Genomic DNA, 72,089 nt, shown 5'->3' with positions numbered 1-72,089 from the left:
TTTGGCGGCCTCCCATACCTATCGCTAAAGTTAAAGGCAGTGTGACTACCTATCTACAGTTGTATTCCAAATAGTGTTAGAGGTAAAAATTAGGGTATTTTTAGTGACTTTTTTGTATTTTTAATACACCCATTTGAATTGTGGAGTTATCGAATATTGACAAACAATAATCAAAAATTGCATCGCACAACCACATAATTAAAAATTTTAATTATGTTTTTTTATTATTATTTGTTTCTTAACTAAACACCACAACAGGCCGTGAAGCCTAATAATAGTGGTAAAACTCCCAGGATTGAAGAATTTGCGTATTAGATTATGTAAATATATTTTTACCTCACTGGGAATTGGACTCAGAACTCCGGGATGGAAGGCCAGCGCCTTACGCTCTGCACCACGAGAGCCGCCGAATTGAAATAGCGACATTTTTTTACTATTAAGCGCAATTTCGTGATGTGTGTTTATCTCACTTGGCTGGTCAATTCGCCAGGCCGGGCCTCCCTTATGCCAATGCCCCCCAGGCTAGAGCCCTGTAAGCCCCCCCATTGTGGGGGGCATTGTATGCAGTGTTGAACACTGGACTATAATAATTTGGTTTCGTTTCGTTTGTGTGAATATAGTCGACACAGGTCCCGATCGTTATTAAAGTTTGTACCTAAAGTACGTTACGCTATAATGCGTGTATTTTATTATACATTATTTTATATATTATATTATTTTCTTTTGAAGAATTGACAGTTAACAGGTGATTGATAAATTACTTACTGTTTAAAATATTTCCTGTAGGACTGTCCACTTATGGGCCCCGAACGAGCGGAGTTGTTTCCCCGGGTCCGACCCCATTCGGGCCCAATAGGACACGCGGACATGGTGGCAACCGAGGCCAATTTTGCGGCCTTTACTAAATTCGCCAGAGCGTACGGGGGGCGGGACTCTCTCGACTCCCCTTGCGACTCTTCAAATTAAAGTCACTCTGATAGTTGCCATATAAATTAACATCATGCATTCGCACTTCGGTGCAAGGTTGCATCACCAGTCCCGTGCGGCTCTGCTCGGGACAAAATGAGGGCTTAAATTCTTTGATCTGGCACACGTAAGGGTTATGTTAGCCGGCCGCGTATGACGTGGCTGCATATACATAACGGGTGCGGAGGTGGGAGTTTTACACACCATGTTTAAAATATTATTTTAATATTTTATTTTTACTGATCATCGAAGGGGAGATGGTGGTTCGTCACGTGAGGTCGAATAGAATGTGTGTATCACCTACCTGCTAATCACTTTCTAATCTGTCAAAAGGTGTGTGAACCAACAAAAATAACGTGTCATTGTTTGAAATTTGACACACGCACGGAGACAGGAAAACACCATTTATTAAAATTATCTTAAATTAGAGGTTTTAATGTTTTAAAAGTAGTCACGCATTTTGTTATTATTTTGGCAAAGAGACGTGACAATAATGTGTGTGTAATAGCATGATTTATAAAAAAAAAAACAATTTTCGTCAATCCTCGTACACTCCACTCAGTAAAGGGTTATTATTATGTATATTATTATCCCAACATCTCAGTATCCTGTTTGCTTCTTTTATGAGTTAAATTATGTGTTATATATCCGTTTTAATTGTTTATTGACTAGTTTCGCCTCTGTATAATATACTTCAGGTCTGCCTGTTGGTATTGCATCGTGGACATGGAGGCAGACCTCCACTCAGCTGAATTCTGTGATAACCGCAGGTTGTTCAAAGCATTGCGTGCATGTCAAACTATGCTCCTATATTGTGCCCTTGAGATGCGGCTCTACTTTGGAGTTTGACAATTCAACATTATTCAATTATTTTAACTCATGTGTAATTAATTATACGAGGCATGGTCGATTCATGTTCGTAACCGACTGCTTTGAAAAAGAAACATAATATGTAAGTATGTAAGGTTACGTGTAAATTGTACTTACGTAAAACATTTCACCGTGGCACAGTTCGCCGTGAGTTTTCTATCGGAAAGAGATAACCGTATACTATACGGTCTTCAATTTTATTAGATATTATCAATGACATTTATGTCTTTGGATATTATAATATGAACATTAATTAAATTTTCATAGCTGATTTTGGCAAAATTCGTGAATTCAAGAATGAAAACCTAACCTAACCTAACCTAATAAATAATCCAGTATATCGGTTATTTTCAAAATTTATTTGCTGCTGGCTTCCTGTAAGTGTAAACCGACAAGAACCGTGTTTTATTTAGACATGAATTTCATGTCAGTACTATACGACCAAAAGAGGTTAGACGGTCTTTAATATACGGCCATATATTCCCGATACAACATTTCACGGTGAAGTGTGATACAGCGAACTGGATACGTACAAGTTTCCGGACACGAATATGTAAGGGTAAGGGATATTTTCACTCCTCTGGAGGTTGCGGCGATTCGAATAAATATAAAGATTATCATTGGAAAGGGTAAAATACTAAACAGTGTTGAGGAAAAATAGATATCCAGGAAATATTGGTGGATAATTCGATATTCGGAAACACAACTGTTTTTAAGTAGTTAGGAACCAAAATCTTCCAAAAGAACGAGATGAACCGCAAATTCGCCAATAGTCTGAAGAGTGGAAGTGCATCGTTCTTTGCACTGAAGATTTTATTTAATTCCAAGCCACCATCAAAAAATACATTCTGCATATACCTACCTAAAACGTGAACGTGAAACCAATCGCTCTGTATGGATGTGAACCTGGAACCGGAAAAACAGGAGAAAATTGTCCATGAACCTATTCGAAAAGAAAATCCTTCGAAGAATATTTGGACCGGCCGAAGAAAACCTAAGGTGAGAAATGCCGAGCTTTGAGAACAATCAAACGGCCTGGTCATGTTGTTAGATGCGATGGATCTAGAGCTATACGTAAAGTTTATGAAGGAACCCCAGAAGGCACTTGGTCCCTGGGACGCCCCCGGAAGATGGTTTTACAGTTGTTCATGGACCTGAATGGTCTGTAGCGCCACCTCTAGTAAGTAAATGTAATTGCACATTATATTACAATATATAATATAATAATATGTAATCAATACATTCACAACATGACATTTAAGTATATTTTAAAACCGTTGCAGAGTAAATTGGTACAGTGAGAAAGAAAAAGTATATATAAAGCAAGGCAAATACGTGTTCGAATTATTAAAAGTTATCATGGTTAGCAAACATACGTACGGAGTGGAGGCGTACACAGTCATAGAAACATCTCTCAGAAAACTTGAAGCTTTAGAAATATGGATGTACAGACCTGTAAAGGACATACATTGGCCACATCATGCGGCACCCCAAAAGATTATGGATGTATCCGAGGGAAGGTTTACGATAATCGAAGAAGAACGTCCCAGGTCAAAAGGTTTCTGCGGAAATCCATCCCTGTTTAGAGAAGTGACATACTCGTACGTAAAATATAGCCAAATTAATCGGCAACGTCCTACAACAGATATGTCACAATAAAAAATAAAAAAGGGGTACCTAGGTATAAATAACAATTAATAAAATAATATTGTAATGCAATATTATATTGGTTCCTAATTAATTTCGAAAGTACACGAAAGACACTCCAAACGCATAAAAGTGAAATGCTTTGTGAAGAATGTTAAACCCTTCGGCTGATTCGTGGAAGAAGGGTCTTCGTAATCTGATATGACCTGACAAGCGGAGAATTGATAATAATTAACCAAAGTTATCACCATAATAAGTTTATTTCAAAAGAGTGCGTTAACCCCTTTCTTCCAACTCAGTTAGAAGATGAAAGATATTATAATTTCTTTATTTGTCTTTCAAACCGAGAATAAATTTATTTAGGTGTCCGTTTTAAGTAGTGGCTATACAATATTGTAAGAAACTATCCCTGTTTTAAAAATAAAGTGAATACATATTGAACATACATAATTTTGAAAACACTAATGAGAAAATAATATGTATGTTCAATGGTAGGTATCTAGGTACATTCTTAAATCTTGTGAATTATTATTAGTTGGATAAAAGAAATAGTTAATTAAAATTATTAGCAAGTTCAATTAAGTTACAACAGAAAATATTAGAGTGATCCGTAACGTCAGTTAGTAATTAAAGTAATAATTACTTTAATTTAGAATACAAAAATCGATCGCCTACCGTAACTCAATTTGGAGAGCGCCTATGAGCAGGTATTAAAAAGGCCAATAGTTAAAGTTTGTCGCAATTAAGCATGGCAGTCGTAGCATAGTGGTAAAGCACAGGGCGCGATACCCAAGAGACGCAGGTTCGATTCCTGCCACATTTAAAAAAAAGATTTTTTTTCTAATGAATACATATTATTATTGTATAATTGAGATTGAATTTACTCGATGAATTCCATTTTACAATAGTAATCATTTGACAATTTTGGATCTAGAAAATTTTCATTGAATATCAAAAAATCTCAGTTCTATTGAAAACTTAAAACGTGAATTTAGGGGAAATTTAATAAGAATGTTAGCATTTTTATTTATCACTACACTAACATCCAGGAGACTTTCAATATTTTTGCAGTATGGATAGCAAGCACAGAACAGATAATAAATAGAATACCGATAGGCCATATTCAATACGCCGCATGGTGAAGCAGGATTTTGAATGTGTGAGTGTCCTACGAAAATGAAGCACGCATTATGCACGTGCAATGGTGTGTGTAATACACCAACATTAAATGAGCGTAAATGCATAAACCGAGAGCAGTTTTCAGAATTCGACGTAAAACGTGTAATTAACACGTGTGTAAGTTTAACTCGGATCCTTCCTTACTCGAGTCGGTTACCTGCTATCGCCTTACCCGTTATGTATTTCAGTTCCCATTATTTCTGAGTTCCCTGATAGCAAGTAACAACCAGGCCTGAACAAAAACGATGCATGAGTGCGAGTGAGAAAGTATTCGGCACCCTTATAATCTCTGCCACACGCGCTAGAGTAAGATAAAAGGTCTACATATTTTTGAGTCAGTTTCCAAAAGTATCGCTGGCAAATCGTGGTGAATCGCTTCACGTAGCATCGATAATCTGCGAGTTCGTGTTGCTAAATTTGCTATTTTTTGTGTTAAACATAAAGTCAGCGGTATATATTTTTAGTTAATTAAGTAGGAAAGATGGTTCTGCGTGTTATATTAAAATATGGTAGCCGTACTGATAAGCAAGAAGATGGTATTACGTTTCATAGGTAAGTTGATACATGTTCGTGACAATTTATTTATATATTATTATTTATTTTAATATCAGTGACCTAGTATTTCTTTAAAATAACTTAAATTATGGATATCTTTACCTAATGGTTGCATTTTGACCGTTTAAAAATACTATATAACGTAAAAAAATTGAAAATTACATTTTAATTCTGAGCGTCTAGAGCGAGCACTTTGGGCGAGCACTAGCGAAATGGTCTATGGTCTCGAACATTTGTAGGCGAATGCGTTCGCTCGCCCACAAACCAAACGCACGGCACGTAGCTTCATTTAGCAATGCAACGGGTGGCGTCTAGATGTATCTATAGTCTATGGTAACAACCCATTTTAGTTAATACCTCCTTCATGTACCTACCAAAATATCAGGGAAGTCTCGTCGAGCGGCTCGACGAGAGTTTAGATATGCGGTATGAAGATTACAGATTGACACACATTGTGGTGGTTTATTGTACATATTACCAAATTATCATGCAGTCACATTAAATAATACTTATTTGAGGAATGACACACATTTAAGCAATAAAAAAAAATTGGCTGCTCACACTAATAAAATTGAGTCATAAGATACATGGTATCGCTACGTTGGTAGTGGATATTTTATACAATACATTGAAATCGAAACCGTAAATCACGATCACCTCAGGTATAAAATAAGATGATTTCTAAGACATGACTGCTGAATATAATATATGAAAATATGAAGCGCCTAGTTTCAAAAGCCCCTAAAACGATTTTAGGTAGTTCTGAGAAAGATGAGAAAAAATCATATCTATTACATCTGTGAACTTTATGTATTTATTTTTTAATTCGTGACATTCTAAAGAGTATTTGGCTTTCCATTTTAGGGGTATTTGAAAAGCACATCCAACCATTTTAGCAGATTTTGAAATTTATCCTAATTTTTGATCATACGTATTGACGGTTTTTGGCGTTTTTTAAAGTAAAATCTTTGATCTTTTAAATCTAGATAAGGTTAAATAAGCTGCGATTACTCTCACAATGCACGTGTTGGGGGTCGTTCATATAATAATAACGTACCTTATAGGGCGGGTGGGAGGGATGTGATATATTTTTAATGAGAATATAATATTCCATGAGCACATTATACGATGGATTTAGACAAGCCGGGGGGGGGGGGGGGGTAAAAGATTTTGTGGTGATAACTGCATTAGTATACAATAAATAATACAAGATATTGATACTTACATAATATCGCGGATTACTGGCAAGTCAACGCAAAAATGATACTAAAATAAATACCAAATTTGATAAGATTTCACAAATGATAAAAGAATTTAGAATTAAAATTAGGTACGTAGGTACTTAAACATCGCAACAAGAATGGAAATAAGAATATTTGAACTTTAAAAAGTTACTAAATAACTTCCAATTAATATTCTTTGATGTAAAGTTTAATTAATTCATTCTCTATGCATTTTATGTTCTTTCCACAGCTTGTCTCACCATTTTAGGTATCTTAATACATTTTAAACTAATAACCGGATTTGACCGGGTTTGATTTTAAAAGTACGTATTGACGGATTAGACTAGAAAACAGCTAACTAATATAACAAATACATAGTATTCATATATTAAATATCCCGACTGTTGGTATTATTGTAAAAATTTATTAAATGTATTTAAAACTTAAACTGAAAAAAACTAGTGCCATTTTAATTATTGTATTGTGAATATTAGAAGAGCACTGGTCTATAATAAACGGTTTTATATTAATTTATTCATTAGAGAACATCAAAATATTACCGAAAACTCTTTATTTAAAGGTAAAATATTAATTTAATATTGGAATACCAGATACAGGGCCCATCTTTGGAGGCTATGGGTGTGGGTTTTTGAATTCAGCAAAACTACACGTCTGTTTGATCTAGTGGTAAACGTTTGGTAAATGCCGAATAAAGATATTATAACCCCACCCCCACTTAGGAGCGATAATAATATTTTTTGGTTACCCATCTTTGGTATGGGTACGTGAAACTATGCTCTAATGATAATATTTTTTGTATCACATATTCCATGTAAATAATACAATGCAGTTGCACCATGAATTGACAGTTAACACAATAAAAGAAATGGTACAGTTCGGTGATGAGGAATACAGCGGAAAACAAATTTTGAAAATAGCTAAATAATATTAATTGTAAATGGTGCAGCGCTCTATTTGTGAAATCTACGCTGTAATTATTTCGAATACCGGATGATTCAGGTGGTATCAGCAGGTATAGGAACCCGTTGTGAATTTATGACAATGGCTTTACAACCCCACTAAATATTTTCACAATCTGAGGACCTACTTACTATACATAATATAATATTACTTACCTGTTTAAAAATATGTAATAAGTACTGTTTACTAATAAAAGTGAATTACGGAAAAGCTTTTTATAAAATCAGTGGACATCTTAATATTCTATACATATTTATAATAATAGGTAGATGATGTATCAAGGCCTGAACAAAAACGATGCATGAGTGCGAGTGAGAAAGTATTCGGCACCCTTATAATCTCTGCGACACGCGCTAGAGTAAGATAAAAGGTCTACATATGTTTTAGTTAGTTTCCAAAAGTATCGCCGACAAATCGTGGTGAATCGCTTCACGTAGCGTTGTAGCTCGTGTTGCTAAATTGCTATTTTTTTGTGTTAAACATAAAGTCAGTGGTAAATATTTGTAGTTAATTAAGTAGGAAAGATGGTTCTGTGTGTTACTGTTGTATTATGGTAGCCGTACTGATAAGCAAGAAGATGGTATTACGTTTCATAGGTAAGTTGATACATGTTCGTGATAATATATTTGTATATTATTATATATTTTAATATCAGTGACCTAGTGTTTCTTTAAAATAACTTCAATTATGGATATCTTTACCTAATGGTTGCATTTTGACCGCTTAAAAATACTATATAACGTAAAAAAATAGAAAATTATATTTTAATTCTGAGCGTCTAGTGCGAGCACTTTGGGCGAGCACTACCGAAATGGTCTATGGTCTCGAACATTTGTAGACGACAGAACATGACAAAACAGAACAGTGACAAAACAGGCTAGGGGAAAAATAAAACATTCATTTTTGTGGAATCTGTTTATTAATTAAATACGTATAAAACTTAAGTTTATAAACGAAATATGTAATAAATAAATATTTAATATTTAAAAAAAGTCAATTTTTAAGTGATATCATTAACTGTTTATTTGGTAAATATATGTAGCTAAGTATATGTTTTTTTTTTACAAAATCGTTATTTTGAAAATAATGCATTTTTTTTATATAAGTAATATAGATTAAGTACTTATATAAAATTTTGCATGATACAGGAGCTGATGACCGAGAGTCACCGTTCTATTTTGTCATGGAACCCTTCACATAAGACGTAGCTAAAGCGACACCGAGTGAGAGAAAACAATGCAACATGCTTCTAGTAAGAGCTGTCGACAATTAATAAGAGTAACAATAATTAAAAAATGTAAGTATCCTAGTTCGTGCGCACTAGAAAAAATAGCACTGCGCAATTTAGGGGTAAAGTTGTTCTTCTTTAGTTCATGTTCAAAGTGATGTAGTTACAGCACAGATTAATAAATAGAAATGTAAAAGCCATCGTCGTGGGCCAATATTTTGAAGCAGGGTATTTTATGGCGGTCAAGCAGTAAAACCCAAATATAACGAAGTATGGGGACGGCACTCAATATTGGATGCACGTTACATTTAAGTAACTAACTTCAATGCATAGTATTATCATACAGACGCAACTATTGGCAATAACATAATATTATTCTAACACGTGTTTATTATCCCATATGTTTCCACCAGGGAACTCAGAAATAATGGGAACTGAAATACATAACGGGTAAGGCGATAGCAGGTAACCGACTCGAGTAAGAAAGAATCCGGGTTAAACTTACACACGTGTCAATAATACGTTTTACTTCTAATACTGAAAACTGCTCTCGGTTTATGCATTTACGCTCATTTAATGTTGGTGTATTACACACACCATTGCACGTGCATAATGCGTGCTTCATTTTTGTAGGACACTCACACATTCAAAATCCTGCTTCACCATGCGGCGTATTGAATATGGCCTATCGGTATTCTATTTATTATCTATTCTGTTCTGTTACCTTCACATGTTGTTTTCTAAAGTGTGTGTGTGCAAACCAAACATTAAAATCAAATTAATTAGACGTTTCATCAAATTATTAAATAGGTAACCACTATCTACCTCATGCCCCCCACATCCTGAAGCGGGCCCCAAGGGCAGGATCTTTGCCGGGGCCCCTACATATCGCTAACCCTAAATGCATTCACTGCAAATGGTGTTCGAGGTCAAATAAAATTCGGTGTATTTTTTAGCGATTTTTTAACACATCGAATTATGGAGTTGTCGAGTATCAATACCTACACATCAACGAAAATTGCATCGCACAACCGTATATTCAAAAAACGGTAATCACATCGATGTAAAATAGCGGTTAAATTAAGATGTGTGTTTATCTCATTTACCTGGTCGACCCGCCAAGCCGGCCCCCTAGGCTAAAGCCCTGTCAGCCCGCCCCCTCCCCCACTGTAAGTTGATGACGCCATTTGCGTTGTTTTAACTTTAAAAAACTATTCACGTACCTAATATTTGTATAATTAATTCTTTAGGAATAAGTTAGGAATATATAATTCCTAATATGTATATTGAAGTCTCAGATTGGATATTTGGCTCTATTGTCTTTTACAAGATTTCTATTAACACACTATTCCACCATCTCTTTTCGTATAGTTTTGTTAATTACAGCCACACTTACATTTTAAATTAATTAACCACACAGCTTCCTTTCAAGATGGTTTAAGCATCTGGATTCAGCAGCAGCCATTAACCCGTGCCTAACATAACATAAATTAATGTTTCAGTAAATATTTTATTATCTCGCTAGATAACAATATTATAAATGAACCTTCAGAAACATCCTTGGATCAATATCTCTATGCTCCACTAATTCGTTTCGGCATGCAAACGAATTGTGTTTGTGTTGTTCTTTATCAATAGTTATTAATGTGATAGGTGGGTTGGGTATTATCAATTATAAATGATACATTCATACTACTATGTAATAAATATATACAATATACCTAAGTATATCAATTAAATTTATTTATAAATGAATGTGGGCACCTAAAGATCAGCAACATTGTCTTTATCGATACCAAAGTATCGAAATATCGGTCAACAAGTATCGTTAATTTTTTGACTGCCCTACCAATTACCTGCAAGTTGTTTGTTTTTGCTACGGTTCGAATGAGGTGGACTACGTTTGACGCAGTATATGCTAGATATATATAATAATTACAATCGACGACTTATGTAACATTAATATAAAATATTATTTTAGTTACTTAATGGATACTTACTATTTTAACTTAATTTTTATTTATTTTTAATGACATATTATATTAGTACATTTACCACGATATTATTGTTATACTCCCCCACTTTTTTATACCACCGACAAGTCTTGTTTTGTACATTTTTTGATAGGTACCTATATGATGAGTATGGGATGCAGTTTGACATGGGATAGAGAAGGGGTAATTCCTAAAAGCACGATTCGGCAGCATTATATAAGTAATCGTCGTCCAACAGTCACAAATAGCCACTGCTGCCATCGTCCAGACCAAAAATATTCCTTATATAAGATGAAGACTATCCATCGAGTTGTTTACCTATTTTGGGTCTACATTTCATGATTTTTTTTCATCAGCGATCGTCTTTCTATTGGTGTATATACCATGTTTTAAAAGGTGACTAAATATTAAACACGATAAGTGTTAATTAATCATTAAGTATGATGTCATTATGGCTATTTTTATCACTAACACTAACCTATGGATACGTCAGAGAATAAAAAATCAAATATTAATATTGTTAAGTTTTCCAAAAAGAATCAGAAATCAAACCATTCAAAACTCTTTCCTCTTTCATTTGAGGGTTAAAAGAAAACTTTCATTATGTTATGACCACAGTGCACTCCAAAATGATACTATGCTTAAGGGCCCACATGCTGTAAGTATGCCTAACTGTCCAATTGAAGAATTTTTGGTATCTTTGGAAGCTATGTCTGAACAATCTCTAGAATTGATAGGAAATGTGTAAATCTGACTTATGATGATTTCCATCCTAGAATATTTTCTTGTCCAAATTAAATATATACAAATACCTGTCATAAAACAGTAATATTGCATACATCTTCCTCTTAAATTGATAATATAGCCATACTTTGTTACATTAGTTAGATATTCATGGATATGATACTTTTCCAAATTAAGTATTATTTTGTCATATTCGGTAGTCCACATGAGTTTAAAATCGATAAATTTGATGCAATTGCAACAACGAACTTTATGATATTTTAATTTTATATTTTTATATATTCATTATTTCTTATGCAATAAATTTATTCAGCACGTGGACCCTTAACTACAGAATGAAATTACCAGCTGTAGAAATGCAAGCTGTACTTAACCATATTAACTATGTATTTCGTATTCTATTGTACCTATACAATTTATGTTTATGTATTCTGGTGGTCTGCTGGTCCACTCTTTCTCTTCTTTACAAAAGCTACCGTTGCACTTCTGACTGCATTCGTGATGCGATTTATTGATTGCATTCAAATGCACTCCAGAAAAAAACAACTGACCAATAATACCCATTTAAATAAACTACTACTTAACTGGCACTAGGTACTGGTTATTTTTGATGCAGCGTCAATATTCAATGTGGTCTGGGTATCTGCCCTTCGCCCTATTTAATTTAATTACCATTATATAAGTCTGTTTTAGAATATATTTTTTTTATATAATATTCTACATCTACAAACTCACTGCGGCTGACTTGGCATTGGGGCTATTTCGCAGAACAAAGTTGTACAATTATAATTCGACCCATTCTATCTCAGGCGGCTCTCGTGGTGCAGGGTGCACTACGTAATGCGCTGGCCATCCATCCGGAATCTCCGGGTACGATTTCCGGCGGCCAAGGACACAATATATATATTTGATTTTCTCAAAGCATGTGTGTTTATGATTCTTCAAATTACTAAAACCACCTTGTACGAGGGGCAAGGTTTAATAAAAAAGACCCATTCTATCTCATCCAATTTGGGATTTGATGAAACGCAGATAATACAATTTAGGTCTCCCAACACTCCTTCACCCAGAGCTCCGCATCAAAAACTTTCAAGCCAGCGCTCCATTGGCGAGCCAAAAGTCCGAGGACAATAAATCGTCCGATTTGTGTTATTTATATGTAGACTTGCATAAAATAATATAGCAGTGAAAACAACACAAGTTTTACGTTTTATTTTATGAATTTCATAAATTGGTAATAATTGGTAAATCTCTTATTTTCTAATGTGTAAATTAACAAATTAATCAATGAAAATGTTTAAAATAATTACAGATTTTTTTTCGGTCCGAATGATCGCGTATTAATGTCAAATCGAATTTGCGTAGTGATCGACGGACGAAGTCTGGCAACTCGGAAGTAAATATCAAACATATTTGAAATCCAACGAGCCTGGTCTGCGGATTAAAAAGTCCGCAGATCTGGGGTGCTCCACGCGAAAAATAAATCCAAAGACTGTAAATCGTTTGACTTGCGTGCCAATGGAGCGCCGGCATTAGAGAAGGCCGATCCAAATACATTCGTTGGGCATGACTGGTCCATCCTGTTATAGATGTTATTTTATTTGATACTGCTAAAAATGTACATGTTACACCGAATGTGCGAAATTGACTATTACATGAATGGCCAAAATTTTGGCTAATTCATGTAACAGTCAAGCCTGTTGCCTTATTCATGAATTAGGTAAATTTTCTACTGGGTACATGAATTCGCCAGGGTATGGAATTCTTGAACTGTCAACATGACGGAAGAAAAAGTAAATTTAATACGGATGGTTTTATTAGTTATAATTGGACATAATATAATATTATTATTATTAGGTTAGGTTAGGTTTTGGTTTTTAACATTCAATCGACCAAGCACGAATCAAATCACGAAAATACTTTTCAATAAAATTCTTCCGTTATCATATTATAGTTCTAGATTTCTTTGCGCATAGTAAATAGATATGAAAGTCATTGCAGTTACATATTGATTGGTAAATTTTTATATTATAATCAATGACATTTGTTTAGTTTGATTAGTTGCAAAAAATACCACCGGAGCGCGATCATCTATTTTGACCATAGATAATATAATATGTACATTTTGACCAATGCACGAGCATTTTGATACATTTAGTTTAGTTGCAAAAAATACCACCGTAGCGCTACTATCTAATTTGTCCAAGACATGAACTAGACAGAAAAATTACTGCCGAATTCACGCCCTCTCCAGATATTTTGCCTAATTCATGAATAAGGTAACGGGCTTGCATTTTTCATGATTTAGGCAAAATTTTGCCCATTTCATGTAATATTCAATTTCGCACAATCGCCGTAACATACACACTGTTTTTGAATCGATACAATAGAAATAGATCCTTGAGGTATAATAATATTGAATTTTACAACAAAGTATTTGGAAGTCTACCGCTTTATATGTTTGGACGGATATTGTTCTGATGATAGGGTTATATGCCAAATGATTCGAAATTATTGTAAAATACGTAAACGCCAGTTTAATTTATTATGATTAGGATCTATTATTTTGTAAAATTAACCCGGTACCCCTTGATAAGAAGGTAATAATTGATTTCAATTTATATTGTGAGAATTTCATTGATTTTACGGATAAAATATTATGTTGATTTTGAAATATTTGGGAATTCATGAAACATTTTCAACGTATAGCAGTAGCAAAAATGGAGAATAATATGACATGCCATATTCTAGAGTAGTCACAATCTTCAGCTAATTCCTTATTATATATAGTAAAGTTGTAAATGCTATATTTTTAAAACTAGGTAGGTAGCCAAAGAGTGCGACACTTCGTACCTTTGTGGCACAGCCTCACGGGTTACATCGTCCTCCCTCACCCTGTAGCGGTGCTACAAAAGCGATCTACGCGCTGCAGGTCTGGGATGGCGGGAGGCGCAAGAGTTTTAGAAGGATTGATGGAAGTGGCGCGAACTTGTGCTTGTCCTATGCCCCAATGCTGGGTCGTGACAGCAGACAGGGTGAACGAAGAAAGAAGATACATATTTATAGCCCGACTATCATGACTGTGGATGTCTTAGCGGCGATCTACGGAACTACGGATCCCCATGCACTTTTAGTATATTATTGATACGCCAGTATTCATGCAAAAAAAGTGCAAAGCACTTTTTACAAGACACTTGTAAAGCCAGTGCTCACCTACGCATCGGAAACCTGGACATTAACTCTGCGAAATGAACGAGCCCTGAACATCTTTGAAAGAAAAATTCTCCGCCGAATATATGGACCGATCAGGGATGGCACCAATTGGAGGAGAAGATATAATGCTGAGCTCTACGGGCTGTTTGAAGATTGCAGCGCAGTTCAATCAATTAAGATTGGGAGACTGCGATGGCTAGGTCATGTGCACCGTATGAATGACAATGAACCGGCAAAGAGAGTGATGTCCAGCAATCCAATAGGACGTAGAAGAAGAGGGAGGCCAAAGATTCGCTGGTTAGATGGAGCTGCCAGTGACTGCCGTATTCTGGGGGTACCAAATTGGAAAGCGGCCACACTGCATAGGGACAGGTGGAGGGAGCTGTTGGAGGGGGCCAGGACCCACACCGGGTTGTCGCACCCCTGATGATGTTGATGATGATGAGTATTCATGCAATTTGGCAATAGGTATTACAAATAGAGCAGTAGTAAAATATGTACGGTATCATTGTTGAACTGTTTTTTTTTTTGATAATATTTTTACCACTCACCTCTCGCAGAAGTAATAGATTTACCTATAATGACATATTTTAAGCCAAAGAACATCCGTATTTTAAGACATTTTTCCAAGAAACGTCAGAAAAAAATTAGGTTTCCTAAGATAAGAAAAAAAGATGCAGCCAAGTTTGTCAGTCGTCGGCGGCACCTTCAAAGTGGCCTTGCTATTTCGGGAATTGTTCAGGTAACGCCGAGGAATTGAAGGTCACGTCAGCTAGATATTTAAAAACAGTTAAGAAGTTACCTTATCGGTCGGTGGTTGTTTGCTTATAAAGAGGTAGGTACACAATTATTTATTTTTAAAATTTAAAGTAATAAAATGTAAATGTCGCTTTCTTTTAGTTAGACAAGTAAAGGTATGTGACTCATTCAGTTCTTACGGCACTATTGTTTGAATAGTGCCACTATTCAAACCACCAATATTTGTTTAGTCATCATAAAATATACCTATCTTACAAATGTTTTATATTACTTACTCTACCTACTGTAGTTTTTTAAAATGTAATGTAGGTACTTAATGAGTATTATCGAAAGACAATTTAGATACTTAAGTGGTAAGTAGGTATGTACTTATTTCAAATCTAAACAAAAAAATCTCTATGAAGGTCGGAGGTCGACTGGCAGGCTAAAACATCGGTGGTTGGACAGTGTCAATAAGGATGCTGACACTGGGCAGGGATAAGTGGAGATGGAGTTGTTAAGCCACTGACGATGGTGATGACCTAAGTGTACCTACGTTTTCTGACGGGTTCCCAACGTATTCTCCATGTTTTACCCTACCATGCTGTGCCTCGAACAGGGAACTCAGAAATAATTGGAACTGAAATACCTAACGAGTAATGAAGAATACTTGATAAATTTAAACGCGTGTCAAGAATATGACAACTGCTATCGGTTTATGCATTGACGCTCATTTACTATTGGTGTATTACACACACTATTGCACGTCTATTAATGCTTGGTTCATTTTCGTAAGACACTCATATATTCAAAACCTTGCGTCAAAATTTACTGTATTGGTATATAGCCTATCGGAATTCTATTTATTATCACCTGTTCTGTGGCCTCGAATAATAAAAATATACTATAGCACAAGGTCGGGCTATTTCTCTCGGTCTAGCGCTGATTCTTGTCCGTCTTTCCACATTAATCTGCCTATCTGTAGATCATTCTTGTAGCATCGTTGACGATAAAAGAGAGTTATACTTACTTGAAGACGATAAAATCAGAGCTACGTGAAGCGCTTCTAGCGAACTCATACCAACTGTATAACAGATGTTTTTTTCTAAAAAAAATAGTAGGTAGGTACGCGATTATCGTTATCTCTTGCTTAAACCTTTAATCTAATCTAATCGATATTTTATCTCAATTTGAGGGTATACGTATGGCATAAATGGGTGTATAGCATTTCATACGGTTTCCGAATTAACTAAAAAAATTGAAAACATACATGAACGCAAAATAATTGAAAAAATTACCATACAAATATACTAGAATTGGTTTCATAATTAAATAATTGGGAGAAAGAAATACCTACTACAAAAATGTAATAATATGGTAGGTACAGGAAACACAGAATTAATGGAAACTGAAATACCTAAATGAGTGTGGAGTCCTAACAGGCAACCGATCACGAGTATGGAAGAATATGGAATAAACTTAAACACGAGTCAACAATACGTCATTCTACTCTTGTCCTTCGTACTGATAACTGCTTTCGGTTTATGCACTGACGCTCATTCAATATTGGTGGATTTGAAGGTTGCAACGCACAACATTAATTGCACGTTTATAATGTGTCTTTTATTTTTGTAGGACAAAATATTCTATAACCTATCTGAATTCTATTAATTATTTAATCTGTTCTGTGGGTAGTAGGTACCTCAAAAAGACTAGATTTATCATGTAATTTGGGTATACACTTAAGTAGATAACTGGATAATGGTATTGGTTTGACAAAGTGAATGATATACTGTAAATAATGACTTCTAAATCCTTTGTTATCAATTTCATTGATTCTCATTCATTAAATTAAATCATGCTTAGCCACCGAAAATACAGAGGCGTATTTTGTAATTTACAATACGTAATTCTGGTATTATTATTAGACCAACATTATTTCCTGTGACCTCAAGTTCCATAAAAAAACGTAAACTCTTTATTAAAATTAGTTTTAATTTGTTTTTGCCTTTTTAGTTTTTGACATGTCCATACTCCATACAACAGTGTCATGCGTGGGTGTAATAACCGGAATGCAATTCTAATTTTATTCTGCTCTGGAAATCATTTTCATGAATTGCAATACATAATTGATTGAAATAATTATTTTGCAGTTTTTACATACCCATGTTTCTAATCTAAAGTTTTATAACCATTACCATCTGCGTGGCTAGAATAGCAGTCGCGTTAATGTTGAAATTTAGCACCTGCGTTCCCACTGAAACAGTGTAATAGGCTTAATTTTTATTATTTTATGTCATGTTGTGCGCGCACAGATGAAAATATTTGCCCTTAAAACCTTTGACTTCTAAATGACAAACCGTATAATCCGTATATAGTTACAAGACTCACAAGCACAGTTAGTAGGTACCTACATATTATTACCTAATACATTTCAGGTAACGCACACGCATATATATGACAAGTTAGCGGTTAGAAGAATATAATAAATAATAACGATGCAATAATCATTATTATTGCAATATAGGTATAGCCAGGGCTTTTTTGTAATGTAACGCAGTGGAACGGCGTTCCGGCACCTTTTTTCAGGGTACTTTTAATGTTTCAAAAGCAATTAGACGAAACAATGTTCGCGCTTACATAGTACAAGTTAACTTTTCTGAATCATCTCATATGAAAAAACATATCCTGAAAAACTATCTCGTTTGATATATGGCATTGAATTATATTACAATTTCTTAAAGTGAATGTGAACGCGAATTTTTTCGTAAATGAATCTAATTATTTCGTTGAAAACCAAAACAGTTTCGGTACTTTTGTTCATCAAACTCGTCGGACCACCTTTGACACTTTTCGATCCTATCAAAATACGTTGATCGGTGGTTACTCAGTGGAAGACATTCGGCCATAGACTCTAACACTTGGAAATCACCATTGCCACCACAAAGGGGCTAACAGGGCTCTAGCCGGGGGGATTGACTAGATAAGTGAGAGAAACGCACATCACAAATTTTCTCCAATCGTAAAAAAATCGCCTGCGGCGCTAATTTCCTTCAGACGTATTAACATTTTAAAATATGTGGTTGTGTAGTAGGATTTCTTGGTTAGTCATTGTTAATACACTGAATACCCTTAATTTACCTCGAACAGCATTTGAAAAACGCTACTAGGTATATAGCGTCACACCTGTCACACCTGCCTTTAACCTTAGTGATAGGTAGGGGGACGGTTTCAGGATGTGGGGGCCATGGAAATCACCATAAGTATACTTTTATTCAAATATATAATGCGTCACCGTTCAGGCAAAAGTCACCAACCCTAAAAACATAGTTTTGAGATATCGCAATTTGAAAGTTTGAAAATGGAGGAAAAATCAGATTTTAATGTTTTTAAGGTTTTATTTACATTAAATTATTTTCTCATGTCTTCTTAATAATTTCTTTAAGGTAATTTTACTTTTTGATGCTAATTAAAACATCTGGAAGGTTTTGAAGGAGGCAAGGTAGCTCAATTATGGTTTGGTGACTTTTGCTTGTTAATAATCTGAACAATGTTAGCCAAAAGAAGGATCAGTAAAACTCACCATCCATAGTATAGTGACTTTTGCTTGTATATTTATAACGAAGGATTTTTTTTATATAGTCAATAATGTATATTCACCTATAATGACTTTTGCTTGTTAAGATTTTATCGAAAGTCATTTAGTGAAAAACAAATAATTCGGATTTAAGCAAAATTTTACTAACTAATGTACCGTGGTGAGTTTTGCATCTTAAAGAACATAATTTTACGCTTCGGGTGACATACTCAACTCAAAACTGCCATTTTCAGGGTTTGACTTTTGCCTGAACGGTGACGATTGTTTCTACAATTTTATTTTTTACAACTTTTTCGTGCGCTCCGTGGCATGGGAAAAGTTACTTTACACAATATTTGAACATAATTTTCTTAAGTAGTTAAGAAGTTTGGCAATAAGTGCGTTCGGGCACCTTTATTTTTCAAAAATAAAGCCCTGGGTATAGCTGATTTTAAAACTACACTCTGTCTCCATACCATATCCATATTACAGTCAGTTGTTAAAATAAAACACAATATGTGGTACTTACCTATTTTACATAGTTTAATAATCTCAAGGATCATTTTTATTACCTTTAATTGGACGTTGTTATTAGTTGACAATGTCCTATCGAAGCGAATGAAACTGACACAGGTGATTATTAAACGTCAAATATAATATGAATATTACATAAGTACATATTATTTTTATTTACTTAATTAATTCTACATATTTCCACCAAGAATTGACAGTCAACACCATTATACACGTATTAGGTAACACGTAAAACATATACAATGGCACACACTGGAGAAAAAAATATTTAAATGCGATGTTTGTCCTAATAAACATCATAATATGACTTCTGAATGACTCCAAAATTATAAAATAATTCATACAGTCGATAGCGAGAGGTGTCTATTATGTAGGTACTTTGATCCAGATGGTGGTAACACTGTTAACGTCCACTTTGGGAATCACTGGGTTAGATTTTGTCCATGAGCAGCAGTATTAGACATTGGCGGATGTTTTCCACGTTTTCATATTATTATTTTAGTTAAATTTAATTTAAAAACGATTTCTTCTGCTCGTTAAATTTAATAATCTAAAATTAATGAGCGATGAAATACTTTACAAGGTGTTTCCCATACAAAATAATGATTATAATATTATGTAATTTATTCACGCGTGCTGTTTTTTATTGCGTTTTTCATGTAATATTTAGTTGCAGAAAATATTGTATTGTTATTTGAAACAATGTCTAAAGGCGTTTTGGATTCATTTCGTTTAATTTTGTACTCATGTATTTAAAAAAAACTATGCTCTCTTATTAAAATAATGATAAATATATAATATAAGGACTGATGAATCGCAAGTAGGCCAGTTTTGTATGTTGAAGGTTGAAGCAATAAAACAATCAAATCAATAAAATTGTGAGTTACTTAGCTACTGTTGCTTGAGTTTTTCCTTGAAATTTGGACCAGTTAAAATATAACTCTCGATTACGTATTCTGCGAGAACAATAGTATCAATAATTAATATGTTAACTTATCAATGTTGTATTACCTCTACTAAATTATTGCCGTACTTGTGTTAAGCAATCAGTAAACAATATTTAAAAACAACTTGTTTTTATTGATTGTGCGGGTGGTAGCTTTTTTTACATCGCGCACTGCAAGACGCACGCACAAAAGAAATCGAAGAGACATCAGGTTGAAATCAACATAGTTGCTCTCCAGATATCGCATACTTCTGTATATCCTTTGCAAAAAATGTATCAGGCTTGTGGCGTTTTTAATAATATTTTTTCATGCCTTTAACAGCTTTAAATGTGCTGAAAATACGTTAGATATTTGGATTATTTATTTTCATGCGCATACAATTTCTGACTATCAGATACCTACTTAATGCAGGTAGGTCGGTACCTATTTTAGTAGCGTGAGAAATAAAACAACATAATTTGACACGTTGAAACAATAGGAACATTCATGGCCTTATAGTGAAATGATATCATATAATTTAATGTGTGCTTAGGTACGTGACATCAGATTGACGATTATCGAAATGACATGAAACGTAGTTGGCAACACTGGTGCACACTCTCGCAACCTCATCATGTTGACGTCAACAGAGATCACTCTTCTCTCCAGTGTGCATATTGCGTACTGTATTATATTATTATTATGTTAAAGATATTTCTCAACTTGGATGAAGAATACGTTATTACGATCATCCACCATTATCGTGTTATGCATTTGACAGTTGAAATGTAGACGGATTTAGTGGCAAATTCAACCACAAGTAAAAACATGCCATGCACCAATTAAGTTTATGAATGATATAATCTCTTTCCTACCCAATAGTGTAAAGTGAACAATAATAGATAAATTAATAATATACCGTCACCCAAGTTCCAACTTGATTAAGATTAAATTCAAATACAATTCCGGATAATATAGGCATAAACGCCATAAATCGATGGATACAATATGATAATGCCTGCTGAAAAATACTGAACTACCACGCAATAACTCAAGCACTTCATAGCAAGATATGCAATCTTTCTCTTACAATAAACTTATAAGATTCTTACAGGTCACGGAGTCATGCGAGCATACCTGCACCGGTTTAAAATAACATATGATGGAAAGTGTCCATGCGACGACGGAAGCGACCAGGACGTCCTACATTTACTCCTAGATTGTCAAATCTTTAGCAAGGAGCGGCACAACCTGAACTTTTTATTACAGATGGCAGATGCGGACATTCGAGACCTTCCGGGGACCATGGCAAACGAGGCCGGAAGAGATGCACTTTTTAATTTCTGTATTGATGTAATAAAAAGAATAAAAATAATAAATGGTGACAGTGACTGCAATCATATAAGATAGGATAAGTATATGCTCAAAATACAAGTCCTATGCGACATTTCTTTTACCACGGGAAAAAAAAAAAAAAAAAAAAAAACTCGACTACAAATCGCAGTCCTCAGTTCCCAATGAATACGACAAAATATTCATCAGAATCACCTCCGCCTTGCGCTACTAAGAATTTTCCAGGGTTTTTGCAAGGCGGTTTCATAGGCCCTGGCCGAATTTAAATTAGCAATACCCGATGCGGGTAGAAGAACAGTTTTCAATAAGGCATATTCTCTCAGCCGGCACAATTTTCATTTGACTAGCATCAAGTAGAGTAGTTTGCGTGCCAAAGTCCTTAAGAAACCTCGATAGTAAATGTGAGGTATCCATGAAGGCATCTAGAAAAAAAAAAAAAAAAAAAAAACGGGGTGAAGATATCTTTTGTCAATATCAACTAAATTGCATAGGTAAAGTTGATGATTGGCTATTGCGTTGCGGCGAGTTTGGACATAATGTGCGAGCCCGCTTACATTTTAGACATATTGAACTAAATAATATGGAAGTTTGTTTAAGTAAATGTTTATATTATGTAAACAGGTAGACATAATAAACAAGCGAAAAACAAAGCTTTCCAAATTTATGCGTATTTTATTGTATTTTTTATTAACAGAGTTCAGTATCTGATTTGTGACTGAATATATTAAAACAAAATAAAATGTATAGATTTGTGATTTAGCTTGTCGCGCGTGGGCGCTGTAACTACTAAAATTTTATTTAAAACAGTTAATGGCTTTCCTTTTAGAGAACACGGAACATTTGAAGTCATGGTCAGTAGTTTTATTATAATATAATTCTTATATCGTTATATCAGTAAAGGTATCTGTTTTATTATAAGTAGACTTGCGTCACAGCATTATGATTGAGTATCTATGGCAATACTATATTCCTTGTCAACAAACACATATTCATTAATTATATTGAAATTGCCAATATATTTTATAAGATTATATCTATACTTTCAGCAGGTCTTAAATTGTTTGGTCAATTTTTTTATTGACTTATATAAGGCCATCCTACGGTTGCATACCTTTCTTTCTGCATACAAACCACTCGAAGTCATAGCAAAAAATGCAACAATATGAAATGTTGTGTACACATCAATAATGATATCTGACGATATTATTTCCTGGCAAATAAAAAATAGGTGATCAAATTTAACAATATAATACAAAATCTACATAGGTATATTTGTTTAATAAGTCAGTTGTAAAAACTCAATAAACTTACTTAAAATAATATGAAAATCAGAAAAATAGCTACATACTTACTTATAATAATAATGAATCAATATTTTATAGGATGGTTTTTATTTATTTATAACTTAGACATACTTTTGGGCCCACGTTGGTCGCCAGTTATAGTATTTATAAAATAGAAACACGTGCGATTTTAATATTTATTCCGAGTTTACATAGATTAAGGTGACGCATCAGTGAAACGGCAAATAATTTCCAACTGTAGGCGCGACGAAATTTTGGACTCGCTCGTATTCAGTGAGAGAACGTCGAGCTAGAAACACGTCACTTTGCTTCGTGATGGCGACGGGCCAATTAATTCTTAAATCGTGTAAAGATGACTAAAAACGTTTCCCATTTACTTTAAAAAGAAAACATGTCAATGAATATATTATTATTGTTACTAATAGAACAATAAACAGAACATAAAATGGAAGTATGTTGGATTTATATGAGAAATAATATTTCGTTTGACAGGCGTCATTTGCACCCGCGACCCGCAATCCGCGCATCGCCTAGCAACGATCTTTTTAGACCGTGCCTCAACTGATGTACGGCCTTGAGGATACTTCAAACGGTACACGAAAATAGATTAACAAGACAATATGACTCGCTCGACCAAATAACCAGATGAACTTGCCAAAGAATTAGTTCATTTCAGGTAGGTATCACATTTGACAACTAGATACCACACTTATCACTAGAAATGAATCTCGATAGAGTAAGATGCTTAGAGGACCTGTATGATCAAAAGAGTCAGAGCTAATCAGATTAAACTGACTGGCTGTATGACTGTGAGAGATCTGTGAAAGATCTAAAGTGCCCACCACCACCCGTCATATATGCACAACCATGGATATGCACGGCCGCTTTCTATGACGCTTTAAACGTGTCTGAAAGAAGTGATTTTAAGTGCTCATTCCGTCCCGATACGGAGCCGCACGGGACTGATGCTGCAACCATGCACCGTAGTGCTTAAAGAAGAAAGTTAAGAAAGAAAATTTTTGTTTTTTGGACTGGCTCTGCTGTCCGCTGACGTTAAGCGCCTTGTGTACCCGCACACTGAGTGTCACGAATTGAAATGGATGAGTCTACAGAAGAGTCGGGACTATCCCGCTCCCCATACGACGCTGCAAATTTCTCAAATGCCGCAAAGTTGGCCTCGGTTGCTACCAGATCTCCATGACCAATTGGGCCCGTGTGAGGACGGACCCTGGCAAACAGCTCCGCTCGTTCGAATTCCATAAGCGGGCAATCCCAGAGGATGTGTTCAACATCTTGGTGGTCATGCCCGCATGTACAACCCGGCCCATCTACTATCAAGCCAAACTCGTGGAGTCTGGCGGCGAAGTTGCCATGGCCGGTGAGGAACTGGCTAATCCAGTGCGAAGGTTGGAGGCTTCTAGTTTGGTGCCTGCAGAATACGTCTGGAAAAAAACGGTAAGTGTGCCGCCCCTTGGGGGAGGCGGTCCACCTCGCCTGCCATGCCGCAAATGCGGTCTTGTACACAATGTCACTTACAGTCTTCCTGTAAGGAACGTCTTCGGATCTCTGCGGTGGTGTCAGATGGACACCGGCGAGTGTTGTGCTGATCCCCCTCAAGAGGAGGGTGATCGATCCTCTGACTTGGACGTGCAGATCGAGGGGTAGCACCCCCGCGAGTACGGCAAGCGCGTCAGTAGAAGTTGTGCGGTAGGCTTTGGTAAGCGAGATCAGCGCAAGTCGCTGCCCGCTTAGTAGTGCGCGTCTCACAAGAGTTAAGGAGTTTACTCGAGAATGCCAAATGCTGGAGGCGTAACCGGCAATTCCCATGAAAATTGCGCCGTATGCAACCTTAAGGGCTCTAGGCTTAAGTCCCCAATTGCTGCCTGCCATTCGGGCCATTCTCTGATAGGCCGAATTGGCCTTAGAGACGGCCGTCTTGGCATGGTGAACGAAAGACAGCTTGTCATCAAGAATTACTCCCAGATACGTAACCCTTTCGGAGAAACGCACTGAGGTCTGGCCAAAACGAACCGTGGGTGGCCGTCGAGTTATGTTGACCCGAGAACTACCCCTGAGGAGGACAGCTTCCGTCTTGCTCGGGGCAAAGGTCAGCTTGGTCAGCAACCCCCAATTAAGGATTCTGCCCAAGGCGTCCGTGGCTGCACGCTCAAGTGCCGGTCGGCTCGTCGCCCCAACAAGCAGGAGCAAGTCGTCGGCGTACGCAACGAGCGTGCAGCCCGGAGGCAGTGGCAGGGACAGAACGTCGTCAAACAGTATGTTCCACAAAAGGGGACCCAGGACGGAGCCCTGGGTACACCCCATGGTGGTCCTCCTGTGAATCAGGTTGGGGCCGGAGTCGTAGGTTATCTCCCTATTGCTGAAGTAGCTTTGAACCAAGGCAAAGAGGTCCCCGGGGATCTGTTTCAGCCGAAGCTTTGCCAAAACCAAGGGCCACCACGCAGTATCAAACGCGCCCGCGATGTCGAGAAAAATCCCGGCAACGAGTCCTTGCCAGAGCTCTCCACAGAGTCGATCACAAAGCGAAGCGCATCCTCGGTGGACTTTCCGGGTCTAAACCCAAATTACATCAATTACGGAGTCAACATAATGTTATACCGTCTACATAGTGCTTGCGAATGCGACGTCCAGGCAATGGGCAGCGCCATCTATGGGTCTCTTTTTGAAGTCATGCCGCTATATATTTTAAATATATAAGAATATTTTTATTCAGTACCTATGTAGCTTCTTTACAATAGACGTAAAATAAAATGCTGCTATTTTTAGCTATTGATGCTAAGATTTCGCCATACTTACTCCATCATATTGGTTTCCTAATACACAGACCAGCAACAAAAAATGAAGATATTGGAGGTGCTAATATCAGATTTTGGGGTCGGCCAAATACCCCCTTAAATTAAAAAAAATACAACAAAAAACTGAATCTTTTGTTGAAATATATAATGAGGTCGGTACTAATACCCCTTTTTATGTCGGCACTTATCTGCATGCTCCACGTCTGCGCGCGGCCATGAAAGTCAATTCGCCACGCATTTGGTTGACGTTACCCCGGATTCAAAAAGTTCATTCCTCCTAATTTAAGTGTTTTTAAGCCAACGGGCGGTGTGTTAGTACATATTTATCATTGTAGCGTATCACCGATTTGCGGCACATATTAAAGGGTGATTAATCATATTATATTGAACGCAATATTATAATATATTCCTGATTAGGATCTTCAACCTATGACCAGTGTATAATCACAGTTATATAAAAAAATCCCCAAAAGCATTCTTTCACAGTACATACAATATCGTCCGATAACACGAAATCGGCGATAACAGGAAGTCGCTGTAATCGCATGTAGAAGACTTCTAGTTACGTATATGTCATGGCGGCAACGCGTGTTAGAGGCGTGTTTAAAATAATGTATCGGCTCTTCTTTTAGAGGTCACTACTTTTCTTCTTCACAATAAGCCAAAAGTTTACTGATAATAATTCTAACGTCACTCCTGATCGTTTTAGACATATTTTAATTATAAAATATTTAACATTACGTAAATTGACTGATCCATACACTACGGGAATGTAAATTGAAACGATAAATTCGGGGGCGTTCCACATTTGAAAACGGAAGTGTGATTAGCTGCACTGGAGGGGATTGTTAGTTCACAGTTTTAACACATACCTAGATATGAAGTTCTTGTTCGACAGTAGTAATTACTATCCTAGCGTACCTAGTAGAAACATAACACATTTTTCGTAGGCGCTTCAAAAGGCGGAAGGAAATTTATGATTTTATTATAAATTTTTATCCTACTCTCTCTAACTCTAAATATGTTTATGAAAATAAGATAATAATTTCGTCTATTTAATTGTCGCTATTTTAGGCGATACCTACTATCACTCGGGCGGCAACCACCCTTAGCAGTGACTGCCTGAAACACTGCTACAAACCTTTTTTAACTGTCTCATAACAATTGACGGTAGGTATCTGTAGAATTATGAAGTAGAGGTGAGTTGGAAATACTGTCACCAGTTTGTGTACTCAAGTTTCGGATGAAACTACCCATACTCAGTATGTGTGGCCCAATAAACTTATTCCAAAAAACTTGTGATGATATCATCGCAAATCGCTATTCTGTGCACTCGCTAATTGGTAGACTTTCAACACTATTGACATTAAATTCGCGCGAACGAGATCCTACTTGAATATAGGTATATTTTAATTTATTAGTCTATTGCGTTCGAATGTATGAATAATAGGTCATAAATTTTGTGTCGCAGCATAGTGGTGAGATGACGCACATGCTTAGGCTTGTTATATGACCGCTCAAAACACGTTTAAAATTTAAAAACAATCACTGTTATTCATTTTTGTTAACAAGAATATTGTAACCTAACAGAAAAACAACTCATAAATTTAAAATGTGTTTAAAATTTTATAATAAATGGGACTATTCGACAAGCGGAGCTCAGCGTATTTTTAGGGATTCTATTGGAGCCGATACACAGTCAGAGTTCCCTGAGCCGATACGTATTTCAAATACTAATATGGAGTTGGTTTTAGTTTCAATTGAGTAAGAAACTTTTGTCGCATACGCACGCCAAACACTCTATATAGTATTCCAAATACTAGTAAGTATTTTGGAACAAGTTTCTATACTAAGTATTTTTTTATACTGGTGGTAAGTATACTTAGTCTTCAAAATCGACCAGTTTTCCCATCTCTATTATGAAGGGTTAATAACCTGACATAGCTGTTAACCGCAATACATAACTGTATGATATTGTCATACTCAGGAAAATATTAAAAGTACATTTTTATGTATTGTATGTTTTCATGGAATACACCACAAATGTGATATCATTAACGTAATAATATTATGATTAATTATTGATTATTTTATCATATTTCATGTCGGCATGTGATATATATTTGAGATTAAATTTATTGTGAATTATTTTTGCTACCAGTTTTACCATAACGGACCGGATTTCATTACAATATGCAAAATCATGCATATATGAAACACAACGCAATAAATTCAAGATCAATAAACCCTTATAGGGAAATTGCCCGATCAGTATCGTAAATTACGAATAATATTTTCTTCATTGTCATGTACCGATTGAGTATGTATTGATATATTATTATAGGATTTACATTATGTCTTGGCATTATTGCTGGCTTATCAGGGGCGCTCACGAGGAAACTGTTCACGGGTTGATAGCATGGCTCACCATAGTCAGGCCGTGTCACGAACTTGTAATATCCCATACTATCAATTCGTGAAAGTCAAAACATTTCACTGCTTTGCTATCACTAAATGGACAGTGCGGTTAACATCTGCTTTCTGTGAATGTTGAGCAATGCAGAAATGCCACATCTCACCACGCCGCCCCCTGTGGATTATCTACTTCATAATAATCAAACTTTTACTATCCATTTAGTATTATGATTCATCAATGTTGAAAATTAGATTACCTACATATAGATTTTTGTATTTTAGATACAATTATTTGTAAATCTATAATAAATTGCTCGCTAATTTGGGTAACTACGTACGTGTAGGTACCTAAAAAGTGAATTCGCTTACACACTTTATAGGTAGGTACTTATATAAAAAAAATAGCTAATCGTATGCATGATCGTGGGAATATTTATACCAGGTACCTTAGAGTAATAATGTAAAAAGAGTGGTTATTGTTCGGAAAAATGTAGCCGTGTTTCTTGCGTATAACGTACAGTAGAACCTTAATTTTTACCACGTTTTTATTAGCTCGTATTCTTGTTTGTCCGGTACAGATTGTTTCTTGTGTGTTCAGTACAATTTTTTTCTTGTTTGTCCAAGATTTTTAACTAACTTCCCCTCTAGCTAGACATTTGAAACTTTTAGAATATATCAGAACACGATGACAATGCATTCTTTTAAGACTTTCGGCCATCTTTAAGCAGAATTGAATTCATTTTCGGTTAATTCTGTTTTGTATGTTTCGGAAAAAATTCGTTAAAAGTAATATTTACTACTCACTATTATTGGTTGCTAAGGGGTCCTAGCAACTAAATTATTAATATATACGTGCGTTACTATGGAAATCAAAATGAAATGTCAACATGACATTTCAGTACATATTCTCTAATATTTATTCAGTATTTCTATCAAGTACAAATCAAAGTATTTATTAATACATATAATTGTCAAGTTTATACGATTCAACAGAAAATTTAAAAACGTGGTAAGTATATAAAAAGTTATTTTTATAGTGTAATTATTTATTATTATATTATTAACTTAACTATGAAACATTATCGTTATACCATCATGTTGCTTCACAGTACGGCTACCAAATTTAAACACAACATATGTAGTTAACCATATTTTCTACTAAATTAACTAATATAATTTCAACAACACGTGCTAGCAGTTTTTAAATGACTGTAGTCATTATTCTGTAATCTGAGGTGGTCATTCAAATTAATATTTACCGGCGACGTGTACACAAAATATTCAGCCGTAGAAATTTTTTCTTCTTCTAACGGATATTGGGAGATATAAGCGTGTCAAATATGCTTTCTCACTCGCACTTATGGTCGGCAGGTACATAATGTTACATTATACCACGATTCATGGCCCCCACGAGGGGGGCAGGTCGGCCTGATAAGTGAGCTAAACATCCATCACAAATTTGCCCTATTGGGAAAAAAGTCGCCTGTTGCGCTATTTTATTTGTGGAGTCTTAAGAATTTAAAATGTCTAGTTGTGTGATGCAATTTTTGATTACTGTGAGTTGATATTCGACAACTCCATAATTCAAGTGGATTTATTCAACAATACAAAAAAAAAACTCATAATACCCTTAATTTTACCTGATAGGTAGAACATTCAGAAAACGTTTCTGTAAAGCGTCCCACTGGCTTTCACTATAGTGATGGGTAGGGGGGGTCCGCCAAAGATCCTTGCGTATGGGGCCCACTTCAAGATGTGGGGGCCACGCCACGATTATTATAAATAAAATAATTTCATCAATCAACGACATCTTTAATTTATAAAATAAACCCATTACCGAAATGAAAATCTTGTATGCATTGAAAAAACAAAACAATTGGTACTTCTTGGGCTTATTTGGTTATTTGTATGTAGAATATTAATTTGATTACTATGATTTTTAGGCTCGTGTTACGATGCAGACTTCCATATTATCAGGAAATGGTGTCAAATTTTATGCAATCTTTGTTTTTACCATAATTTTTAATTCTTTCCGATGACCTTGCTATTTAAATAACGTATACAAAAAGTAGCAGAACAAAAATAAACAGCGCGTAGGCGGATGGACGTTTACGTCTATTTACACTGGGATACAGAGCCGAACTCGTCCTACAAAATAACCTAGCAAATTTTGTAATGTAATCGCACGCGTATGTTCCTCAAAGGTGTACATCAAGATTGAATCATTAAATTAAATTAACCATATTAATAATTATACAAACGAACAGTATCAACTTTAATCACGATTTCAGATACATTTAAAAATACACCTGACAACGACTGGCGTAAATATTTGGATAAATGTAAAATTAGGGAAGTTAACCAGAAATCGCGTAACCCGACAAAAAATATAGCCATGTTAAACGTTTTTATGTTAATTAATGCATTTTGTTTCCTACCAGTGACCTGCATTTTTTAATGGAAAATACTTTCGTTATTATTTAGTTTAGGTGGCTATTTTATAACAAATAATTCTCCTCGATTTACCGCCCTTCGAGTAACTACCGCCCTTAAGCGATAATCAATATGCCTACCCCCACGGGACGTCACTGCCGCTGATAGCAGTATTATAGGACAATAGGATTTTCTCAGGTCAAACTTTGATGAGGCCGAAGAAAGGTTCTTTTCAGATAGACGGACCAAATTAAAATTTTCCACTACCGGAGCCGAATGGAGCCGAATTATTCAGAAGGTTACCCAACAAAAAATCATCTGGGTACAGTATTTAGTCATAAGATATCTATCATATTATAAAAATCGTGAATAAGAAACTATTTGAAAATGATTGTAGATACATACTTTTGTTAGGAATATGGATGGTGATAATGGAATCTATGAGAAAAGTGATATATTAGAGAAATCCTAACTATAAAAAAATCAATACTTGTAAAAGATAGGAGGAAACCTGTTGAGAAAGACATAGTTTACCTAGTTATCTACGAGGTTATTATTATAATCACTGATAACATTAAACTAATTATTAAATAAAATATATCTATAATAATATGTTATATTCCAAATTTTATTCGATAAACATAATTTTGTGTACTTAAAGTATTATTGGTAGGTAGGTACTATTTGCGCTCCAGAGTGATGGTAGCTAGTAGGTATGACCACGTTAAAAAATACGCATTTGTCTTAATTCAGCTCTGTTAAGAAATACCGTGAACATACGGGACATATTCGGCACTTGTATGTTTTGGTTTTGAAATGCGCTGACAAGAAATCGTTACCCAAGTGAAGTTTTATTCTGATGACATTTTCATTTTATTACGTGCGGTACAAAATTTACATTATTTTAACGCAGTGCGTAGATTAGTTTATGCGAAATATTATAATAAATAAGGTTATATTCGTGTATTATTATTGAGGTAGGTACAACTCAGAGCTACATAGCTTATTTGAAGAGTCAATTGAGTACGGTTGACCTGAGATAAAGAGTGTGGGTATTGTTCGGCAAAATGAAACCGTGTTACTTGCGTAGAACCTCAATGTGTACCTCGTATACAGTGGGTAGTATCTAAATTTTATTATTAATAACTTAACCATGAAAAGTTACACCATCATGTTGCTTCTCAGTACGGCTACCAAATTTAAACACAAAATAATTAATTATGAATGTAGTCATTTAAATCAATATTTACCGGCGACGCGTACAAAAAATATTTAATTCAGCCGTAGAATTCTGTCTTACTCTATCGCATATTACGGATATGTAAGCGTGCCGAATGCTTTCTCACTCCCACTTATTGTTCGATTTTGTTCAGGCCTTAGGTGAGTCACTTCCGATGGGCCGGTTATTTTGCAAGGACGGAGGAAACGCTGCTCACAAAAATTATGACAGCAGAGTGGGAGGAGCATAGGGAGGTCTTTATACAGACTCCGTCTGAATCGACTCCAGTTTATGATGATGACAGTAAACATTAAAAAAAAAATTCTAATTTCATCAAGTACCCTCAGTCGATAGTATAAATATGATTAAACAAATAAATGTGCCATATAATGCAACTTGTAATTAATTGGGGAAAATTACTGTTTTGGATAAATAATGCTAACAGGTAGGTATAGGTAAATCCTTCTACAGTGACACATTGGATACGGAAAAATCGATTCGCATTTGTATTAGTACATAATATTATTGCTTGCTAGCATTGTAGCAAAAGAAACCAATATCATTTATGCATAATCTTATCTGTAACTGAAATAAATTATACTCGAGTTTCTCAGACACATATTTCAAAAAAAAAAAAAAACAAACAAAAATATTTACACGGAAACGGTAAATAATATAGTAGTTACCACAATTTAATATGCTGATGATATTAGCAATAAGTATCTACTCATTTTTAGCAATATTATCTCTGTTTATTAAAAGTTTTGAAAAGTACAAATAAATACCACACGACTTTCAAGTGGTTTATTTATGTCATGTCAAGCGAATGAATAATAATATACATCACATCTTTCAAAACAACAATGTTGGAACAGTAGTAAGTTCACAAAGAAAACTGTTATTTCAGTAACAACATGTAACAAGGGCGCTACTGTTCATTATTTGCTTACAACTTTTAAAGCTCCTAGTATTTTTAGAAAGCTTATGCATAATACATTAAACTTTTAAATGAGTTAAGGTCAAGAAGTTGTCCTCAAACATATTATTCTATGATAATTCTGCGTAATAGGGAAGGTGTTATCAATGTTATCAAAAATCATTGTGTTTTTTAAAAATATAATAAGTATTGATTATTAATATGAAATAATATTGATAAACTAAGATAAAATACAATGTGTAGTAGGTACTTAACAGTGGCGAAGACTCTATACAAGGCGATTATTTAAAGCCTACCTTCTTAAGAAAAATATTTTTTAATTGCATATTGACATATTTATATACTTAATCACTTCATTATTTTATGTTATATAAAAAAAAATATTTTGCCAACGAGAGATGTCCTATATGTAGGAATGTATTACAGTATTACACAGTTTAAAAAACAACTGCAAAGGTATTAAAAAATAAATCACAGCGCGTCGTAAATAAATAATAAACGCCGCGACGTCTCGACGTAAATAATTATCCGAATACATATGTGTGAAATAATTCTGAATTTTTTTCGTATGGACTTTACGTCTCGTAACCTCAGCAAGTCTGCTGATTTGTACGAAATAAGGAAAGCTCCTATCGGAGAGCCTAAAACATTCGCGCATAATAATGTTGTCACGACTGCGCACTTTGTCCAAAATCATTAATAATTAGATAATTAAAAAAATAATTTCAACGGCGTTTAATCGAATATTAATAAATAAGTACGTATAGATTGTTTTTATAAATAAAAATAAATTTTATCTAATGATTTTTGATGGGTATACATGTTTTGAAAAATACGTAATTTAAACACATCGCTCATTTATATGTCGTCAATGAGTTTTTGAAGTTTCATTGAATTAGTGTGTCGTTGTCATTTACTAGTGTGTACCTATTCATTAGTAGTAAATATCGTACTATTCTCGTAAGTATACCTGACAAGTGTGCTCTTTTTATCAGATCTCCACAGCCTACCTCTTTCCAAAAGCCACCCTTCGCCACTGGTACTTAATATAGACAATTTAAGGAGCGATAAATTGTATTGAATTATGTCTACGATATGGTTGACTATTTTGATAGCAACCACTTGCGTTTCTCAATTCTGCCACTCTAGACAATAATATTATTATGTGTTCCGCAAATTAGCTTATAGATTTGCTATTTATTAAGGGGTCGTCCATAAATTAATAGATGTCACGGCAGGTATACGAGGAAAATGGATATATTAATTTAGTTAAGTTATTGTGTAGCTTTAAATAGTGTTATGTTTTTTTTCTGGTATTCGTGTAATAATAATATGATCATTGATTTTTATGTATCTCATTCTCTGTTAACTTGCGTATAATGTCTACGGCATATGTTTATACACTGTATAGTGTATACCTACTATGTGACACATTGGCCGAGAGACATAATAATAATATAGAAAAAAACATACATTTCATTTTACATATACCTGCAGATAGTAGAATATTTTCCATTTCCAACATTGTGCAGGTACATACATCCTCCCTTCATATGAATTTTCCGCTGCCTTATCAAGACTTCATCTCGAAAAGGAAATCGCCAGAAAGAAGCAAGAACCCTTCCGCATTCAACTATTTCCTGAGGAAATTGAGTGGCCATATTCGGCACGTCAACCTAAAGATTTGTATACTTCTGCCGTTTTATATAAAAAATATACTTACGTATGAAGCATTACTTTTTTTGCCTTATAGAAGTGAACTGCACTATAATTACATATTATACTTATATGCATGGGCCCCCCTACCTATCGCTAAGGATAAAGGTAGTGTGACGCTCTACAGTAGCAGTTTCCAAAATGGTGTACGCGGTAAAATTAGTGTGTATATTTAGTATTTTTTGCATATTTTAATACATCCATTTGAATGATGGAGTTGTCGAGTATCGATACACAATTAAAAATTTTATATTATTTATTTATCGTACAACCACATTATTTAAAATAATAACATTATTGAAGGATGCAGGCGATTTTTTTTAACTATTAAAGCATATTTTTTTGTGAGTTTATCTCACTTATCTACTCGCCTCGCCGGGCCCCTCCTGAGCCCGGGCCCCCAGGCTAGAGCCCTGTCAGACCCCCCCTTGTGGGGACCATGCTTATATGATTATGTTGCACCCACAGAACAGATAATAAATATAATACCGATAGGCAATATTCAATACGCCGCATGGTGAAGCAGGCTTTTGAATGTATGAGTGTCCTACGAAAATGAAGCACGCATTATGCACGTGCAATAGTGTGTGAAATACACCAACATTAAATGACCATAAAAGCATAAACCGTGAGCAGTTTTTAGTATTCGACGTAAAACGTATTCTTAACACGTGTGTAAGTTTAGCCCGGATTCTTCCTTACTTGAGTCGGTTACCTGCTATCGCTTTACCCGTTGTGTATTTCAGTTCCCATTATTTCTGAGTTCCCTGGTTGCACCTTTCTAGTTAATCTTTTTTCTTAGTACTCAAGCTCTATGTAGTAACATTTTTAAGTGGAGATTCGCTCGTTAGCCATTTCATTGAATCTGTTTCAGGGTAGTGTGAAAATAGTGGAGTGATGACAGGGGGTAATAATGGAGATCATTAACTGCCAAATCGTGAGTTGGCAGTGGCAGTTGGTGGCCAACGTTGTATTATGTAAATACATAATGCAAGATTTTTTGCCCCTCTCGTTCAATAATAATAATAAAGCGAGACAATGTTTCAAATAAAGCGGAACAGCAATCCACTGAAGGCAATTCATAATACTTACCTACCTATCCATATTATACCTTTGTCAGACTCGATTGCTACATACTTTTCTAAGATGTTAAATTAAACGAAAATGCTCACAAATTTGAAATTTCATATTCCAGTGCGTACCCAAGGGTTCCGGGCTCGATTCTTTGTATCTATGTGATCGTTTCTCTTCTACTAGTGCACTACTGTTTCACTACAATACTGCTATTGGGCCGCATTGCATGTTTTAGTGTTAAAAATAATATAATATATCATTTTTACTCAATTATAAGACGTACCCTTATTTTTATATGAATACCTACCAATAATAAAAAATAAAAACATTATGTAAACTTTATTGTAACATACAGTCATACAATCATAGCGAATATTTACTTCAGTTGTGACAAATTTACGTTCTGCAGCTCTGTTTCCGTGTTCCCATCAGAATAGAAAAAAACATGCGTCTTATAATCGAGAAAATATTATAATTACATACTAATAGAGAATAATATGTTAGCTTATAAATAAAAAGGATTTCAAGTTAGACACATTTATATTTATATAAAAATGACGTTTTTTAAAATAAATATAAAAAATATTAAAACTATTAATTAGTCATAAATCTCTTAAGGTACAACATAAAAAACTTAATAAACTAAATTTGAATAATAAATATGATATAAACTATACTAATATGACCATAAAATATATATACTAATATGGGGTCCTTTAACAAATTCACATTTTATAACATTTTTTACAATTATTGTAACTTTATCTTTGACATTAAAAAAACATATTTTTCTTTTTAATGTTTTCAGAAACATGTTTATTAATTAATACAATTGAAATTGTAAATTATCAAAAAAATGTCTCAAATTGCAAGCTTCGCATTTTCCCGTTAGGTGCCTCTGGTAGGTAAAGACATCGTCTTAAGGCGTACGAAGCATGGCATAAAAACAAATTATGCAAATACTGATACAATGCGCCAAGAAATGGCCTCATCTTTGCGACGACGTATTTTCGATAGATTGATATATAATATGTAGGCATATTTATCTTTGTTATTCCATTAAAATCTTTTAATTCAACATTTTCTCCTGTTTTCTGGCGTTTTGCCCCCTCTATCAGTTTTTCGAAAACTTGTTGTTTTCATAAATAAAAGATTCATCTGCATAGCAACTGGGAGGTTTTCTTTAATATCTTTTAAGTATCACCACGGAACCCGGAATACATAAAAAAGATTAATAAATAATCATTGTTACCGACCAACAACAAAGTTTGAGACGCGATATAATAATTTATTTAGTGAGGTGTTTCGAGAAGCCAGCACAAAGAAGGCGATAGCGTAAGTAATGGGGAATAAAAAGTTTATTGGTTATCCGGGAAAGAAGAGGAGTTAAAGGGTTAATGGTTGTTTTGTACCCCGCGTAAGTCTCCTATCAAACGATGGTCGTTAACCGGTTAGGGTCGTATACATAAAATAAGCCGTGTTTATACCGGTTATGCTATAAAAATCAATGGATTTTTTTATCACACATGCTTTACTTAGTCGTACACTTGACAGTATTGTGTGTTTCATTATAAAACTACAAGTTACTACTGTTCCAGGGGTTTCTGACCCCATCCATAAATTTAGTAAGATCATTATATCCATATATATAATATAATCCTACAGATTGTAAATGTCACATGTTTGTTTGTTTCAATGATTAATGGTTAGGTTGTGATATCAGACGATTTTTGAAACTTTTTAACAGATTGATAAAGAAGGGATTTGGATTTGGTGGGCGAAATGAAATAACTAAAGGAAAGCTAATCGGCCCTGCGAATCAAAGTAAATTGACGTGAACTGTGGTGAATTTTGATTTTTCTTTTTGTGATTCCAGTCATTGTGTTTGAACCTAGAGTATGGACCTAGGTTGACCAAGTTTCTAACATCCATTTCTTGTAAAAACAAAAACAAAAAAACTGTTAAGTATTACAACCTCGACTCTGGAGACTCTGGAGGCCCATAAGATTTTTTTAAGATCGAACATGGTTAAAACATTTAGAATTATAGATCGATAGGTTTACTCCGAATATTCAACACGGCGGCAGCATGAATATTTAAATACAGTACCTAGTTATTTTACAATAGTATATTATTAATAAAAATAATTACAAGATAAAAAGAACTTTTTATATACTTACCACGTTTTTAAATTTTCTGTTGAATCATATAAACATGACAATTCTATGTTTCAATAAATACTTTTTTTCGTACTTGATAGAAATACTGAATAAATGAGCCGTTGCCCGGAATAACGTTGTATCCAACAATATTCTTGTTTTGAGAAAAATGGAAAAAACTAAATCAGTTATGTTTTTTTACATTTTATATTTGAAATACAATAAACAAACAATTATTAAGAGTTTCAAAATATAAAGTGTTAAGAAAGACAATTAAATTTGAATTTATTACAAAAAAATATAGTGAATTAATGGAATAATGTTGTATATGAAAATTTCACATACAACATTATTCCACAAAATGCTTTTTATTTATTCTACTTCACTCAATGGTGCCTTATAGAAAGCAGCGTGCTCATCTAGCATGAATTCACACATATCATTGAGGTCTTTGAGCTTAGCAGCCTTGATTGGCAGCGGATTGGAGTACATTGGAGTGAGTTCCAAGCTCCCTAACTGCATGAAATTTCTCCGTACGTTAGCCAATCTTCCCCGTCCTCCACGAAGAGGTGGTAGAAAACTGTATGATGTCCATGATTCCAGTTCATTGTGGGAGGTTCGAGCTCTGATTGTGCGACACGTATCTGAACGTGGTTGACCAAAACGCAGCTTGAATTTAGTATTAAATATATCTCTGTAAAACCAATACTTTACATTACTAGTCGGATGCGTTTCTATGAACAAGCGGTGCATTATTCTGATATTAATATCTGGATTTAAATACTCCCTGAGCGGATCACCGCGGTCTCGCGAATAGTGGTTTTCATATTTTGGGAAGCTGTTAATATGATTGCATACTAATACACTTAAATCAGGTTTATTAGCATGCGGTCTGTTCATATGTTGACCTCGTCCATCATCAACTCCTGATCCTGACTTAAGTTTAATTTGTATCACCTGGATACGTCTAGGCGTTACTCCAAGAATGTCACATAATGTACGTTGGCACACTGGATATACCTCACCGTTCACTTTTACTGTATATTTAAAAGTACAAATTTTACGGAAAGATAAGTCAATCGGTGAGTGATTATCATAATTAGCACTATCTTCGTCTGCTCTCTGAATACGGCGTCCGACATTCAATTTCTCGATACATGAGACGAGATAATGACTCTGTCCATTATGATTTAGCAACCTGAATGCTGATTGTATTTCTGTCTTAATGTTAAAATCGAGAACACATCCGCGATTCAAACATTTTTCGGCACAAACGCGACCCTGCGAAAAATAGAAACGATTAAAAAATTTGAAAAGGTATTATATTAAGTAACAATATAAAGAGTAATATAATGCAAGCATTATTATCAAATAACAATATGGATAAATCATTTGAATACAATCGATTAACGTTCGACGAGGAATAATATGTCGAACATAGTAATTTTATTCGTGACATCAATAGAACTGTCAAATCGTATACAACATTATTCCACAAACCTGTTTCGGTGGCTCAATTGCAGGTTTAATAATATTTTTTCTGGAAAAATATTCTTTTCCTGCATCCTTCAACTTCTTGGCTTTATTATCTCTCCAGTTTAAAACATTGGATGTCCGTTTTCTTCCTTTATTTACATGAATTAAGCCACGCTCCGTGATATTGACGGACGGCGACGCCATTTTGACAACTGCATAGACAACGTTCTTCCATAAACCAATAACTTTAAAATGCTGCCACAAGCTTAAATATTGTTTCCCGACCATAATACTTACCTTAAAAGATGCATAATAACATACCCAACATTATTCCATCAATAACTCAACATTGACAGTTTTGTTGGATACAACATTATTCCGGGCAACGGCTCAAATATAGAATACTGAAATGTCATGTTGACATTTCATATTGATTTCCATAGTAACGCACGTATATATTAATAATTTAGTTCCTAGGACTGGACACACAAGAATACGAGCTAATAAAAACGTGGTAAATACATAATATGCAGTAGGTACTTATTCCAATATGGCCAATTGATTAGGGTGAAACCAGTCCTGATGATTATAAAATTTTGTGGAATATGTACTACTTTTAAATTGAAATTGAAATTTATTTTACATAATATAATGAACATGGCAAAATTCAAATCGTAAAATGACATAAAAAACAATGAAAAATAAGTGTCAATAATATTTAAATTATAATATAGGGTAAAAAATTACACGGAAGCACACCGAGTGAACTTAGACCTTATATTATAAAATAACGTCCACCTAGACTAGGCTCACCTCACGTAAGTGGAATATAACAATATACGAAGCGATTTGATTGAATACAGTGATTGGCCTCCCAATTAGCATTGCTAATGGCAGGTTAGTCCTCAATGGATGCTCACGATTTTTAATATAATTATACATACCTACAGTTGTCATTTCATAAATTTAGAGCCCCTCGCCCACATTTATTTGTCATTTCGTTTGTAGCGGCTGGTGGAAAACTTGGTTGAAAAATACATTCTATCTAGGTTAATTAAAATTTCCTTAATTATTTTTCTTGAATTGTATCGATTCAGCTTGATATAATAATATAAAATAGCAATAAGTGAACAAAATAATATTGTCTTCAGGTCACTCTTTGATGTTAATTCAATAAAAATGGATGACAGGCAGCCTTTTTTATATGACTGATCGTTTTATTTAATAATCATTCTCTTTATAACAGTGTTGCCATCTTTTCAAAATGGAATTATAGTACAGAGCCTTTAAAATTATAGTATTTGGGGAAAAAATATAGTACACGTTGTCATCTGTTGAAAATGTATAGGTTTTTTGTTTCTCAGAAAAAAATAACGGAGAATTTGAGAAACTCCGAGACCCCTTTTTATTTAGGTACCTACCTCTTCCGACCAAAAATGCTTACCGAAGAATTCAAGAAATTTCATTTTAAACCAAAGTCAAGGGATTTTTTTACGTTTTTCGAGCAATTTTTTTTCCAAGTTCTCCAAATCTTCTTATATTGCGAAATTATAGTACTTTGCACTAATTTATCGAACGAAAATATCGAAATTTTAGTACTTTTACATATTTTTTCCGATATTTAAAATTATAGTATTTTGGGCGTACTGTTTTATATCGTACATAGTACGCGGATCAAAATTGTAGTGCAAATACTATACTTATAGTACGGTTGGCAACACTGCTTTATAATAAATGTATTCAGTACATTGTGAGAATAAAATTATATTTTCTTAAGTAATATTAGATGTTCCGATTTCAAAGACCGGAACGAGAATCGATCATATTTCATGGAACCGTTGTCGGGATACGAAAAAGTAAAAGCATTTCAGTAACAGCTATAGAAACCTAATACTATTATTTTGTATCATGACTTCCGCTAAATAAGCAACTGTATTTCGTACAAAAATATTTTGATTATTCACTATGCGCCGGATGCATACGAAAGTGAATTTAAAATTCGAACAGACACGCGTGAGTTCAGTTCCGTTGTATTCCAATTATTATTGAGCCACGAATTTTTTATTTACATGCCTGCAAGTCCTAATTAATTTCAATTAAGACTATGGAGAAAAGTGCAATATGAGAAATGCTTTTGTGATGCGCTTTGCAGTTTGCAATAATTAGTGTGAGGATTTCATTTGAAACGTGAACATCTGTTTCATACATTATTGTCAGAAAGTTATTTGAAACCCCATCGAAAGAAATTTAACACGAAATGTTTATAAATAAAAACAGTCAATTTCTTCTCGCTAGGTATATGAATAATTATACTAGGCTAAAATTATCAGGCAGCAGTGCCACCTGTCAACATTCTTCTGAATATGCGCAATACTATTTTTATAGCATAAGCAACGCAGTGTAGGGAAGGTATTCAAAGCTAAATAAGGCCTCGATTTAAATACCAATGCATGTGAGTGAAATGCATATACATAACTAGTTACTAGGCGATTAAGTGCAGCGCGTATGAGAGGGATGCAACAGGGTGTTATATCTATGTGATAGTGCAACAAAGACGCATGCGTGCGTCAGATGGAGACAGCTTATGCGTTACATACAAATAGATAAATCAGGACAAATGCGTAAACACCTATTAATTATTAAAATTTAATATTTTACTTCAGTACCTACCTACGATATAAGAATCGACACAAAATCTTGATTATGTAGTTAGAACGGGCTTGCTAATTACGATGTCTAGACGCAAATACAAATCTCAGGAAATAGCAGGTTGGTGGACATCTCATGGACAGTCCGGACTTAGGGATATGTCATATTGTCGCACGTCCATAATCAACAAAAACCGCGAATGGATGATTCGAATTGATGAGCAATATGATACGTCCGCGACATTCGTGCCCCTGATGATGATGATAAGGATACGTCTAACAATTTTTATAATTTAGGTGTTAGCTGTAAGGTTGAGTAAGAGGTAGGTTTTCTAATCTAATGGATTATTACTTGAAACCATTCAAAGTTCATATACGTGGAGAAAGCTTTCCTTAATCTAAGATTAGACACATATAAAGCCATATAAGTGTCTCATATTTAGCCTAACTTATGTAGGTACCTACTTAATCTTCTTTCTTGTCTGTGCAATCCTTTGTAATTTGATATTTTTTCTATACGAATTGCACATGTTTGCGCAACCCACCAGAATAATAATTATGGGTAAATGACCAATGAAAGAAAATGTATACTTAATATATAATATCCGTTATATTGTACGAAACCACTTGTACGTGTACAGTATGACCGAAAACATCTGTGCCCGTTACATATAGCCGAAAAGCATTTCACCGAATGGTAATTTATGTGAATATTTTGTTAATTAGATCGATTAAAAAAAACATTTGAATTCGTAACACATTACGTTTTAATTCGATAGCAATTATTGTATTTACCGTCTTACGAGTATGTACCTATATATTTAACTACATATGAATCATTTAGAATTCTTCGCTATCTAGGTAGGTAGGTACCTGTTTTTTGTGATTTTTAAATTTGTATTGATTGTAATAAATTTCATTTTAAATGAATAAATCGTCGCTGTTCTGGCAGAACACACTAACTGGAGAATACTAGTTTTGAGTAATTTGACTTTGAAGTTGTCAAAATGTTTGAAAGGTCTATCATGTGAGTTTATTAAGTAATTGTAAAAAGGATGACTTTAAAATAAAGACTGTTTATTTATAAACACAATAAATCTTTGTAAAGTTAAATTATAAGTGGAACAGCAGTAGGTAGTTTACGTTTACGTTTACGTTTTTGACGGGTTGGATTCTTAATATCACAAGAATTACGATTTGATTCGACTTTTCCAATTAAATTACGAATATTAAGCACTGTAGGTCGATTATTTTGACCAAAAATTTCACGTAATGCCCTAAACGTATCTTTCCATTATGATTTGCCGAGCAATACTGAACACAACTATCAATTTTGTGTGAGAATCAGAAAAAAATGGCTGCTATGACGTTTTAAAAATCTGTACTGATTTGATACTTACCCAACCCTTTATTTGAAAAAGTACTCTATTGGCAAAAAGAATAACATTCGATTCGTACTTAATACCCTTTTGACATCTCTAATGTGTTTTCGGCCATACTGTACTCGTACAAGTGTTTTTATACAGTTTTATTGTACCACTAATAAACAGGCTGCAAATTGACACGTGTATTTTGTATACCAACAGGAAATTGAAATGAAAAAGAAAACAGGAAGGTGATTTGATTTGAAGAATAATATAATTATTAAAAAATATCTTGTTTACTCAAGTGTTTGTTATTAATTATATTTAACCCCATTCAAACGCAATATAAAACTGTGTAGGGATAGAGCAAAATTTAAGTATATTTTTCAATGTTTTATTTTATTTGTATCTCCTGTTTCCAGTAGTATTTCCAGACCGTTGAATAAACAAGTATAATGCAACAGACAGTGATATTATTTTTCCAAGAAAACGAAATGCCAATAATAATAATAAAATAACAAATATCTCCTGGGGAGAGTTTGTTTATTTTATTGTGACAGATAAGAGATAAGTGAGAGTGAGATGAGTACATACTGAAAGAGAGACAGACATGTTGATAGAAGTCTCCCGATGATAAGACACGTGACAAAATGCAAGGATCTCACACGTGGTTTGGCCATACAATTGGCAACGTTCAATTTAAATTTTAGAGAGCACTATATGTATTTTAATGGGAATATTTCGATATGCAGAGTGAAATAGTTTTTTTTTTTAGAATTATTAATAACCATGTCCTTGCTTTTTCGTACAAGGTGGTTGTTAGTAATTTTGAACAATCACAAACACCCATGCTTTGAGAAAAACACATAAGTATTGTGTCCTCACCGGGATCGAACCCAGAAATTTTGGGTGGAAGCCCAGCGCCTTACGCACTGCACCACGAGAGCCGCCAGAGTGAAATGGTTGGCAATAAACGTCGCATTGAACATTTTATATTGTTTACCTTTGAGTAGAGGTACCTACAGTTGTGATCATTATGTGATATGGGTCTCTCTGAAAACGCATTTTCAGATACCTAGATACTTTTACGTATTTCATTTAGACCAGGGGTAGTCAACCTGTCCCTACCGTCCACTAGAAATCACCAGACTTCATGCGTCTATGTTTGCAAAGTATAATTAATAAAAAGATAGATTTAACTACAATAAGTTGTTTTATAAAGATTTATTCTGCCAAACTTAACGAAAGTCTGACATGAAGTATTTGGTAAGTAATTATTATGCTTTAACTTGTAACTCTACTTTATAAATTTTATAAAGTAGGTATAGTTACTTCCCTACTATATAAATCAACACTACTGTGGAACCGGTGGGCGGTTAGAAAATTGTACTACTAACGGAGATACAAAAGTGGGCGGTTGGTATAAAAAGGTTGACTACCCCTGATTTAGACCAAAGTTTCCTAATTTTTTTTCACCTCTCTTATACCACCCGCAGACTATAACGACTAGACGTTGAGACAAGTCACAGCCCAGGTATTCATTGCAGAGTCCTTCTGGACATGGGGGTTTGATGGAGGGAAACGAGGAGATGTCGCTAGCTCATCACTTCGGTACAGGATGATGACGTATTCGAGGAAAGGGCTGTGCAGCATATTTCACACTCCACACAGCTTGTGGTGTCTCTTTGTGGATCACTGAAAACACTTATTCCGTTCGAAGATTGGTTGTTGGTCATTAAGCCACTGGGCGCATGCGTTGGATCTACATAAATAAATAACACATTGCGTGAACTAGTGCCATAAAACAAGAGTGGATAGCTATAAGCTTTATTACACGTTGCATTTAGGCCAGTGGGTTTTTATTATATTAGCAAACACTCTTCGAGGTACACGTATGAAAATATTGTCTTATCAAGGATGTCGTAGTATCTAAGTGGTGTAGTAGGACCATGGGGTAATTTTAAATCAGGAAACATCGTCAATTTTAAATTTTATGTACCTTAATACCAAGTAAATTATATGTAAACATGCGAGAGAAGTGCTCAGTCAGTTCCCGAAGTAATTATTAGAAAATGTATTGCCTTTTTAACTGTGGGTGGTTAAATTTATATAAAATCGGCTGGCACATTGAAGTTTTTAATAAAGTGCTTCGGTGATAAAAATATATCCAGCGACCTGCACCGCGATTTCCTAACTATCGACTCGTGTGTCAGCCGACGACATGACGTAATTGTGACGTCAGCCAATACACGCTCGAGGCATGCCGCCCAGCGCACAGTGCTCACCATATATATTATTATGATGAAACACCTATATGTGTATGGTGACAATGAATAGCGCCACTGTCTGACCAGCGTTATTTTCTCGAATGCTATTATCACTCCGGTAGTACGTCACAATGATGTCATATGACGTCATGTCGTCCGGGCAGCTGGCACTCGCAAGTTCTAACATACGGCCCCTGACGCTGTTTTATTTCTCATTGCACCCCCGATCACAGTATCAAATTATTGTACATGACCATGGCTCCCACAAAGAGGGGGCTGACAGGGTTCTAGCCTGGTAGCCCGGCATGGCAAGTCGGCCAGTTAAATGAGAAAAACACACGCCACACTTTTGCTGTAATAGTAAAAAAAGTCGCCTGAGGCGCTATTTTACTTAATGATTATTAGCATTTAAAAATATGTGTCTGTGCGATGTAATTTGATGTGATATTATGATGATTGATATAATTAAATGGTAATTCAGGGGTAGAATTTTGTTTTATAATTATTTTATGTGTGTTTACTGACTTACAAAATGGCTTTTTATCCAGTATGGCGAAGGGTTCCATTTTCTTTGGGTCGTACCACAAAGGATGTTGGGATCAGTGCTTCATAATAATGCTGAGTGCCAACAACTCAATAAATAAACTGGATTATTTAAAAATTGCTAAAAATCACGCAATGCCCTTAACGCTGGGGTTCCGTGGAAACCACTTGGGGAACACTACGTGTAGAAAATCACACTGCCCTTAACCTTAGCGATAGGTAGGGGGGCCCGCTTCAGGATGTGGGGGGCATGTATGACTACAAAAAATAGATGAATGATACCGTTTCATAACTTTACTGACACTATGAATAACATATACTTAATGCATTTTTAGTATAATGTCTTATCCACACTGTTGCGACAAAATTGAGGTGTTGATGCGTGTTGCCATTGCTCCCTTCCCATTTTCGTGATAGCGTATGTAGGTACCTATCTATTTTTGTCAAGGGAAGTGTGTGAGAAATGCGTTCAGGCTTTCTCGTCGTTCGTTGAAGCAGCAAGGATTTGTGAAAAATAGAAAAAAAACTTCGATAGAAAAAGAACGAGCTTATATAGGTACCTATATATATGCACGAGAAAGGAAGTTTACATAATATAATGATGCATGTACTTTATGATATCGTGGTGTTATACAATAAAACATTAGATTAAGCGACATGTAAAAAAGCTATGATTGTAAATTGTAATGTGTAGTCCAGACTCCAGATCAAGATGCGTTTGTCTGTAAGCAAGTGAACACTGTATAAAAACTGTTCATTAACATTACTTGTTTAATATATTTTTTATAGAACGACCATATTTTTTTTTGTATTCCTGCAGCAAAGGGAAACGTGCAAAGTTTTACGATGTCAACTTTGTACAATCAATTTTGATAACAATGTTTTGCTTTTGACGTGCTTTAAGGGGAGAAGCATACCAGCAGAGGCACCTAGCGGAAAAATACGAAGCTTGCAATTTGAGACATTTTTTTGATAATTTACAATTTTAACTGTATTAATTAATAAATATGTATGTAAGTATCTGAAAACATTAAAAAACAAAATAATTTTTTTAAGTGGAAGATAAACTTACAATTGTAAAAAAATGTTATAAAATGTGAATTTGTCACAGGACCAAATCTTATTATTAAATTATATTATATGGTAAATACCTATTAAAAATATTAAAACTATGAATTTAGTCAAAAATCTGTACGAGAAAAAATAGATAACCTAATAAACTAAATTTTAATAATAAATATGACCATAAAATAATGTAATCATGTAAGTAATAATAAGATTTGGTCCTGTGACAAATTCACATTTTACAATTATCTTTCTAAATTAATAAGTTTATCTTTGTCTTATTTTTTTTTCTTTTTAATGTTTTCAGATACGTATTTATTAATTAATACAGTTGAAATTGTAAATTATCAAAAAAAATGTATCAAATTGTCAGCTTTGTATTTTTCCGCTAGGTGCCTCTGCTGGTATAAGCATATCCTTAAGTGAACGTTTTGAATATTAATAAATAAAAGGAATTAATTTTTAAGAATGCCAAGTCTTGGTTTACTTTAATTCAATTAATTTATATTAATAAATTTTATTTTTTTAATTTTATTTTTTTCAGTGTACCTACTAATTTTCTTATAATCACTGAGGATCATAATATACCCGGATAATAATTATTGAGGTTCTACTGAAGTTAGTTTGCTTATGTTCCTATAATATTATATTCTCATGGATAACCGCGATAACGTGATTCTCGTATGCATAGTTAATACAAAATCGGTAGATATAAATATTATACCTAATAATATTATTATGTGTAATAATCGGTCAGTCGATGTAAATTTTATCATAAGTTTCCTTCTCTCCGTTTTTCTATACGTCAGCGTACTACAGCTTTATACAACTATTTCAACAAGACCAACACAAGCCTTCGTGGCGCAATGGCAGCGCGTTCGGCTGTTAACCGAAAGGTTGGTGGTTCGAGCCCACCCGGGGGCGACTTTTTTTTTTTTCATGGAAATTTTGTAAATATAAATTTTATTATACATGAAAAACATTTTTCGATTTCATTATTATTTTTAATGATTCTAGTACCTATATACTTAGGTAAAATGTTTACTTATTATTGAATACTTTTCTGTAACATGACATGGTACACAACTAATAACACAGTGCGAGGAATTTATTATTAAAACAGAAAGTAGGTAAGCTTAGATAATTATTATTTCGTGCCAGACGTCATTTAACTCGATTGCACTAAAGTAAGAGAAGGAATATTAAATTTATGATTGTCGTGTTGTTTACTAAATTAACTAAACATGCATGTGGGATTTGTTTCTTTACGAGTAAATTACTTACTGTTCTCTCGTTTATGAATAGAAATGCTGTACTCAGCTGTAATTATTACAGACGATTCATACAGGTTGGATACAACTAAAAACGTTTAAAATAATTGCAATTGAATCGGATGGAATCACGACAGAAGCCTATCCTGGATGAGTCGGCCATATTATAATGACCGTTAGATTATTTTATAAAATAATATATTATAATTTTATATTATGTACCTATGTACAAAAAAAATACAATATTATAATCATAAAATTATGTATTAAAATCGCTACGTTTCTAACGCATAAGGAAAACATCGCTCGTCAACGACCATACCATGTTGAAAGCACCGGTTCTCGTCCGATCACCGAAGTTAAGCAACATTGGGCGCGGATAGTACTTGGATGGGTGACCGCTTGGGAACACCGCGTGCCGTTGGCTTTTTTTATTAAATTTACACGAAAGTATAATAATTATTATTATCATCATAATATCCGCAAAAAAATAATTATTATAATCTAACAAAGAGAGTAGATTATTTTGCAACTTTTTCACTGTGATTTTTGCCAGAAATTCCGATGCTTACCTGTCTGTAATTCTTCACTACACTTCGACAAAGAAGGATCTAGCGATCGAAGTGGACAGGAGCGTACCGTGTAGAAAAATAAAAATTGTGTTCTGGTTCGTGAATTTTCTATTCAATTTTTAACCTACATCCGAACATATTTTTTAATTGTTTCTTATACAAAACCAAAGCCAGTTACATCAATGCGTGCTAATTAAAGCCTTTCCCAACCTAGTAATAATATATATGCACCATAATAATGATTAATATAAAATATATATGTAAGTAAGTGGATGCACGTTGTTATTTGGTACGCATCTTTTGTTACCATGTTCGATCCTAAGTAGATCATTATTATTGGGCCTCCATGGAGTTGAGTTGTACGAATATTAACAGATTTTTGTTTTTGCGAGAAATAGATGTTAGTACTTGCTTAACCTATTAAGTTCATACTATGGGTCCAAACATACATTGAAAAACAACGTGTGAATTTACCAAACCCGGGGTTCAAACCCGAGACCCTAAGTCTGAAGCTTAACCGCTCGGACATCGTGATATCGTTGATATACTTAATAATATAAATACTAATTAATGAGAGTGTTGTAATACATATTCCATAGAATTTGGGTTTAGAGTATTATGCCGTGTCCACATGATTGCTTAAGAAAGTTTACGATAATTATCATAATTATCGTATCATCTAATGAGGTTGCCTGCAACTTGTTGCCAGTGTGGCATTAGATTTTGCCTTCATCAGTAATCTTCAATGTTTGTGGATATATTGTATGTCAATACCTAAATCTTAAAGAATTATAAAATTATTTTCGACAGTAGGTATGTTTCATAGAAATTACGCTTTTCCGCCCGCGGTGTAACTGAGGTAGGTATACTTTTCGAAAAAAATATCGAGTGCTCCGGTTCGAAAATTTTTCTTTATTCGAGCGCTGGACAAAAACATGATTCTTTGATAGAGTCCGATTTTGTTTTTTTATCCTCATTTTTTTTAATTAAGAGCCATAAACCAATAAATAAAATTGATATCAGACCATTATTTTATTAATTATTTTTGGATAATCTACGATAAACCACTGTGAAAAATCGTAAGTAAGTATTTAATTTTTTATATTTGTATGTGACGCGCGACCATTTTTCAAATTTAATATTATTCGGTAACTAAAATAATATGATAAGAACGTAAGTCATCGATTGTAATAATTACTATAAGTATATATAGCAAATACTGCGTCCACCTCATTCGAACCATAGCAAACAATATTAGTAGGTCATTCGCAATACGTGATGCAGACGTTAGCCACTCCGTCGACGACTGACTGTTACCACGAGTGTGACAGAGAGCGCAATGCGCTGTTCTCACCACAGCAAGCCCCTCGGTTTCAATTTTCAATTTACTTCGATTTTCATTAAGGCTGTACCTCAGTTGAGGCACGGTCTAAAAAAATCGTGGCTATGTGATACGCGGATTGCGGGTCGCGGGTGCAAATGACGCATGCCAAACGAAATAATATTTGTCATATAAATCCAACATACGTCCATTTTATGTTCTGTTTATTGTTCTATTAGTAAGGGCGTGGCTTCGAGCACCTCATGAGATAGTCGGGCTGTATGCTGACTGCATAAGCAGGGGCATCTTCCCGGACTGTTGGAAGAAGGGTCTCCTTAGGATTATACCTAATATGAGCACACGACCACCGCATGACCCAAAAGCGTACCGTCCAATCATTCTTCTGCCAGTGCTGGGTAAGATATTGGAGCGGTTAATCAGCAGAAGGCTGGAGGACCACCTTGAGAGAATCTACCCTATCTCGGATAGGCAATTTGGCTTCAGACCCGGCAAGTCTACTGAGGACGCCATCAGATTTTCACAGAAATTTGTTGAGGACTCAGAAGGAGTCATTGTGGCAGGCTTCTTTTTGGTCATAGCCGGTGCCTTCGACACCGCATGGTGGCCATTAATTCTATCTAAGCTTCGGCTCCGACAGATCCCGGGGGACCACTTTGCCCTAGTGCAAAGCTATTTTAATAAAAGGGAAGTTATATACGACTCCAGCACTGAATTGATTTACATGGAGACTACCATGGGGTGTCCGCAGGGTTCCGTGCTTGGCCCCTTGCTATGGAATATACTTTTTGACGATGTTTTGACGTTACCTCTGCCACCGGGCTGCGCGCTCGTCGCGTACGCTGACGACCTTCCTTTACTAGTTAGCTCGTCGAGCCGTCCGACACTCGACCGCGTAGCTAAGGACGCATTATCGAGAATCCTTAACTGGGGTAAGCTTAATAAGCTTGAATTTGCACCTGGCAAAACGGAAGCTATCCTCCTCAAGGGCAGCTCAAGGATAAACATAAATAAGCGATCACCCGCAGTGCGCTTCGGTGACTCTGCTATAAGGTTTTCTCGAGAGGTGACCTACTTGGGGGTCGTTCTGGACGAGAAGCAGAGCTTTTTGAAGCATGCTAAAGTAATTGTGGCTAAGGCCAACTTAGCCTATCAGAAGGTTGCTCGCCTGGCGGGCAACAATTGGGGCCTAAAGCCTCGAGCCCTGAGAATCGCCTACGAGGCTATATTCATGGGCATCGCTGGCTATGCCTCCACCGTGTGGCACACCAAAGCCTCGCTGACAATTGTGAAGAAGGATCTGCTTAGCGGACAGAGGGCTGCTCTGATTGGCCTTACTAAGGCCTATAGGACCACATCTTCGGATGCCCTGGCGGTCCTTGCGGGGGTCTTTCCCCTCGACTTGCACGTTCAAATTAGAGGATCGATCACTCTCCTTATGAGAAGGATCAATACAACTCTTGCCGGTGTCCCTCTGACACCGCCATCGAGAGTGGAGGGCGTGAGCTACAGAAAGACTGTATCTGAGCTGGTCTACAAGACCGCATATGCGGCATGGCAGGCGAGATGGGTGGCCTCCTCTAAGGGCCGCCAGACTTTTCTATACTTTCCAGATGTCTCGGTGAGACACATGACGAGGAGACTGGTGCCGACCCACTGGACTAGTCAATTCATGACTGGCCATGGAAACTTTGCGGCCGAACTGCAGGGGTTTAGTTTGGCAGGACATGGGTCGGGTTGCTCATGTAGACACGACCAGCAGGACGCAGAGCACGTTCTGTGGGACTGTCCACTTATGGGCCCCGAACGAGCGGAGTTGTTTGCCCGGGTCCGACCCCATTCGGGCCCAATAGGACACGCGGACATGGTGGCAACCGAGGCCAATTTTGCGGCCTTTACTAAAATCGCCAGAGCGTACGGGGGGCGGGACACTCTCGACTCCCCTTGCGACTCTTCAAATTAAAGTCACTCTGATAGTTGCCATATAAATTAACATCATGCATTCGCACTTCGGTGCAAGGTTGCATCACCAGTCCCGTGCGGCTCTGCTCGGGACAAAATGAGGGTTTAAATTCTTTGATCTGGCACACGTAGGGTTATGTTAGCCGGCCGCGTATGACGTGGCTGCATATACATAACGGTAGCGGAGGTGGGAATTTTACACACCATGTTCTATTAGTAACAATGATAATATATGCATTGACATGTTTTCTTTTTAAAGTAAATGGGTAACGTTTTTAGTCATCTTTACACGATTTAAGAATTAATACGCCCGTCGCCATCACGAAACAAAGTGACGTGTTTCCAGCTCGACGTTCTCTCTCAGAATGCACCTATAGTTGAAAATTATTTGCCGTTTCACCTATGCACCGGTAGTTTCACTATAAAAATCTACGGTAACTTCGGATTGCGAACATAGTTCGCACAATTAGTGAGTTAAGCCCCCTGCTTTCAATTTCGTTTAAAACTTTAAATACTTAATGATGGACTTCCTTTGGGAGAAATTACAATAATTTATTTGTTTTCAGTTTGAATAACAACTAACAAGTGGGCTTATTCGAAATAAAACGATAATTCAATTTCCTCAAAAGTATTCATGATTGAAATTTATCGTCAATACTGTTCATAAACTTCATCTTATTAGTGGGACAAGCAATGATCTGATCATGCATGTTCGTCGTTCAAACATAATCACCATGTAAACTGTTGCGTTGTATACATTTAATATAATTATTTGCGTAGGCGTTGAAAGTAATATTTCACAAAATAACGTTTGTTTATGGCTTTGAAATCGAATATCAAATGGTCAACATAACAAATTTTAATGCTAACTAAGCTCGAATTGAATTGCTTTGCAACACTGAATTGTTGAATACGTAATTAGATGTCCAAACGATGTAGACAGTAAAATATGAAGGTATTAATTTATTATTGACTCTATACCTTATGTAGTTATTAGTTTTTATGGTTATTTTTCTTCTTCCTCGGTGCTAAATCACAAGACGAGACTTGGTCTTAGTTCCATCCACTGAATCCTATTTATCTCCAATATTTTCCGTCTTTCTCGATACAGTAGGTAGTCCAACTTTTTCTCAAACTGGGATCATCCCAAAACAACAATAGTTTGCTTCACACTTAATAATTAGGGTATCCAGCTCGTTATTATTATTATTGTGTGTGTATAATTATTTTTATTCTCTTGTTTATATCTTACATTTTTTTATTGTATTAACTGTCAATTCATGGTGGAAATGCACTGTATTACTAATTAATTTAATTTAATAAAACGTAAATTTTTTATAGTAATTTTTCCACTTTTAAGAAATAAACCTTACTTTAAAAATAATTTTGCTGTTCGACAAAGATACATTTTGACCATCAGCTGTTCTATGCTACTTACGAAAAATAGTGTCTTCTTGTTTCGTCCTCTTTAATCCCGTATCTTTGTCAAGAAATTTATCGTCCACATGATGTCCACGGGTTTTATTTTACTATATAACCATGTGTAGTCATGGCCCCCACATCCTGAAGCGGGACCCTATCTATCGCTAAAGTAAAGGGCTATGCGATACTCTACAAGTCTACACTGTAGCGTTTCCCAACTGGTAATTTGCGAATCGTCAGGGTTCGCGGATAAAATTTAGAACATTTCGTCTCCTTTTATAGATTTTTGTGTTTTTGAATAAATTTACTCGTTTTATTTTATTGAGTCTTCGTCACGAGTAGGGAATCCAATCCCGAGCCGAAATTATGATCCCGGGATTTCGGGATTACAATTTGACAATCCCGGGATTGGCATTTTTTTCCATTGTTAATATAAAATTTTTATATTTACAAATAACATTGATAAAATCGGTCAAAAATAAATCTAGTATAATTTATACTATTAAGACATTTATTGTAAATATTTTATACGTTCAATCTTGGAAATACATAAGTTTAATGGAGTAAATAATAATCTCCTATATATTATTATCCTACAGCTTTGCCCGTTTTTGCGAGCGATTGTGTGCCTTATTCGTTATGTCCGATAGGTTCAAACGTCAAACACACTAATTAAATGTTCTTAATTCAAAACGGTCGAATAGAGTGTGAAAGAAAGGGTTTTCCGAATTTAAGTTATCTTGCGAAATAATATTGATGTTTCTCTAAAGCTTTCCGGCACGAACGTCACTTTATTGACAATATGGGAATTTATTTTTTCACAATGTTTGCAACACTCAAACCAACTAAACAAAGATGGCCGCTTTAAATTTAAAACGCGTTTTAACCGATATATACAATCAATTTTCACAAACTAATCATAATAAGATTAACCGATAAACATATTAGAACTGATTTATTTAAATGTTTATGAATTAAGTTCTTTGTTTAAGTTAAGTTTCTACACCTCTGACGGAAAGGAAGTCTTTTGACACTGCGCGTATTTATCACGCTATGTATACTAAACTACGGTATTTCAATTGACTCACCACATATTTACTTATCAGATGCATTCGAGTGACTATAATTTGAAGTGAGCACAATTTTATAAAACTTAACACAGTCACAAAAAATCACTTTTAAAAACTAGGTACCATCCGTCATTTGTTGTTTATGTAAAAAACGACAGGTGATATTATTTACGTCTCATAATGATTTAAAAATGCACAGCGCTATATAATAACTCACATTTATAACAAGTACCCATAGATAACTATAATTATTCAAATAAATAATAACATTTATACGAATTCCGATTAAAACTGATCATTTCATTGAAACGCTGGCGCACGAAATATCGGCGTTAATTTAATGTCACTTTTTTTTTTGTACGGCTGTTGAATGAATTTTTTTTGAACCAATGAAACTTATATACATTTAATTAGCTCATTATATAACCCAAAAATATTTAAAAGGTATCAACCAGTGTTGCCAACTAAATTTTTCAAAGTTCAGTAGATTTTTTGATTTTTTCTTCAAAATATCAGTAGATTGACAAAAATCTATAAAATTCAACGATTGTGTTTGGTGAAAGCGTGCATATTGACATAATCTCACAAGTGTTTTTTAAAAAATCATGTAAAAAGTGACTTTTCTTCATCACAAATATCATAATTTCTTCTTTTCCTGACAAAAATTTCAGTAGATCTAATGAAATTCCAGTAGACATGGCAACACTGACTATGCGATCAACCCAGTGTTGCCAAGTCAAAATTTAAAAATTCAGTAGATAGACATGGCAACACTGACTATGCGATCAACCCAGTGTTGCCAAGTCAAAATTTAAAATTTCAGTAGATTTTGACAAAAAATTCAGTAGATTTTGAAAAATGTGGCTTATTAGATATGATTTAAAACTAATAAGAATAACAATAACTAATAATATTAATTTATTGTAAGCAATGATGATATTAATGGGTAAAATGGCGCTCTTGTGTAGAGTTACAATGCTTTTTATGTCAATTTAGAAGTGTATAACATCAAAAAAGGTCATGCGTAAATCATTACAAGTTTATTATTAAAAGAATCATCAGTTAATTTACAATTATGGAGAAACACAAATATCAGTAGATTTCTTGAATTTCGAAAAAAAATATCAGTTGATCTACTGAAATTTCAGTAGACATGGCAACACTGGATCAACCATAGAATATTATTTCAAAATTTGATAACGTAACATTTTTTTTATGGCTGTTAAATGATAATTTTTTAAACCAATGAAACTTATATACATTCAATTAGCTCATATAACCCAAAAATATTTAAAAGGTATTCAACAATAATTGGTGTTATACATATCATTTAAATCATTATCAACCAGGATCAATCCACTGCTGGATAAAGGCCTCCCTAGCCTGATTCTATTCCTTTCTGTCATTTGAATTCCTGTATTTATCAAAATCGGTGATATTATATTTATCCTCATATTCATATCGTCATCATAATCATCGACCTGAACCAATCCACTGCTGGATAAAGGCCTCCCTACCCTGATTCTACTCCTTTCTGTCATTTGAATTGCTGTATTTATCAAAATCGGTGATATTATATTTATATACATATTCGTATCGTTATCATCATCATCATCAACTAGGATCAATCCACTGCTGGATGGAAGGGTTCCGCAACCTGATTCTACTACTAGCAGTTAAACGAATTTGTGATACTATACCTATTTATATCATCCTTATCAACATCGACCTGAACCAATCCACTGCTGGATTAAGGCCTCCCTAGCCTGATTCTATACCTTTCTGCATTTTAATTACTGTATTTATCAAAATCGGTGATATTATATTTATATACATATTCATATTGTCACTATAATCATCGACCTGAACCAATCCACTGCTGGATAAAGCCCTCCCTAGCCTGATTCTACTCCTTTCTGTCTTTTGAATTGCTGTATTTATCAAAATCGGTGAAATCATTTTTATCTACATATTCACATCGTTATCATCATCATCATCATCAACTAGGATCAATCCACTGCTGGATGAAGGGTTCCCTAGCCTGATTATATTCCTTTCTGTCATTTGAATTGCTGTATTTATCAAAATCGGTGATATTATATTTATCTACATATTAATATCGTCATCATCACCATCGACCGGATCCAATCCACTGCTGGATAAAGGCCTCCCTACCCATATTCTACTCTTTTCTGTCATTTGAATTGCTGTATTTATCAAAATTGGTGATATTATATTTATCTACATACTCATATCGTTATCATCATCATGATCAACTAGGATCAATCCACTGCTGGATGAAGGATTCCGCAACCTCATTCTACTATTATTAGCGAAATGTCAAACTGTCTAACGTGAATAAAAAACCCATCCCAAAAGAGAAAACTATGGCGCCATCTATGCATACTTATCAATTATATTAAAATCCAACACCGCCAAGCCGTCTGCAAGACCTAGCGAGACAGACTGGCGGGAGCCAGCTGGCTCAGCTAGTGTAATATAAATAATAATGTGAATTTAATATGAGATTGCTGTTTCTGATAGTAAAGACTTAATGAATGGGTTAACGAGTATTAAAATAGTAAAGCAAAGCATGGTGTAGTTATGGCCTTTCCGCTTCATATATCTAATTAGTCAGCCAAATATGAAACTGCCGTAAAACGTATGAGATCATGGTGGAATTACTTTGTTAATAGTGCGAAGCATTGTTTTTTTCCAATCTTTCCATTTTTATTAATTTATGTGAAAAAATCAAATGAATCGGCAACTTACACATGGGTATAAATTAAACTTCATTCAAACCCAGTTTATTTCTAATGTAGTTATTTTTTATTAAAAGTATCTTTTCTGTTATATTTTCGTTTTTATTTTATTTTCCATAAAATTGATAAAAAAATCAATCCCGAAAGTTTCGGGATTATGTTTCTCAATCCCGGGATTTATAGGTATCGAAAATAGCTCGGGATCCCGGGATTGGAATCCCTAGTCACGAGTAGTAAATATATGAAATGTATACAAAAGTAACATAGGTCTTAAATAGTATGGCTATATTTTCAGAATTTTCGATCCAAAAAATTTTAATCAAATTGCGATTGATTTTCATTTTAAATGTATCAACACAGTATCTTTTTCCTATCGGGAAAATTAGGAATATGTATGCATATATGAATGGCGATGTGTCTAATAAAATAATTTAGTTAGATTGACAAAACAAAAGTAGTTAATAATGTATTTATTTGGTTTTTGTTTTGTGTTAATCTTACTTATCTGGCCGTCCCGACCCGCTACTACAGCTCTTCCCCTAAGCCCGGACCACCAGGCTGGAGGTTAGAGTTAGTATACACAGGGGTAGTCAACCTGGTCCCTACCGCCCACTAGTGGGTGTTCCAGCTTTCATGGTGGGCGGTCAAGGTTTTAAAAATTCATTATGTTTTGCATTATTCATCATGGGATCTCATTAATAATTTAATTAATTAAATGTAATTTCATCAGACTTCGTGCTTCTATGTATGCAAAGTATAAATAAGAAAGATAGATTTAACTACAGTAAGCGAAAGTCTGACATAACGTATTTGGTAAGTAATTACTATTATATACTTTAACTTGCTTATAACTCTGATTTATAAATTTTATAAAGTAAAGTTACTTCCCAACTTTGTAAATCTCCATTACTGTGGAACCGGTGAGCGGTTAGAAAATTTTACCACTAACAGAGATACAAAAGTGGGCGGAAGGTATAAAAAGGTTGACTACCACTGGTATACAACATGATATTATTTCGTTTCATTGACCATTTATTTGGGTTTATTAAAAAATATAATAATATATTTCATTCATTCCGCACTAGCCTCAGCTAACAATCAGACCGATGATTTAAACTGACAATTATTTAAGGCGGTCTATGCAAATTCTATATAGTGGCTTATTACCTAACTGCACTGTTTATCGATTTTTTTGTCAAAAATAGACGCAAGCGATACACTTTCCGGTCGCAATTTTCCGCTCGGATCCCGGTAATAAATTAATATCATAATGACATTTTTGTGACGGCAACACCGTTCAGCCAGATATGGAGGTCAAATCGTCAATCATGCCGGATATCCATTTATCATATTCGGTTCGGAAAAATTTCATTTCGAAACCACTTTTGCTCCGGCGATTGCATATACCAGTTCTAGGCAACCGATGTGCCGCGAGACGATGCTAAATGTGCCGCGGTGGAATAGCCAAATTTTCGTACATGGCTGGTAATATATTTGAGTACCTGCATGGACTTAATAAAACAATGCAAAGTCAGAATGAAAATATATTGACGTGCTCTGATAAATTAGAAGAAGTCAAAAATAAAATGGAACTTTGGCAGAAGGAGTTAAGACACGGATCTCTACAAATGTTCCAAAGGAACTACCAAACCACCATTGAAAACAAGCAATTAATTTTGGATCCTTCACAAAAACATTTAACTTTGCTGCAAAAGAAATTTCATCAGTACTTTCATACAATAAATACGACAGGATACGAAACCCTTTTGCAACTAATGCCGAAAATTCTATAGAAGCGCTTTTTCTATAAATCCGAGAGGAATTTGTTGAATTGATAAACGACGCGACGCTAAAACTGAAGTTCGCCGATGTTCCATTGGCTATTTTCTGGATTTCGGTTAATAAAAAATATCCTCGGTTTTCCGACAAGGCTATCGCAGTTCAGCTCCCATTTCGAGTCAAAAAAAGTTGCCTGCGGTGCTATTTTACTACTCTAGTAAGTATTAATATTTTAAAACATGTGATTGTAGGACACAATTTATTATTATTGTATCAATACTCGACAAATAATTATTCCTAACCCGACAACTAACCATAATTATATTAATAGAATATAACCATACAAAAAATCGCTAAACATAAAATCAATACCATTATTTTACCTCGAACTCTATTTAAAAAACGCTATTTTGGAGTATCACACTGTCTAACCTTGGCGATAGGTAGGGGGGCCAGCCAAAGATCTTGGGCTGGGGTCCCCCTTCAGGATGTGGACTCCATGTTTTGGTGTATAAATTGTTTTACGTGTGGTGTGCCGCGGCATTCTGTGAAGACCTTTGGTGTGCCATGGGTTGGAAAAGGTTGCGGAGCACTGGCATATACGAGCAAGGAAATTTATCAAATTTCATAAAGTGGGCATTTTTGTATACGCGCATGGTACCTATTCAATCTATGTCCATACGCCATTTAATTTTACATTGATTCCAGGTACCTAAGTATACCGAATACCAATTATTATCGTTTATGCTAGCTAACCCTATCTTAAAATCAATCAACCTTCAAGCAATAATTTTATTATTAGTAGCCGTGCTAAACTTAATATAAAATGAAGGGTTACATGTAAATTGTACGTAAAACATTTCAATGTAGCACAGTTCGCCGTGAGCTTTCTATCGGAAAGAGATGACCGTATATACGGTCTCCAATTTTATTTGATTCAATATGAACATTAATTCAATTTTCATAGCTGATTTTGGCAAAATTCATAAATTCAAGAATGAAAACCTAACCTAACCTAACAAATAATCCAGTATATCGGCTATTTTAAAAATTTGTTTGCTGCTTGCTTCCTGTAAAGTGTAAACCGACAAGAACCGTGTTTTATTTAGACATGAATTTCATGTCAGTACTATACGACCCACAGAGGTTGGGCGGTCTTTAATATACGTCCATATTATATATTTCCAATACAACATTTCAAGGTGAAGTTTGGTACGGCGAACTGCACACATACAAGTTTTCGGACACGAAAATGAAAAACGGTAAAGGTCGTACATCATTTACATAATATTCGTATAATAATAATTTTATTCGGAAATAAATGTTATAATATGAAGCATTATATTATCTTAGCTACGTTGTTATGGCGCTGTATGCAGCACAACTGTTGTCAAGACTTTAGCGAGGGTCGGGGCGGTAAAAATATACCTGAAAGTGCGGGGGGAAACGTAGTTACACAGTCCGGCGTTAAGGGGATGCTTCTACCTACCAGAGGCACATAGCGGAAAAATGCGAAGCTTGCAATTTGAGACATTTATTTGATAATTTACAATTTCAACTGTATTAATCAATAAATATGTATCTGAAAACATTAAAGAGAATTTTTTAAGTCAAAGATAAACTTACAATTGTAAAAAAAAATCTGAATTTGTTACATATTTATGTTCACAGTTACGTTATTATTACATTATATTATATGGTCATATTTATTATTACAATTTAGTTTATTAAGTTTTCAATTTTTTCTCGTACTTACAGATTTTTGACTAATTCATAGTTTTAATATTTTTTATACTTATTTATTTTAAAAAACATCGATTTTTATAAAATTACAAATGTGTATAACTTGAAAACCTTTTTATTTATATGAAATTTTATTTCGGTATGGTCCCAATATTTAAGCTCGACTTAAGTTTTGCTTGTGGGGATTCTGTTGAAAAAAATTATATATACTTAGGTTTTTGTAATTAATTTATTCTTAGCGGACGGCCGATGAAAGAGTGATAAAAGTACTTTTAGTATATTCTGAAAGTATGTGTACTTACTTATTATTACATATACATACAAATTATAAGACGTAGGTAAGTAATATTAATTAATAGAGAATCATTAGAAGTTAGTAAAATATTCAATTGCACATTAAATACACAATATTATTACACACTGGGTAAATACTAATTTATCAATTATGTGTGGGGATACTTTCGTAATTTATAAATATTTGAATTAACACAATGCTTACGGGCCCTTTTAATTAATTTTATAATTAACGTGTTAATTTGCATTTGAAAAGTAATTAGCAAAAACACAATTTTGTGCGGTTAAAAATAAGGGTTAAAAATACATAATCAAATCCATCCAGACACTTGATTTGGGAAACATTTTATACGGGAAAATCAAAAACAAGTTTTGAATAAAAGCATATAGCGTTTTTTACAAAATGATGCACCACCGCCGAATGCCATTGTCCGGTGTTTACACAACCCACGCAGATATTTATTCCCAATTTGCGAAAACCATAAAGAATATCTCGCCTCCAGCGCCACCGTCGGAAGCTCTTTCAACAATGTTTATATTTCCGCCATCTTGGATTCGCGAGGACCACGTTTTGAATAGCAATAACACAAATTGACTTTTCGCCACCCGCCGCGCGCGCTTTTTCGAATGCCGATTCGATTCGAAAAGATTTCCGATCGAGATTTTTCCCGCATTTTTCTGTTCGCTATGCATCTATGTCCTATGAGTTCTATTTATTTCATGTTTTCCCGCCCACTTTAGAGATGGAGTTATCGGGCAGAGATAAATGGGCGAACCGGAAACAAAAAAGAAATACTTACGTATACCTATTACTCACATATTATATGGTTGCATACATACGAAAATTGCTTTTGATCTTCTTATAAACGATTTAATAAGTATCAAATTAGTGGTGTTGCATAAAAAAAACAGTAAAATATAAATTATTTATTAGAACACATAGAGGTCCAGGTTTAATATAGTCGTACTTTCTGTGAAATGTTGTATTTTTTAAATTAGGGTATGTTTTTTAGTAATGGTTTATTTTGTCAAAATAATGCACTGATAATTTAGTGTAGTGTACGGTTGCATTAGCTGACCATCCGTGGAGCTTAGAAGAAACATTGGTTATCAAGAAAATATATATCTAATATAAGTTAGCAAGAATGTGTATCAGTTATAATTTCATTTGAGTGAAGAGAAATACGTACCTAATCAAATATAGGTGTGCTCTAACAAAAATATAATAATATCTAAATATGCTTAATGTTGATTGTGTAAAGAAACTCATGGAAAGTAATGGTATATTATATGTTCCATTCGCGATATTACATTCACCTTACTAATTGGCGCCCACGATGGCCGAGTGGCTTAAGCGTCGGCTTATAATGTCGTGGGTCTCAGGTTCGCATCCTGGGTCTGGCCAATACACATATTGTTTTTCAATTTGTGTTTGGATTCAGAGTATGGGCCTAATAGGTTGAACAAATGGCTGACATCCATTTCTCGTAAAAACAAAATCTGTTAATACAACATCCACTCTGTGGAGGTCCATATGATCTTTTAAGCATCAAATGTGGTGAAGTAGTAGTAGATTATGATATGCATATGAAATTTTTTGTTATAAATCATGGATGAAATCCAAGTACAGTCCATAAATGAACTACCTACTAAGTTTGTTTCTAATAAATTGATATTATTCTAATAATTAGCTGTCCTAATTTCTCAATCTTATTTACTCGTTATTCAAATACCTACTTAAACAGTTGACGAAATGATCTTGATGTATCCATCTACATGACGTAACATAATGAACATATTATTATTATTATTTCGATTTTATTTAATTCACTTTATCGAGTTTTCTTCCTTATAAATTGCCGCTCACGTATAAGTGTTCAATGCTTACTACTATTATATAAGACCTTAGGTTTCTAGATACCGTCACAGGAGACACCCTGTCACCGGTGTTTATTTTTCCATTCCGCTTTCCGGCGCCGGGACGCTGCTCTGCTTTGAAAAGTGATTTATTCGACGTCGTTTTTTTGCCGAAGAAATAATATTGGAATATTTTTCAAGATGCAACAGTGACGAAGTGTTTATGCCCTGTTTAAGATTATTAAATTTGATTTGATGTTTTCATATTTTTTTTTATTAAACTTCTATAAATCTTCTCTCATTTTTAATCTACAAGGAAAATTTTCATTATATTAGAGTAGAAATTATATCTCGTGATATAAAATATGTAGGTACAATAAATATAATATTTTACCGTATTAATCATTGTTAGCAGTAACATTTTAAATCAACGGTTGGACGAGCACCCCCATAGTTATCTTTATGGTTATCAGTTTTCGTTTATAATATGCAGTAGCGAAATTACTATATTATGGCGAAGTTAAAATTATATAATTTTAGTGAGTATAATAAACTAAGTAGGTATACATCTTATACACATTATTATAATATGTAGATGGCAAAGTTTCTGAAACTTTTTCAGACGCCCTAATTACAGTGTATATTTTTCATCAGCGCCTGCCTAACATACGTTTTAATAAAAATATATAATTAAAATAGAACACATCACTACTTCACATTTATGTAAAACCATTTAGATGTGAATTTTGTTGATATATAGTGAGAAAGTTTATGGAAAACCATTAAAATGCGATGTGTGTTCTTCTATGACGTCAAAACTTATCAATAAGAAAAACCCTATTAGGTACCCATTGATTTATATTATTTGTTCTCTTGAGAAGGTCCTCTACTACGTTCATGTTTCCTAACATCCCTATTACCCCTTGCCTTCCGAATTTCCTCCCTTCATTCTAGGAAACTACACTACCTACAGCATTGGGTGTGCCATGTAAAGCCACCAGTGGGTCTATCCTATACTTGTCTTATCGACCGCTAAAGTGATAAATAGTATCAAACGTAGGGTAGGTTTGTATCAAAGTATTAGCACTTATTGTAACAATTACAATAAGTTGGTTTTTATTGTTGCAATAAGTGCTATATTTTAACAGCAGCAAGATAGGTGCTGTTAAAATATAGCACTTATTGCAACAATAAAAACCAACTTACTGTAATTGTTACAATAAGTGCTAATATTTTGATACAAACCTACCCTTAGTTTGATAATATTTATCACTTTAGCGGTCGATAAGTATAGAATAGACCCAGAGGTGGTGAATTGCTGATACCAAGAATTCGAAGATTATTCTCCACTCCATCCAGCCATGACTACATTGTAACAATATATTAAATTTCAAAATCGCTTCTTTCCAGCACTTTATTTTCAGACAGTCAATTATTTATATCTTAAGTTCTATGCTTGCGGTCAAAGTGCACAGCCAATTGAAAATGCTGATACTAATTGATATTGTGGATGATGAACTATATTCACCATGTAGGTTATATAGTTTATGTTGAGCAACGTCGTCATATATTATATCAGTCTTTGAAATTGGGTAGGAACACTTTCGCTAATACATATTTATCGTTTCTGAGAGTCAACGGTACTTATAATTCTGGGATTGCTGACTCAGTAATTGCACTGACTTCTCAATGTTTTGTGTAGCAGAATTTTGGTTTTACACTACAAACAGTCGAAGGGGTTCTTAACACTAACCTATCAAAACCAGAACGCCAGAAAATAGGAAGATGTTGAATTAAGAGTAATAATTATGATCATAGAATACTATGTCGATAAATAAAAAAATATACATCTATCACACATGCATCATTGTCACAGAGAAGAGCTTTTATTTGCACACTTCATAAGTGTTATCTAATTAAAATATATCAAAAAATCATTAGATAACAAAATTTAGGATTTTTTGGAAGAACGTAGAAAGGGTCACCGATGCTTGTACCACTGGACCGCTCTCAGATTTCTATATGTATGTGTAATTTATTGTCACCGCATTTGCACATGTGCCCCTAATATCAAGTAGAGTATATTATGCTTCATAACTTTGCAACCCGGCTCTAAGATGAAAATGATGTAATATATTCTATTTTTTTTACATATATTATCTACATACTTATTTATATATTACTACATATTAATACAAGTGAATATCATTTGATTTAATTTTATGCGAGGTAATCAGACAAAGAGGCGTATCAGTGTTGTAAAAAGTGCAAGATGAAAAAGCCGTTGACAGTTGAAAGTACTACATATATATTATACTCAATACGTATGGAGACAGTCAAAGTAAATTTAAATAAAAATAATAGTCTATGTATTTAAGATTAGTAAAAAATCGACTTCTTGATCTGATTCGCCTTAGGATCTCAACATATTTTTTTTATGAACGTTGACTGAAGGCCCGAAACTCGCAAACTCGTTACCCTCACCTATGGAATGGCCTTGCTTCGATAGTGTAATGTGACATTATTATTAAAATAAACACTGTATAAAATAATATAATTAAGCGTCATCAATGATAATTCCTACATATATTTATAATGTAATAATGTATGTTTTAAAATAAGTATATAATACTATGCCACAATGAACATAAAATTGTGTATGTTTGTATTTTCATTTTCAAGATTGAAAATCTATATGAATCCTGGAAAAGTTATTTGCAGTCATTGTTCGCTGAAATACATTGAAGTGTTTGTTTTAAAACAGAGAATCGACAGCATCTTCAAATGACAATGCAGCAAGAAAAACTGCAAAGAAAAGCGAGTGAACATTTTCACGATGCTTAAAACAAAAACCTTACTGGAACGTGACTGAAACGGGTTCTTTTCAGTCGAATACAAAATCGCTAAGCTGGCAGTAATCGAAAACTTTTGCCATAGACGTCCAATGAAAACCTTACATAGGGGATACATTTTCAGTAATATTCTTATATAATAAAATAATACCATACGATGCTATTGATACATACTATAAGATAACGATAGGTGGTTGCGCTTTTTATAGTGGATAGGGGGGGTTATGTTAGGATGCCAGGCACTAACCTTATTGCTGTTGAGGCTGGCTCCGCGCGGTAATGTTTGATGGGTTACCCGGTGCGTGGCATTATGCTTTTGATGAATGATAAATGAGGTTGATGAGAATGACAAGAGCCGGTATCACGGCTTGCCAGGTATTCAGAAGTATCGTTTGGACGAGGGTCACACTATATCAAGCTGACCCGGTCTTGGTCCACAAATAACTTCTGAATCAGTTGTATAATCGATAGCTTTAACAAGTCTAGGCGCGTCCGCTGTCTTGAGGAAACTTGAGCAAACTGCTCATTCTGCAATCACGGTCGACTTATGACCCGTAACTGCTGGGCGCCCTGCCCTGACTTGCGACAATATCTGGGGATTTGAAGAAGGTGGAAAAAAGCGTCCATAAAGCGCAACCCAAACTGAAGTGCATGTCACGGTGTTTGTCGCCTACTGTCACGGGCTGCCGCAACGGGGGAAAAAAGTGTGTAATATCATTGTTCTTGGTGTTTAAAATGTTATCAGACTGATGCTCCCATCTCGTAGCACATTTTGAACCTTTAAACGAACATTGTCAGTTGGCAATGAGGGCACTTCACGTTGAACTGCACTGCATTGGCACCTGCATGATGTTTTGAACGTTTTTATCATATTCCACATGCCTGCACTTTTTGAATGTCATGTCAAAATCACGGATTTTTTGTTTTTAGCGGTTGGCACTATGTATTTTCTATGAGGATGTTGTCTATTATCTATGGTCTGCATGTTGGGTTCTATTATCTATAAATGTCATGCCGCATGTATTTTAACGCTACTTTTTTAAAATTAGCATGAATAATTAATAATAATTTAAATTACTATTACATTATAGTAGGCACTCTTCATAAGTGTCATTCTTCAGTGAATTTACGAGATGGTGCACGTTCAAAATATTCTGCAAAATGACGAAACCATAGACTAAATTTTCGCTGCAACAGCGTGACAGTAGGCGACATGCACCTCAATGTGGGTTGCGCTTAATTATTGAGCCAACCAATAGGAATGGTTCAAACATTTGTGCTAAATCTTGTATTATATACATTTCTACGTTTGTATTTTTGATCATCAGTGAGTGAACTCCGTATTCGAACTAGATTCTCATCGGTTTCCCAGCGCCGCTCTCTCAAATTTATTTGTTCTTAGCCTACAGGGACGATGTCGACTGTAAAAAAATATGCCATTTGATCAAGTTGATAGTCAGAGACGACGATCCTTCAGGATGGATGGATAAAGTTAAGAGTAGGTACTACAGGTTTCCACTGATGTCGGTGCTTCGTACCGATGAATGCTGAGATTCTCAGTCATTAGGCACTGACAAAGAATAATGAGTTTTTGATGTGAGGTCACTCATATTATACGATTGACATATTAATGTATAGGTATATCTTTGTTTAGAAGCATATTACAGTATGTATACCTTCAAGAATAATCATTTTTAAGCCTCACGTATAAGACGGAGTGCTGGAATAAAAGAGATGGCAGGACGGACTGAAACAAGATATTAGAGTTCAAGTCTTCGGTAATAAGCAGAATTAGAAAGCCTTTCTGGATTGTAGGAGAGGAGCTGGTTCAAAAGAACAATGTAGTTGTAACAGTCTGGCAACATGAATGGTAGGCATCTAGGGTAAGAAACTACCATCCGCTAAACTCCTCCACAAATACATCGTAGGCACAAGCCACATATTATGCTCAGTTAAATACTTCATATTTATGTGAGTGCAGAAAATCCAAATTGCTCAGCATGGTGAAAACTCGCTGGTATTAATGAAGGGTCTACCGGCGCCCCTCTGGTTATAATATTATATTGATGTAGTATTTTGTATTTGTGGATGTGGTTTTTATAATAATGCACCTTGCCATTATATGAGTGAATGAATGATAATAATTTTACATAGGTACCTATTTAAAAGTACATTACTACATATTATTTTGGTTATTCGCCAGTATTGTAGGTCGTAGGACTCGTAGGTATAAATTAAATGCAATATTTCTATGATGATCTATATTCATTCAATTAATAGTAGTGTTATTATGTCCATTTTAAAATGTGTATGGTTTGGTTTACCCTTTCCCTGGGGCGCTAATGGTCGCATTGTATATTGCTTGCCTGCAGCTTTCAAATGGCAGCCATAACCCGAAATGACGAGCAATTCTTGTTACAAAGTAAATATGTTTACTTTATCTTTTGTCACAGGTGGATTTCATGCACTTTTTGAATGTCTCTCATCCCTATTAATCTTGGAATAATATGTCATTTAGTAAACAATGCGCAAAGTACTTTTTCTACCGTACTCTAGTAAAGTAATTGGTAAGTTGACAACCTCGATTTGTAAAGGTAGATGTTAAATTATCCACAGGAATAATATTAGTACATATTAAACTTATTTAGCGGTATGGCGGCAGGTTTTACATGTCCACAATATAACACATTTATTGATAATGAGATCAAAATTACGCAGATAGTTTAAAACAAATGTCCCACCCATGACAACGTGGTGGATGTTCACAAAATCAAAATCACAACTGAGTAAAACTGACGGCAAAACGGGTAGAGCCATCTAGCGACAGAATAGGTGCGAAAGATTCAGTTTAATATAATTGAATGATAGTTAACATTTAAAATTCCTTATGACAGTTTCTCAAACGATTATTTTCTGACTAACTTTATTCTAGGCATGCTCGCCTTTTATTCTCTTGAAGCTCGTAGGTCACTCTTAAAGCATTTATCCCTGCTCTCACGTGGTATAGTTTCCAATCCTGATATTCTGGAAAATTTGAACTTTTATGCACCCGTCAATAACATGCGTGGTCGCAGCCATGAAATGGGTGAAAGCTTTTTCCTCATGACAGGCTCAGTAGGCACCAATAGCGAGGGCTGTGCGGCTGGTCAATGCACTCCCTAGAGACATTTTTAGCGATGCATATGTATTTTGTTTTTAAAATTCTATTTTATTGTTTAATTTATATTTTTCTTGAATTATTATTGTTGTTGTGCTATGAAATAAACCTTTGCTTTGTTGTTTCTTTACTATGTTGATTTATCTGTACTTTTAATTCTAAATGTCATGTTGTGAACGTCTTGAATCGATAATTTGTTATGTCCTTAATGTGTCTTTTTTAAATAAATAAATATAATATTTTATAAAAAGTTCGTTTTGATATAAAAAGACACCTTTTTATTTTCTAGATTCTAGAACAATCGGTGTTTGTTCAATAATAAGATAAAAGCATTCACATATAGGTATAATATATTTGAACTTGAAAATACATTTTTTTTTGAATATTTTTTATGTAAATAAAATTATCAGTAAATTGTATTTTTTTCTAATTCTGTCGCTAGATGTCTCTAGGCCTCTAGTAGCATTACAGTGGCACTGTGTTTAGTTTCAAATTCGTCCAAGAGACAGCTTCTTTTGGTCCGCCTACAATTAATTATTCAGTGTTTTCAAGAGACCTTGTCACGGCATATTACGTAATCGTCATTGTCACTATAAAGCTGTATAAATAATTATTTTTAAATAACATTAATTTTGGATCATTATTTATATAATCACCTGTTTCCGTCTGTCGTTCAAAACATGGACACCAAATAATTATATTAATATGTTAACTTTCACCGAAATTACAGTTGCCGTTTTAACGTACAATAACACAAATTTGTATGTAATAAATTGAGACTGGTGTCAAAATGTCTGTAGTCTGCGGTGACCATACATACTATATTTTAGGCAGTTCTTTTTAAAAAGATGTGTTCTTAAAAATCCACTTTTCGTTTTGTCATTTAAAGTATCGAAGTAGAGATTTATAATCCTTGAGCAGTGTGTATAAATGCTCAGTATGATTTCTTTACAGTTTTTATTGTACCAGTAAAGCATAATAATATTATATTGTTCCTATTAATTAAATTGTTGCATACGTTTTAAACACACGGCTCAAATTCAACAAGGAGTTACAGGCAGAACTTAGTATTTGATTCATCCGGAATTTCATCCCTATTCCTTCCCCCCTATATTATAATGGTTCTAAATGTTTTTTTTTTGATAATTTTTAGATATTTTTCAATTTAGTTCATTTTTCAGAACGATAATTAACATAACTCTTTTTCTAAAACTAAAACTGAACGTTTACAACTTTTAGGTCATGACAGGTTATCCGTTAAAATTAAGTATTTTATTGTCTTTCTAGATATTGGTTTATAGCCCGAATTAGTTGTCAACATAAATAAATCAAATATCACAGAATTAATAAAATACTTTTTTTAAAACCATTATTGAAATTTCGATGAAAATATGGTCACTGTACGTATGCCTTACAATATGTAGACATCTGCAGCTGATAGGTAGGATAGATCATTTCCAGATGATTCAACAATGGTATATTATTAAAACAATTATTATCCGCGATAAAACTTACTTACTTACATATTCTTCAGATTTCGCTCGACGTCGACAAGTTTTAGTGTAAGTATCCAACATTTTTATTGTGAGTTGATATTCTTTCATTCAACCTTCAATTAAAAATTTGAAGTTTCGTTGTTATTCTCGGTATGTATTACCTTTCGTATCGTTGTTGTCTCATCGTATATATTTTATTATATTTATTTTTGTACATCGGGATCAGTAGATTAATAAAACATTCTCCCGGTAAGCATAAACATGCATGTTCCTCTTGGTTCAAAAGTATTCAATGATTTTATTGAATAGATCCGAGGCTTGTCCAATTGATGCATTTTCAATGCTACCTTCCGAAATATGGTGTATAAATTAGTTTTGAATAAAAGAATAATATATATAATAATAGTACCTACCTACGTACGTAAACATATATGTTTTAAATGCACTTAGTTAGAAGCACAATAACACAGCTTAGCGCTTTTCTTCCCAGATCTAGCATTTTTTAGCTTGTAAAATTTGACTCAGACATGACGTTAAATCTAGCGTTTTCGACACACACATAGCTTAAAAATGTTCATAATAAAGCCAGAATATTATACCAGACCAGATTTGTTTGAAAATCAACATGATGATCTTTTCTAGCGTTTATATTATACATACAAAATTATGACTAAATTGATTACCTGCACTTATTTTTACTTTAATGAGTGATTAAAATTGTAGAAACAATGTCATTATTTATGATATATGTTTTTGAAATGGTGTTTCTAGACACTTTTTGAATTTTGAGAAAGTCCAAAATTTTTTTCTGTCATCTAGTACCTATATTTTATTTTAGGTATTTATGTTGGTATATTTTTGACAGTTGGAAACACTGACTGAGAGACTAGGTAGATAATAAATAAACATTACTCATAAAACGCTGCTACAAAAGGTCAGTGTATAAAAATAGGACATAGGCGAATATTTGAGGTAGGCTGCAGAGCTGTACCTATCTGAATAAGTAGGTATACTATGAACATGAAGGTACCCAATCAAATTAATAGTTTTCAGCACCTGTCGATAACGTGTGAAAAGTTGTTATTTGAAATTCGAATGACGTCTCCCTTTTCAGCATTTATTTTGATAATAATCATGTGTGAAAAATGTGACAAGCGAGTCAGACTGTCAGTTCAATACTGAATGATGAATAATTTGAAGGATATATTTACGGGATTTAAAAAAAATGCATATACGTGTAAAATGTAATTGATGAGTGTATAGATAATTTATAACAAATACTTGATATTATTCTGATTAGTCGCAGGTTATTATGTGTAAACGTAAGGATATATCAAACTCCGCTTTAGCAT

The 72,089-nt window shown here is 34.5% G+C and overlaps 2 non-coding genes across 2 annotated transcripts; both read left to right on the top strand.

Annotated features, from left to right (window-relative positions):
- The first annotated feature begins 48,013 nt into the window (after window positions 1–48,013).
- TRNAN-GUU (transfer RNA asparagine (anticodon GUU)) lies at window positions 48,014–48,085 on the top strand. The gene has a single exon. It is a non-coding gene; the product is annotated as a tRNA-Asn (tRNA).
- A 655-nt stretch (window positions 48,086–48,740) lies between these two features.
- LOC147072496 (5S ribosomal RNA) lies at window positions 48,741–48,859 on the top strand. The gene has a single exon (XR_015070733.1). It is a non-coding gene; the product is annotated as a 5S ribosomal RNA (ribosomal RNA).
- Window positions 48,860–72,089: the final 23,230 nt, after the last annotated feature.

Source organism: Rhyacophila brunnea, unplaced genomic scaffold (genome assembly GCF_057557595.1).
Source record: "Rhyacophila brunnea isolate RB1 unplaced genomic scaffold, BYU_Rbru_1.0 scaffold_2, whole genome shotgun sequence".
NCBI classification, from domain to species: domain Eukaryota; kingdom Metazoa; phylum Arthropoda; class Insecta; order Trichoptera; family Rhyacophilidae; genus Rhyacophila; species Rhyacophila brunnea.
Note: the sequence above shows the minus strand (reverse complement) of the source record. Positions and strands in the feature narration are given on the sequence as shown.